Source organism: Pinus tabuliformis, chromosome 5_2 (assembly GCF_031772625.1).
Source record: "Pinus tabuliformis cultivar Carrire ecotype Pingquan chromosome 5_2, CPIR1, whole genome shotgun sequence".
NCBI lineage: Eukaryota > Viridiplantae > Streptophyta > Pinopsida > Pinales > Pinaceae > Pinus > Pinus tabuliformis.
In genome coordinates this window covers 673,382,160-673,454,248 of record NC_142306.1, presented here as the reverse complement: position 1 = coordinate 673,454,248, position 72,089 = coordinate 673,382,160, and positions in this window count along the sequence as shown.

The following is a 72,089-nucleotide window of genomic DNA, read 5'->3' as shown; positions in this document are numbered from 1 at the left end:
GGGTGAATTAAGGAAAAAGACATTGTGGGTTAAAACTTCAACATATCATCACCCACATCATCCTGCAAGACAACCATCAAGATGGAAACCAAGTAGTCACAAGGACAACAACCCACGTATGACGGATAGTGAGGAGAAAAGATCCACCTACTACACATCAACACAGAAGAGCTACCACGGTCAACTTCCATCTCAAGCGAGCGTGGCACCAGCGAGATCGAGGGTTCACCTTTCTCTTGGATGGCTAGATGCACATGCATAGTATCAGTGGACTACTCTTTTGAGTAGATCTTATTATTTATGTTCTTCCCATGTTTCGGGGACGAAACATGCTTAGGGGGGTGGAATGTTATATACCTAGGGGGGATAATATGGGGTACCAAGGGAGGTACCCAATGTAATAATGTAATAATGAGATGGGCCATAGTAATAAATAAGGTGGTTAACCCATATCATGTAAGGGACCACATGTAGTTAATAATAATGTAATGGGCCCATGGTATTAGTTGATGATATGAGGGAACCATGGTAATGACCCATGGTATTGTATGTATGAGGCCTATATAGAGGCTAAAGACTCCACATGGAGATAGTGAAGTAATATTGTATGAACAGGCATATGGCTTGTGGAGTGTTCTCATTCCTTAAGGAGTGAATGTATGGTGTTGCCCTACCTTAAGGGTTTTGAGATTAATAAAGAAGCATTTCTATCTATTTCTATCTTGTTATTCTTGGGTTATTTCTATTCTCATATATCTTTTGGATCAGATCTATAACAAGTCGTATCGGAGCTATTTCATATCAGATCTATAATAATTCTGGGTTAGATCTATAACACAAGACTAGGTCGACTGTCATCTCGAGCTATTGACTTTGGTCTGGTATGGACTCAGAAGGTTCACTTTCAATGACAGACATTTTGATCGACAACTAGATTATGTCAATCAGGTTTTCAACTAGCAATGGACTCAGTAAAAGTTTCTTGTATCCAAGTGGAAGTCGCTGCAGTGAAGCAGGACGATTATGCAAGATTCTCTTGGCCTCATCTAGAAAAGGACAATGGGTAAGGTGATGGTATCCCTCACATAGTAGACATGGAGGTTTGACCTTTCTTTCCTGTCCAGGACTTTCATTTTTACTAGTTAACGGTGTGCTATCAATCTGATTGCCAGAGGTTGATGACACCAGATGGTACGAACGTGGAGACCATTCTCTCAAGATCCGCGGAATGTAAGGTAAATCTCGATGAAAATGGTTTTCTTTGCAAATTAGACAAGGATATATAAGAGATTTAATGTGTGAATTTTCACCAGATGATTCATTGTTGCCCCCTTACTTAATTAGCTTCTTCTTCTTCTCCTTCCCTTTCTTCTTCTTCTCAGCTACTTGGCTTTTAGTATCACTAGTTTCATCAAGAGAAGAGGAAGAAGGAGAGGAAGAAACAAGTGAAGTAGAAGGTGAAGGGACCACTTTAATATCGTCTGGTTGCTGTTTTGATTACTGAGGAATTATGGTTTTTTGAACGATAGAGGTCGAGAATAGCCATACTAGCAAGCCGATTGTGATTCCCGAAAGGGACAATGAAGCCATATATGGAGCACCAATATCTCCCCAAGAGGAGAAAGGACTAGGATTCCCCCCAAGAGGGGTTCCGTGATTGGACTCCATTATCTCAACCTAAGATCAGTGAAGGAACAAGGATGTTATTCTGATTTAAATAAATTTTAAGACACTTTGATTCAACTTTGCTTTTTCATTTTTTAAGAGTCGAGAAAAAGCTAAAGGTGACTGTAGTCGCCTTCGATTTTTAATGAGCCTGAAGTGACAAGTTCTCATATGAACTTTTCCTTTTAAGGAGTCGAAAATGAATGAAGGTGACTACTCTGGAAATCTAGACATAGGGATTACCAAATCAATCGCAAAACTACAATAGACACCTTGGTGGTAAATTAAAGAGAAATTACTAAGGACTTTACGTACGACAGTCAATATTCCCGAATGCTGTGTTCAGTGCATTGTGATCGATAGGGCAGCAGACACGACTTACTAAGGATAAAGGATATCAGCCTATGGTTGTCTCCCAATATATACTCGATGGTACGGGGAGCACAAGTCCATACTGGCACTTGTCGTATCAAAGAGGAGGAATCACCCAACTTTCGATGAAAACGATAGTTACCAGTTTTTTCGACGCTGGAACACGTCTCTAGCCTAGACTTCTAGATGTGTTGCGTTAGGTTCCAAAGCATTTTTATGTTCTATTATCACTCAGGTTTTCCCCAAAGTTGTAAGAAAGGGAAGGATTCCGAGGTAACCACAGACCAATCTTTTAGATACAGAATCTAGCCAATCTGTATCCAGAGAGGGCTCTCTCTTTATGATTTAGCTTTGTTTTTAAAGGTATTAGGCTAGTTATGAAGTTCAAGGGTTTTATTTGAGTTTGGGTGGTGAGATTCAATAGAGCAGAGAGGTAAAACCGAGTAGTTCAGTCCATTGGGCTAATGGAGTCAAAGAAGATGGCTTTCTGGATCTGGTTTCTTAACAGAGGATGGCTTCACAGAGCAAGGTAGTCAAATAGGAAACAAATAGAGGCTTGAAACAGATGGAATGGGCTCAATGGGGTGAAGGGAAATTAAGAATCCTTCAACCTATTGAAAGAGGGAAAATGGATGATTACTGGTAAGGAGCAGTTAAGTATTCTTTATCAAATAATCAACATTAAAGAATTAGGAAACAAGAGCAATTAAGATTTCACTGCTTATTCTAATTCTGAAGAAAACACAGAGAACAATAAAGATTGAAAACAGAGTGCAATCGAGCATATTATGAAATTAACCTTTTCTTTATCATTCAAATTATGAAACAAAGATGATATAATGAACAAGAAAACTGTAAAACACAAGATATAGAGGACTTATTGGTCCAGAGGTTGATTCAAGAAATCTGTGACAAGTCCTCTGCTTCAATTCTTCATCCAGTAGGCCATATAACAGTTGGTTCCAACAGCTCTTTATTTCGAAAAATCAGTTTTACAACAAAGTTCTGGAATGCACACATCACCCCTCAATACTCTAATGGAGGGGGTATTTATACAACAAAATATGTACAACAAATATCTCATAACAGCTGTGAGATAATATCTAGGTTTAACTAATAAGAGTTTACAAAAATAGAAACAACTAGTCTCTATGATAAGAAAGGGCAAAATTGGTGTTGTGTTGGAAGCAGGCTCTTTAATTAGGCTGGCAGCTGTCTTCTGTAGTAACTCTGTGCCGGCTATCTATCTTGATTGTGATCTTTAGTTTTGATCTGCCCCTCTTTAATTCTGATCTACTGCTCTTTACTTCTGATCTGCCGCTCTTTAATTTTGATCTACCGCTCTTTAATTCTGATATGATATCTTTATCGCTGATTTGATACATCTTAATGTTGAACTGATACTCTTTAATGCTGAACTGATACTCTTTAAATTTGTTTTGACTCCTGCTCATCACTGTCCATCGTGTTCTGGAAAAACAGAACTGCGAACGTGTCTTCTCAGCACTTTTCTCTGGAAGTTTATGTCTCTGAAGGTCCACTGGTTAGGGTAGCAAGTATCCTTGTATATTGTTTTATTTCTTTTTTGTGTGAGCTTGGAAGTCCCTCGGTGTTGGTTCAAACTGTATTAAAGAAGAAGACTGCATTATGCAGGTTTAATGGCAGGCTGCGGAGCTCACGCTGTAGCTTTTCTGGTCAGGCGATAGTTGAAAACTGGAACTGTGAACTCAGAAGTTTTAAATGCCTGAACCGTTGTATGCAGAAAAATGTAGCAAAAATGACGATTTTACCCTTTTTATTCGACAAAATGAAATCTTGGCAGGAATTTTTGATTTGAAGGACGGATGACATAAGCAGGAGTACGGGGCAGATGACATGGCAATGATGTGGCAAGTGATGTGGCGATGACGTCAAGGGAGGGCTATGGTAAGCGGTTTTTCCCACACCGCTTTTGGGGCTGAGTGGTTTTGGATGGAGGGCTAGCGATCACCCCGGATGGGCGATGCGTGGCAGAGTACAGGCGCCAAACCACCGATTCCCCATGAGTTAAACATCGGTCAAAAGGCTATTGCGATATGGTTTATCAACCGTCGGATGGATGGGTAGAGATCTGACGGCGGGCGCTCATGGAAAAAGGCAGAGGTTTAATGTACGGGCCCGAAACAAATAAACTGTGTTTTTAAACATATCGGGGCAGTTTTGTTAGGTTTTCAGGTTCGGTTATTAATTAATCCAGGTGGTTAATCAACCCCATTGTTGCGCGGCAAGGATATTTTCAATAAATTTCAAATAAAACTTATCAATCCCTTTTCTTTTTATACAACGAATATGGTTGTATTTAACAGGGGCGGGATATATTTTATTTGGGGTTTTTAACATATATTTACATAATACGGGATGGGTAAAAATTATAGGGAGTTATATAATAAAAGTTAATGGTTAATATGAACTTGAAATGGAATCGCTAAGTATAAAAATAATTTGAATTTTGTAGTTAAAATTAGGCTCAGGATAAACAAAAGGTTTTCATAAGGAATATTTTTCAATTTTCCTAAGTAAAATAGGGTTTTACTTAGGTAATGTTTATGAAATGAGATGAGTGATAATTGAATGTTATTAAGAACATATTATTAACTTTTTAGGGGGGAAATTAGTAAATGATTAGGGAAAAATATGAAGGGGAGTTAGTTATTCAACCTTGTCTCGCTTGAGCTGCATCCAGTGTAATGTTTGCCTTGCACTTGTGATAGAAGTGAAAGTTAACACCTTTTAAAAACATAATCCATCACAGGTATCATTCTGCAACACCATTCTACCTACCCGACCTACTTTGCCTAACATTTTTTCCTTCTTTCTTTGGGTGCACTTCAACTGGCAAACCCTCATCAACTTTTCTTTTCTTTCCATGGCAAGCCTACCTAAGTCTGCACTTATAACATCCAAGGGCTCAGATTGAATTGATGAGCTCCTTTTCTTCTCTACCTATCTACTTATCTACCAAGTTTAAATAGTTTGGTCAGATTTTATCCTCTATCTCTAAAACAGGAAATTCAAATATGAACTAGCCAAGATTAAGCTGTTTGGCCATTCATCAATTGTGACAAAAATTGACTAGTCACACATAATTCTTTATTTACAGAAAATGAAGAAGTAGTGGCATTTTGGACTTGCACACTTTCCTGGTCTATTTTTGTTTGGGGTTCATTTCTTTCATTTTTTTTTTCTTTTTTGACCATTTTATTCTTTTTACCCTTTGATTTTTCTTTTAGGGCATACCCTCTTTACATTTTTTACATTTTTTTATTTTTTTGATAATATGGGAACCTTTGCAACAAGGAAAGGGATGAACATATTACAGAGCTCAATAAGTCAATCATGAAATATGACACCTATTGGTATAGGAGTATAACAGTGGCTCCACTTGGGGATGGCTTTCCCTGGTAGAAAGTCAAGAACAATAGGTCATATGGCCTTCTGAATAACTTAGACTATGCTTTGAAATCTCCCTTTGCTGGTTGCTTTATTGTATATATGACAGCACACTTTGTGAAGCTTGGGGCCTTCTCTTCGGGCTTCAACTACAGCAAGTCACTATCCAATCCAAACTGTGACATTATTAAGAATATAGTATGTACATGTTAGAGTTAGAATACACTAAAAAATTGGATCAAAGTAATGTTTTAGAATTCGACCATTCACTGGTCCTTCTTCCGTTTCTGTGCCATCCAGGCTCTTAAGAAAGTAAGTATTGTTCCCTTGCAATGCTTGGATGATAAAGGGCCCTTTCCATAGGAAGTCAAACTTCCCATGTTTTCCTTTGTCTTCTCTCTTGGAATCCCACCTTAGAACTTTGTCTCCAATGTACAAGTCTTCTGCTTTGGTCCTTTTATCAAAATTTTCTTGAGTTTTTCTTGTAACACTTGGGATCTTTGGTGCACTTCTTCTCTGGTCTGCTACAAATGGATGGTCTGATTTACACTCCTCTGAATGTCATTGGGTTCCACCTGAGCTTCTTGCAGTAATTTCATTATAGGAACTCCTAAAGATGAAGGAAACACAACCTCCATACCATAAACTAACTCATAAGGACTAGTTCCAATAGATATTTTTGTAGTAAGTTTGTCTGCCCATAGTACATTTGTAAGTTTCTTGTGCCAGTTTTTCTTGTTCTCTTCCAACAATTTCTTGATAATATTAATCAGGCTTTTATTGGAAGACTTAGATAGACCATTACCTTGAGGGTAATAGGCTGTGGAGTGGCCTAAAGTGATATGGTATTTGTTACAGAAATTTATCATTTTCTTGGACTTGAAGGCAGCATCATTATCGGTTATGATCTTTTTAGGACAGCCAAATCTAGACAATATGTTGGTTTCTAGGAATCCTATAATCACTGTATCATTGGCTTGTCTAGAAGGAATGGCTTCTATCAATTTGGTGAAATAGTCTGTGGTAGTAAGAATCCATTTATGTTGGCTAGAAGAGGAAGGGTGTATTTCTCCAATGAAGTCCAAACCCCATTGTTGAAAAGGCTTTTCAGTGGAAATTGGTCTCAAAGGTAAGGGTAACAGTTTCCTTTTTCCTTCAAAAATTTGGCATTTGTGGAAAGCAGTGACAAACTTCTTTACATCAGCGAACAAGGTTGGCCAGTAAAATCCAGCCCTTAGGATTTTTTCTATAGTTGATTTCCAGTAAAGGTGTCCACCGCAGTCCCCTGCATGAAATTCTTTGAGAATTTTGTCAGTTTCTTCTTTTATTAAACAATTCAATAGAATACCTTCATGATTTTTCCAAGAAAGAGCATTATCTAAAATACAAAATTTTGAAGCTTTCATCTTTAAAAACCTTTTCTTTGTTCTGGATAACCCTAGAGGAGCCTGCAGGTTTAATAATACATGAGTTATATCAGTGTACCAAGGTGATTCTAAGAAGGCTTGGCTGATTTGTGGAGTCACCATCTCATGTTCATTATCTAGTTCATTAATATACATGGCTTGAAAGTTTGTTTCAGTCATGAGTTTAGCTAATCCTTGTCCTTTTATGAGCTTTGTAGGTTTTATTTCAACATCATACTCTAATATATTAGCTATCCATTTACCTCGTTTGCCTTCAATTCCATCATGAGTCAGGATGTCTTTGACAACATCATTTGGTACACAAGCTACTATATGTGAGTATAATATGTAGATCCTGAAGTCTTTAATAGCTTTCACAAGTGAAAAAGCCTGTTTTTCCATGATTTTGTAATTGAGAGGTGCATCTCTAAGTGCTTTACTAAAAAAGGCTATGGGTTTTTCACATCCTTGATCATATTTTTGCAGTAAAACAACTGTTATAGTGTGTTCTGATGCAAATGAGAAAATTATGAAGTCTCTATCGAAATTTGGACTTGTAAGGATTGATGTTCTGGTCAAAGCCATTTTAACTTCTTGAAATGCTTGTTTGGCTTCTACTGTCCATTTAGCCTTTGAATCCTTTTTTAATATATTGGTCAACAATCTAATTAATTCAGCCAAATTAGATATGAATCTTATCAGAAAGTTAATCTTTCCTAGGAAAGATTGAAGCTCTTTGACATTTCTGGGGTGGGGTATTTGCAGAATAGCTTCTATTCTAGCAGGATCAATTCTGATGCCATCTTTGGAGATGATATGGCCTAATAGTTTTCCTTCCTCTAGACCAAACAGAGATTTTTTAGGATTTAATGAAATACCATACTTTCTACATTTTAAAAACACTTGTCTCAAATGATCTAGATGTTGCTGATCTGATCTAGAAAACACAGTGAGGTCATCTAGATATATAACCAGAAAATCGTGAATTTCTTTTGCAAAAGCTATGTCCATTGCTCGCTGAAAGGTTTCCCCTGCATTCTTAAGTCCTATTGGCGTTTAAACATATTTGAATGTACCTCATGGTGTTGTAAATGCAGTCTTTTCTTGGTTATCAGGATGAACCTGAATCTGATTATACCCTGAAAACCCATCCAAAAGTGAAATCCTATAATCACGTACTACTCTTTGTAAAATATGATCCATCTTAGGTAAAGGGTAATTGTGTTTCAAAGAAACCTTGTTTACATTTCTTAATTCAACACATAATCTGATTTCTCCTGTTTTCTTCCTTGTAGGCACTAAATTAGACACCCACTCTGAAAATCTGATTGGAGCAATTATCCTTGTATCATGCATTCGTTTGATTTCTTTTTCAATTAAAGGAAGCAGTACAAGGATGATTCTTCTGAGCTTTTGTTTGAATGGTTTTTGATTTTCCTTGAAGGATATTTTATGTTGAATTACAGAGGTTTCATAAGATTTCAGGTCTTCATAGCTCCAAGCAAAAACATCCTAGAATTCTTTGATGAGTTCAACATACTTAAGTTTTTTATCAGGAGGCAAAGATTTGGACAATTTTACCATTTTTGGATTCTCTTCAGTTCCTATGTTGTAGTCTTCAATGTCTACTTTTAGAGGTTCCATATGGGGTTTCTTTGGAATATCGTTGAAATCAAAGAGATCTTCCAAAGGAGTTAATCCTTTGGGCACATGATTGTCTTTCCAATTGATAACTTTAGATTCTCCTTCAATAATCTCATCAACATCTATTTCTTTAAGATCATGTATTTTCTTCTTGGTAAATTTCGTTGGATGAAGCATTCGAGTTGAATTTTCTGTTGAAATGTCTATTTCTATCTGATTTGTTGGATAAAACTCACTAACTGTATTTACATCTATGTTAGTGCTAGAAAATTCTTCTTCTAGAGTTAAAAAATTGTTGATCTGATTATCACTGTCAAACACTTGCTAGTTCTTTACATTATCAGGTATGGCTGGCTTGTGTCTAATTTCAGCTGTGAATTGATGATTTGGTTCAAATGGAAATTTACAGGTGCTAGCAAACATTGCTAGGCTATGGGATTGCAAGTTATGTTTTCTTGGGATTTTGGCAAGCTAAGTTTCTAGAAATGTATTGAGGATCTTTATGACTGCTCCTCTGTACTCTCTCAATCTGGGATCATTTGTTAAGAACTTCCCTTTTATCTGTTGAATGATTAAATCAGAATCTCCTAGGACTGACACTCTAGTTGCTCCCATTTTTTTGACCAGTTTAAGACCTAGCAATAGAGCTTCATATTCAACCATATTATTAGTGCACCTAAAGTTTAATCTGTAGAAATGGCCTTCAACATGACTGTTTTCAAGATTGTGCACCCAGACTCCTCCTCCTACTCCTAGTTTGTTCACAGAACCATCAAATTCCAGGTACCAAAGGATTTCATGTTCACGATTTGTATCTGGTGTTTTAGGGATCTGTTCAATAGGGAGATCTGGTTTTTCAATTTTTTCTGGCTTATCTGATGTTTCATGATTTTCAGAAATTTCTTGGATTCGGACACTAGATCTTTCATTTGAAATTTTTTCTGTTTCATCTTCTAGAACCTTTCACAGATAGAATAACACAGCAAGTTGCAGAAAACATAACCAGGAATATTTATTATATGGATGCAGATATTACAGAAGGATTATTTCCTTACAGAGATCGACTGTCGTCACTTTTACCAGGCTTCATACCGTTCACAAGGAACAAGTATTACCGGAGGCTACCTGGTGATGGACAGACTCTGCCTCAGAAATCTATTACAGACTTTCAGACTTTTCCTAATGGTTCAGCCACTTTAGGTTCTCACCAGTGCCGAGCACACTGATGCGTAGGCTTCCAAACCAAAACCTATAAGACTTGAGTGAACTTTTTGTGATGCAAGAAGATCAGACACTATGGTCCACAGATGCAGAGCAGGAAAATCACTCGACTCAAGACTCTCTCCAAGCACGAATGAATCTTACTTTGCAGCTAGCACTTATTTATAAGTTGGAAGGGAACAAGCATCCGTGAATGGACTATGTACAGACTGATGACTCAAAAGGAAAATAACCCTTCTGTAATATCTACATCCATATAATAAATATTCTTGTTTATGTTTTCCGCAACTTTTATTGCTTGTGGGGGATCAATTTCAACATTGTAAAGGATAAAAGAATCCATATCTGAATGTACTGAGTAGATAGGGAAATTTTGAGGTTTCTCTTGACTACTTACTACATACTTCATTAAGGTTTCTCTGTATAGTCTCTTGGGTTGACCAAACACTAAAATAGTAGCGTAAGACATGTCTAAGTGTATAGATCCTTGAAGCTTTGCACCCCAAGATCTAGACAATAACATGCCATACTTTGGTGGAATATCAGCTACTACTATGTCCATTAAGATGGTTTTGGCAAGATATTGGACTAGTGACACACATAAGTCTTTGATTAAACCCAAACATTTGACCTGACTTGAATCAAAAGAGAAAAGGTCTTTATATGGCCTGGTGATGTCAAGGTCTAGCCTCTCCATTACAGATTTAGGCATTAAGTTATGGGAAGCACCAGAATCAAACATGGCATTATGGAGTATTTTATCATGTATCTTTAAACCTACAATGAAAGGAGGAACTTCTCTTTCTACTATTTTTCCATTTACTCCAGGGCCAAATATCAATTCAGGCTGGTCATTAAAAACATTTAATGAATCTTCGTTCACATAAAATTTGAGTGATCTGCTAATTTTACTTTTGTAGACATCATGTTTAGCCAATTCTGATAATGGAACGGCTATCTTTAGTTTGCCTACTTCTGTCTCAAGATTGAAAGGTTTTTCAGTCTGAGTTCTTGTATTTCGGACAGCTGGATTTTCTGCATTTCTTTCCTCTTCAAGAGTGGGATTATGGGCTAAAGTTGTTTCCAAATCAAGTTTTAGAGGCTCTTCTACGTTTCCTTCAGAAGGAATAGAAGTGGAACGTTGTCTGTTAGGTGGTTTATTATCTGATATATCTTCAACAATTGGGTTATTAAGGTTAGGATCTGTTTTAGAAAGAATATGTACAGGGGGGCACTGAAATTACCTTTGTTAGGCTGCTTGGCATCTTTCTGTTTACTGGTTTCAAGGACATCTATTCTTCCGCTCCTCAGATTGTATTGTTTGTGGACTTCATAAATGGTTGTATCATATCCCTCCCTGAAGTCAAATGATTCACCTGATTGAGTTTGGAATGGTTTGAGAATGTGAGCTTCTTGATCCTCTTGGGTCAAGAAAACTTGTTGTTCATTATTGAGTCCCATCAGATTAATTTGAGTGTCTTCCATTGGTTCATCCGAAGTTGAGGCTTCAACATAATTTTCTTGAAATGGGGGCCTAATATTTTGGTCAGGCCCTGTCTTTCCAGTGTTAGGATTTTGGTTCTTCCCGAAATTTGGATCTCTCCGAGTATTGCTTGGTTGACCATCCAAAGGGAATTTTATCTCAATTGTTTCTACTCTATCTCCAAGTCTATCCATTCCTTCAATAATAGCATCTAATTTTTGTTCAAGGGTAGAAGCTTCTTCTTTGAAAGGTCTCATTCTTTCATCTCTGGCTCTAGATCATTTAGATATCAGGTTGGCCTCAACACTGACAGCTATAATTTGCATATCTTCTAAGTTTCGAGGATCTCTTTCCCTAATTTGGTATGCCATATCAAAATCAAATGCATAAGGGAATTTGATCAAGGCCAAATCTGGAAGAGGTCTGAGATTCTGAGGAATAGCATTGTAGACATTATTGAATCTGGCACAGTAATCTTGGACTGTTTCTTGTGTGCCTCTTCTTAGGTTTTCATACTCTGATAAAATGTGGAGAGGATCATTCTTCTTTTCCAATCTGTTCAAGAAGGTCTGATAAAGAGCTTGTGGGTCATTCATACTGTTTGCAGGGAGGGCTCTAAACTAGGTTCTAACATCTCCAGTTAAAATTTGAACAAATACTTCCATTCTGACATCATCAACATCAATCTCATAACTTTCAAAATAGTCGGTCATTTTATTGGTATGTTGTTGAGCTGTGTAAGTGCCAGTACCTTCAAAAGAAGGGGTTTTACTTTGATAGTCTTGGGGCATATCCCCTGGATTGGCAGGTAAGTTTAGGGGAGTATATCAATTTGCCATGGTTGCAGAAATAGATGTGACAACTAGAGGAGTAGGGATAACAATGGGAATGTGTGTTGCAGATGGATGAGTGGAAAGGGTAGTTTGAGGTGCTGAACTTGGAGAAGCTGTAGTAATAACAGAAAGGTTTGGTGTTCTTTCAAAGGTAAGCTCAAATGGAATGGAGTTCAGCAAATGTCTATCAAGGTGTGAAGTAACAACTTCAATCTGCAAGTTTTCAATGAATATTGGATTTTGAACTGTGTGGGTTAACCCAAATTCTGAAAAGGTCCCAAATGAAGGGTTTTCAACATATTTATCAACAGGTTTGTGCTCAAGGTAGATCCACCTCACAGGACAGGATTTTGATCAGTATAGGGACCGAGAACTAGCAGAATTTTCTTTGCTCCCTTGTCTTCTAAGAATCCCAGGAATCAGATTAGGAATTTCAAACACGGGTGGGGGATCAGGATCAGGATTTGATCTAGTGTAATGAATATTTTCTTAAGCCAGTTTATAGGTGTGTTTTTGGTTTTTTCTTGGAATATATTTGACAATACAACTTTAATAGTCTCTTCTAGGAGGTTTTAGATGTGGGAGTTTTGAACTTTCCTAAAGACGTTTTTGAAAAGAGGAACTGATAAAGTATTTGAAACTAGAGGTTCAGTCTATAAACTAGAATGGAGATAGATTGAAGTAACATTCAATTACTTCTGCTATTGCAAAGCAAAAGCATTTCAAAGGCTACCTGGCTAACTTTAGGCTCCGTCTATTATCTTATGAAGTAGACAATAGTAACAAACAATTATTCAGGTCCCCAGTGGAGTCGCTAATGATGTTATCACTCAGGTTTTCCCCAAAGTTGTAAGAAAGAGAAGGATGCTGAGGCAACCACAGACCAATCTTTTAGATATAGAATCTAGCCAATCTGTATCCAGAGAGGGCTCTCCCTTTATGATTTAGCTTTGTTTTTAAAGGTATTAGGCTAGTTATGAAGTTCAAGCGTTTTGTTTGAGTTTTGGTGGTGAGATTCAATAGAGAAGAGAGGTGAAACCGAGTAGTTCAGTCCATTGGGGTAATGGAGTCAAAGGAGATGGCTTTCTGGATCTGATTTCTTAATATAGGATGGCTTCATAGAGCAAGGTAGTCAAACAGGGAACAAATAGAGGCTTGAAACAGATGGAATGGGCTCAAATGGGGTGAAGGGCAGTTAAGAATCCTTCAACCTATTGAAAGAGGGAAAATGGATGATTACTGGTAAGGAGCAGTTAAGTATTCTTTATCAAATAATCAACATGAAAGAATTAGGAAACAAGAGCAATTAAGATTTCACTGCTTATTCTAATTTTGAAGAAAACATAGAGAACAATAAAGACTGAAAACAGAGTGCAATCAAGCATATTCTGAAATTAACCTTTTCTTTATCATTCAGATTATGAAACACAGATGATATAATAAACAAGAAAACTATAAAACACAAGATATAGAGGACTTATTGAGGTTGATTCAAGAAATCTGTGACAAGTAGTCTACTTCAATTCTTCATCTAGTAGGCCATACAATAGTTGGTTCCAACAGCTCTTTATTTTGAAAAATCAGTGTTACAGCAAAGTTCTGGAATCCACACACCACCCCTCAATACTCTAATGGAGGGGTTATTTATACAACAAAATATGTACAACAAATATCTCATAACAGCTGTGAGATAATATCTAGGTTTAACTAATAAGAGTTTACAAAAATAGAAATAGCTAGTCTCTATGATAGGAAAAGGGTAAACTGGCGTTGTGCTGGAGGCAGGCTCTTTAATTAGGCTGGCAGCTGTCTTCTATAGTAATTTTGTGTCGACTTCCTATCTTGATTGTGCTCTTTAATTTTGATCTACCCCTCTTTAATTCTGATCTTCCGCTCTTTACATCTGATCTGCTGCTCTTTAATTCTGATATACCGCTCTTTAATTCTGCTCTGACATCTTTATCAATGATTTGATACATCTTAATGCTGAACTGATACTCTTTAATGCTGAAATGATACTCTTTAATTGTGTTTTGACTCCTGCTCATCACTGTCCATCATGTTCTGGAAAAACAGAATGAAAAATGTGTCTTCTCAGCGCTTTCCTTTGGAAATTTATGTCTCTAAAGGTCCATTGGTTAGGGTAGCAAGTATCACTGTATATCCTTTTATTTCTTTTTTGTGTGAGGTTGGAAGTCCCTTAGTGTTGGTTCGAACTGTATTAAAGAGGAAGACTGCACAATGCAGGTTGAATGGCAGGCTGTAGAGCTCGCGTTGTAGCTTTTCTGGTCGGGCGATAGTTGAAAACTAGAACTGTGAACTCGAAAGTTTTAAATGCCTAGAGCGCTGTATGCAGAAAAATGTAGCAAAAATGACGATTTTTCCCTTTTTATTCGACAAAATGAAATCTTGGCGGGAATTTTTGATTTGAAGGACGGATGATGTAAGCAGGAGTACAGTGCAGATGATGTGGTGGTGATGTGGCGGGTGACATGGCAGTGACATCATTAGAGGGCGGTGGTAAGCGGTTTTGCCCGCACCACTTTTGGGGCTGAGAGGTTTTGGATGGAGGGCTAATGATCACCCTGGATGGGCGACACGTGGTAGAGTACGGGCGCCAAACCACCGGTTCCCCGCGAGTTAAACATCGGTCGAAAGGCAATTGCGATATGGTTTATCAACCGTCGGATGGATGGGCAGAGATCTGACGACGGACGCTCATGGAACAAGGCAGAGGTTTAATGTGTGAGCCCGAAACAAATAAACTGTGTTTTTAAATGTATCAGGGTGGTTTTGTTAGGTTTGCGGGTTCGGTTATTAATTAACCCAGGTGGTTAATCAACCCCATTGTTGCGCGGCGAGGAGATTTTCAATAAATTTCAAATAAAACTTATCAATCACTTTTATTTCTATACAACGAATATGAATATATTTAACCAGGGCGGGATATATTTTATTTGGGGTTTTTAACATATATTTACATAATATGGGATGGGTAAAAATTATAGGGATTTATATAATAAAATTTAATGGTTAATATAAACTTGAAATGGAAGCGCTAAGTATAAAAACAATTTGACTTTTGTATTTAAACTTAGGCTCAGGATAAACAAAAGGTTTTCATGAGGAATATTTGCCAATTTTCTTAAGTAAAATAGGGTTTTACTTAGGTAATGTTTATGAAATGAGATGAGTGATAATTGAATGTTATTAAGAACATATTCTTAATTTTTTAGGGGGTAAATTAGTAAATGATTAGGGAAAAATATGAAGGGGAGTTAGTTATTCAACTTTGTCTCGCTTGAGCTACATCTAGTGTAATGTCTTCCTTGCACTTGTGATAGAAGTGAAAGTTAACACTTTTTAGAAACGTAATCCATCACAGGTACCATTTTGCAACACCATTCTACCTACCCGGCATACTTTGCCTAGCATTTTTTCCTTCTTTCTTTGGGTGCAATTCGACTGGCAAACCCTCGTCAACTTTTCTTTTCTTTCCATGGAAAGCCTACCTAAGTCTGCACTTATAGCATCCAAGGGCTCAGATTGAACTGATGAGCTCTTTTGCTTCTCTACCTATCTACTTATCTGCCAAGTTTAAACAGTCTAGTCAAATTTTATTCTTTATCTCTAAAACAGGAAATTCAAATATAAACTAGCCAAGATTAAGCTGTTTGGCCATTCATCAATTGTGGCAAAAATTGACAAGTCGCACACAATGCTTTATTTACAGAAAATGAAAAAGTAGTGGCATTTTGGACTTGCACACTTTCTTGGTCTATTTTTGTTTCGGGTTCATTTCTTTCACTTTTTTTTTACCATTTTATTCTTTTACCCTTTTATTTTTCTTTTAGGGCATACCGTCTTTACATTTTTTACAATTTTTGATTTTTTGATAATATGGAAACCTTTGCAACAAGGAGAGAGATGAACATATTACAGAGTTCAATAAGTCAATCATGAAATATGACACCAATTGGTATAGGAGTATAACATGTTCATTGAAATTTATTTTAGAGTTGATCTTGCTTAGAAGTTTGTCTTTCAAGGTTCATCGTGTGATGTAGATGTAAAATTCCTAAATATGCAATCTAAAATGATAAACAATCATTTATTTTGTTTTAGCAATGAAAATCCTAGCTACTAAGGAAAGAAGAATACAATTCTTTCAACTTTTCAATTTCGAATTGAAAACTGCTTTCGACACTTCAAATACTAATAATTCAAATCAAATACAGTGACAAAAGTACAATCGACTATCTAGAAGAGGAAGACTTTACGAAACTCTTATTTTGATTCAAAATGATAGTTACGACACTTGCATCAAAAAACGACAGTTCGATTAAGCTACTTTTGAAAAAGAAGGATTGTAAATGATAGACAAATACACAAAAACATTTACAGTTCCTAATAAATGGAGGCTGAACAATGTAAAGGAAGGAGGATTCATCAATGAGATAATGATCATGAATAGGAAAACTACTAAATAGAACTGAAAACAAGGAGGAAAAACCTAATTTCAAAGAGAGAAAGAGTATCACTCAATCATCGCACTTGTCCTTAAGGGAAACATGGATGCATCTCACCTGCAACACATGGGAGGTGCAATGCATATGGGCTACTAGATATAGATAGTGTGATGGACTAGGGAGAAAAACTGAGCTTGGATTTTGCTCAAAATTTGCAGCTAAGTTTAGTGATTTAGGCTGAGTTATGATGGACAGTAAAAACAAAGTATAGGGGTATGATCTTATGAGGTTATGAGCTAACACAAGGGCACTTAGAATGCTTGTAAGTCAGATGTTCATTTCATAAACCAGCCCAAAGATTGATTGAAGCAGCATTCATCTACTTCGCAATTGCATAACAAAGGTGATTCGAAGGCTAGCATGCTAACTTCAGGCTCCATCTGTAGTTTATAAAGCAAATAGTAAACAAACAAAAAAAACTATTCGTTCCCCAGTGGAGTAGCCATTTTTTTTCTGGGAAAACTAGTGTCGATTCAAACTGCTAGTCCCACTAATATGGGTAGCTATCTTAGAAACAAAAAATCAAAGAAATTCAAGATTTCCTTTAGGTGTAATAGATAAGAGGGAAGAAAAGAGGACCAACCTGGATCTTCCGCTTTTATCCTTGCTTGATTTCTCTTTCCTTTGATAGAGTTTGCCACTCCTCTCCTACTTTTCCCACTTTAAAGAGTACTTGTAGAGTCAAAGTAAAAAAAAACCATCAAAGAATCTCTATCTAAAACAACATAAACAATGCAAAATCATAATCACATTGACCATACAATTGCATTCATAAATAATAAGATTCACAAATACACGATTATATGGAGGAAAACTCAAATAACTTTATTAATAGTAGAAGAGAGGATTACAACCCAACTGTTTGATCCAACATCATCCTCCTAGCATAGAAGCCCTCTTCACCTCATCAAAAGCAAGATCACCCAACAATACAATGTCTCTTCTCACAGATAAACCAACAGCACTTCCTTACAAATTACAAAATTCTTGCTTCTAGATCTCTCAGATGAGGGATCCATTTATAGATGTCTTGCAAGGGTGTGAGTCAGCTTTAGGTTTTTGATTAGTATCATTCCACTGATAGTTCTTGGTTCCACTTGGAGATTCCATTGATCTCTTAGTCATCCCTGGGCGAATCCAGAGAGGCAAGTGTCCTGGGAGAAATTTCTGGAAGATTCCATGAGATTCAACTTAGCAAATTGTCTCTGCCATTTGTCTATTCTCACTCATCGCACCCTACAGAAAGCCATTTCAATATGCATCACACCTGGCTAGTGTGGGAGCCAGTATGCATCGCACCTTGACCATGGAGCAGTCAATGTGGTTCAGTTTTGGCCAATTCTGAGTGGTTTTTTAGGTGGAACTTCTGGGAAATGATGTAATCAGTTGATCATGATCCTTTAGGGTATGAAATAACACTTTTAGGGACTAAAGAGCCCTTGGTTTATAGACATATGAGTTTGGGGTTGCAGTGCCCAAATATATCTATAACAATATGTAATGATAAGAAACAAATACCTATGGGAAAGTAATGCAAGGAAGAGTAAGGACTATGTGGTCAAGAATATAATCATGGCTATTCAAAATAGAGAAGAACATAAATGGCTACAAAGATGACAAAATACCAAGAGGAAGATAATGAGTATTGTGCATATGAATTCATTGGACAACCTTGTATCCTATGCACAAGTTACATTTTAATTAATTTTCTAGACATATGGCAGAGTTGGAATAATAAACTATGGAAATCTAGTGTCAATTCAAGAGAATGCTGGTCTCAATCCAATAAAAATGTTGGGTGCTTGAAACATTGGTTTTAGTTATTAGACTCATTTCAATTCAATCCAATGGAATGAATCAATTGGGGCAGGATTGTGGCAGAGAATAACTTTATTATTATTATTGGACCCTCAGTGTTATTATTTATTGGGGCAATACTATTGTTAATACCTTATTCATTTATTATTCAATAAATTATGTGAGGAAATTATTCAATGGATTGAAAGTTACTCATATATTATTCAATGAATTGTGTGTTCCCCTTCATTTGCAAAAGGAGCGAAGATATTTACAATATTAATTTTATATGCACCATTAATATATTTGGAGGCAATGTTCAAAACAATGCTCACAACCGAGTGTTAATATCTTACAAGGAAGCATTACTAATCTTTGGAGTCAACATTCAAAACAATACTCAAAACGCAACTTTAATATCTTTGGAGGTAATGTTAATATCTTTGAAGGAAACGTTAATATCCTTGGAGGCAACATTAATATCAACAAGAAGTGTTGAATAAAGGCATTAAATAACATATACATGCATATATTTGCAGCTCTCTCCTTTGCATATTTATTGCAACTCTCCTTTGATATATTTGCAGTGCTATATCTATTGCAATATATATATATATATATATATATATATATATATATATATATATATATATATATATATAGACACACACACACACACACACACACACACACATATATATATATATATTGCAGCATATACATATCTATTGCAACTCTCCTTTGATATATTTGCAATGCTATCAATGTTCTCCACTATTGCAACATATACATATCTATATCAATTGTGTTCATTTATTCATTGGAGCAACATTTATTTATTCAATTTAATGAAGAGGCATTCTTTTATTCATTGGAAGAGCATTATTGTGAGGTAATATTATTATTTTTAATGAATGAGGTAACATTTATTAATATTTTATCATGGAAATCCCTGAATAGAGAGAATATATATATATATATATATATATAGAGAGAGAGAGAGAGAGATATGATTTGGAGCAACTTGTATTGTTTATTATTTGGAGTAGCATTAATATTCACATTCACTGCCAACGTTAATATTCATATTGAAAACATTGATGCAAGAGCATCCAGCTAAGGGCACCATGACCGGGTGTTGGTCTCAGCTAAGGAGGAGAGGTTCATCATCATTAGATTTCATTTATGTTTGTTAAAAAAAACAGTGTTAGGAACTTGTTTTATTTCATTATCAGTTAATAGGTATTTAGGGACAGCACAGTTAGGTGGAGGTGGTTACAGCCACACTATTGTTTTGTTTTTTCTTTTATTCATTTTACATTTATTTCCTTTAAAAAAAACCAACAGAAATAAATATATTATCTATGTATTCCACAGAACAAGAAAACTAAAACAACAAGATAGTTATCAACTATATAACTGAAGAAACGACTGCAAACAACTTGCATAACTGTATTGTAACATTACAAAACAAATGTGCCACAGTGTAGAAAAGGTTCGACATTCTAGCATAGAAGATCAATACAAAGAGAGACATTTTTCATTCTTGAATCCATCTGTCCAATACTTGTTTTGTTATCTAATTACTATCATCTGTAACGTAAAGACAATTGTATGTTTTACCAGAAATCTTTCCAGATAAAACCGTAACGAAGTTCCAGGAACCAAGTGACAAGTAGAGACATAGTTTCAAAAATCGAAGACAGGCAGAGACACCATATCCACACGAGACTGAGCAGATAGTTCCAGTCACATCGACAAACTACAGAAATACCAGAGTGCGCTACAGCCGAAGCAATTAATTAAACAAATACAACCACAGAGAAGAGCATTCATAAGAGAGGTAACCCTGTACATCGAAAACTCTTTTCATTCATCTTTAAAAGAATTTCATTATCAAGACGTGCATATAGACTATACAAATACAAGTTCTAAAGTCCAGCAACCCTAAGGCTGAGCAAACCCTCCTCTGGGAGAAACACAGAGAAACGAGGGTTAGGGTTATAACCCTGAAATCGTTACAGTCCACTGAAGAATCAACGAAATCAAAATACAACTGAGCCTGAAGGCCAATTTGCTATCAACTAGATGACGAGACAACAGAGACCCAAGTCCTAGTCTAATGACCGACTACACTACGGAAGGAAACGATTAAGGAAACCCTCAATTAAACAATTTGCAACAAGGAACGACCCTACCAGTTCCATTTGGAGGAAGGGCCAAGTGGTAGTTCGACTAGAAGCCACAACAACCTGCATAGAGACCATAGCAAAGAATTAACATCATCAAACTAAATGCTAAATAAGAAAATGAGTGACTGATAGTAAGGGATAAGAAACCCCGACAGAGCTTACCAGTTCTTTTGTCAGCGCTGGAGGAAGGAACCCACACTTGGGTTGCGGCCATTGAAAGAAACCCTGCTCACAAGGAGCAGTAACTATTAGCACACAAGAAAAACTGTGGAGATAGCATTTAGCAAGGAAAGAGTCATTACCTTGCTGGAGCTGAACGAACGTAGAGGAAAGGGTCCTTCGAGGCCGCAACCTGTGTTCACAATACACTACAGACAAGTCAAATGATGAAATAACCACACAGACAACTGAAGATACCATTGAAAAAGCTCAGCAGAACATGTAGGGAACGAAGAGGAGATAGTGAGCACCGGACCATCGAGAGAGCAGAGAAACCCTCACAACAAAGCCAACAACCAAATGACAGAGCCAAGCTAACTAGAATGTAAATACAAATATTGAGCACAGTTATATCACCTACCAACAGAGAAGCCCATAGATGGCGTGAACAGAGCATCGGTTTGAAACACTTACAACCATCAATAGAACCAGTGAGCAGAGCTCTCAACACCAAACAAAGCAGAACGAAAATGATGGAGTAACAATGAAAGGGTTAGGTTTTAGTCCAAGAGCGGGAAGGAAACCTGAGGCTAGAACAACTGTCCTCTCAACGTACAAATTAATCAATACAATCATCAATGCAACCAAAATATCAGTGCTAACCCTTGATTACCAAACTAATCACATAATCATTGATTAAATCATTTGTTGTTAATTATTATTGTGGTGATTAAACCATAAGTCACGGGCTGGTCCCATCAAACATTCTATCATTGTCAACATTATTTTCAATGCAATGCATCGATTACAAATATTGCAATACAAGATTTTACAAGAAGAATTGCACAAGAGTAGCTCTTACAAGATGTATTATTTATGCCATGTTTACAAGTGGAATTGTACAAAAAAAACATGTAGAAGAGTAGTGTTTACAAGAGGAATTCCATGAGAACAACCTTGAATGCTACCTGGAACATAACCTTGAATGCTACCAGGAACATTTCCTTGAATGTTGCATTGAACACTGCCTGTTATTTGAGCATTGAAAAATATCAACACAACCATAGCATTGCAGTAATTATATGTATATATAATTGCATTGATATATTTATTTAATGTGGAGGTTTCAGTGATATAAGAACATATATACTTACAACACTCCAAGATATATGGAGCATTGATATTAGAGGAGTGTTCTTCTTGGAGTATCATTATTCTTCTTGGAGTAGCTATAACATTTATTATCATTATCATTGTCAGTGTATAATGTTATCTTTCTTTGCAATAATAGTTCTTCTTGGAGCATCGTTATTTCCTATCATAACTTAGCATTAATATTATTGGGCAACATTTATTATACATTAGGTATATAAAATGGTGGAGATGCAACAACGTCCATTTAATACTGTATGTAGACATCATTGATATATGAAGAGAGAGTTTATTGAAATAATTGGAGAGCATATATATGAATTGGAAAACACACAATGGAGCAACACTTATTGAAATAATTAAAGAGAATATATGAGTTGAAGAGCACACAATGAAGAAATGTTATTCTCTTCATACATCTTTTCATTTCCAGTATTGGTATATTAACTTTGCAGCAGCTTCATTCCAGCATTTCATTGTTTCATTCCAATGTCCATTCCAGTGTTTCTCCTTATTGTTTCATTCCAACATCTCTCCTTAATATCATTGTTTCATTCCAGCTATATTAAATTTGCAACAAATTTATTCTCCTTAATACATGTATACATTTGCAGCCGCAACTTATATTGCCAATGTTATTTGCAACTTGGGAGAGCTTTAATATATTTGTCATGTGAATGCTAAGTATAAAGTGTTGGCACTATTGGTATAAGCCATTCAATAAACCAACGTTATATATGAAAGATTATGCCAGTATTTGCATAGAGTCTACAACATTTGCATAGGGTTTACACCATTTACACAATGTTTACATAATTTAACGATGAATGGAGAAGAGTTCATGGTTTTATCCCCTAATTTGGAGTGCATTATATTATTTTCAGTGCATTACATGTGAAGCAACGTTCTCACAGTTTGTTCATGGTAGCATTTATTCCTAATGCACCCTTTATTTTATAATGCAGCTAGGTATAAAGAAATTGTATGGAGATGCAACTTATGAATGGAGTATCATATCATTATCATTATGGATGTTTGTATTGATGTGTTATGGATTTACGTTATTGGAAGTTCTTATATTAGCTTGGCATTTATAACCATTATATTAATTATGTATTGCCTTGCTAAAGTAACTATAATGCATGGATTTCAAATATGCTTTATATATATATTGACATCCATATGGTATTGGTGTTATATTATGGATTGGTTGTGCCTTATATTCACTGCAATGTGTTTTTCCAACAATGCATGGTAGCAAAATTCATTGAGTGACTAGAGCAACTTTATATTACATGATTGGAGCAACCTCATATTATTATATTGGAGCAGTGTTATTACATTATTGGAGAGAACCTGGGAGAAAGCCTTATTTCTCATGCTTAATACTACATATTAATTATATGGATAGCGTTGTAATATATATGGAGAGAGTTTATTATTGAGAACTTTGGCACATATTATGGTCCATAATATTGAAAGTGTTGATACATGAAAGTTGTGGCACATATTGTTGAGAGAATTGGCACATATTATGGATGTTCACAATACATATATGGAAGCAACGTTATTATTGTGTTGATCATTGTATATTGGAATACATTCATTGGAGTAGCCTATATTGGAGCAACATTTATAAACAACTTATTCAGTTGGAGCAGCCTTGGAGAAGCTTATATTGGAGAAACTTTTATTGATTTATTGGAGCATCATATATTGGAGCAACCTTGAATATTGATACATTGGGAAGCCTTGGAGATTAATACATTAAGCAGCATTGGAAATTGATACATTGGCAGTGTTTTTAATACATTCCCAGACATAGTTTATGAATTAGGGTTTTGTGCCCTAACATGCTTATTCCCTAAGAGTTCATTATGGAACAACCTTCATCATGGAGACAGTCATTCCTAGAGATTTATATCATGGAGAGCATGTTAATATAGAGAGTGTTTATATTCAAATCATGAATACAACTTTATTCTCAATTGGAATATGTGGATGAAAGATGGGTTACTGGTATTTTCATGGAAATCCCATCTATGATGCCTTTATGGCTGAAGATTAAGATTTGGTGTTCCTTACATAGCCAAGTGTTGTAGTTGTTGCAAGAACCTCCAAAATTTTTTATTACACCCAATTTTAGAGCCTTTCTTGGTCTTTTCATTATTGTTGCAAACACTAGAGCTCATTTCATGAGCTTTCTTACAATGCTTTGGTCGCTTTTGCATGTTGGGTTAAATGTCATCTTTTGGCATGCTTGGCTGTTGTACAATGTTCTTGAGCCTTTTCTGGTGGCTTAGAAGGTCATAATTTGTGTATATGAATTGTCCCAACCATGTAAACAACTGTCACATCCATACACAAAGTCTTGAACACTGTCGCACAAGTGTCGTCACGGTCATCCTAAAGCCTATCTTAAGTTTCACACTTGTCATATCTTGTCATGAGGTAGTCACATAGAGGGAAATGCTTTGTTTACATGTTTTGATGATCTATGTTGTCATGTCTTCAAACTATGCTAAGTGTGTGATCAGAGTCAAGGTTCAGCGTAGTTCATCACCCATCCCACACAGCCTTTTTCAGAAAATCTTCCTAACCAAGAAACTTAGCTTCATCAGGCCCCAATTGAACTATGCACTATGCAGTCTCAGCTCTCTATGTAATGAGCTTACTATGTGGAACTATGAAATGCATAGTCCCTGTATTCTAGGGCTGCTTCTCTATGCAATTCCTGATCCTAGTTCCCATCTTGACCCCTAGAATTACATAGTTGGGTATCCCAGTCTGCCTTGAACTGCACACTTCACATCTTCAACCCTTAATATTTTCCCTTGTCTCCTAGAAATGCACAATGCCCGGAAGCCCAACCTCCCTTAGAATCCAAAAATTCATAGATTCTTCTCCTAGTGTCCTTTCCCTTAGTTGGACCCCACTACCTCTAGAGACTACACAGTTCTATCCTTCAAGCCCCCCTGAGCTGCCCATTGCATAGTCTCAAAGCTCAAGATCTCTCCTTGACTGCTAGAAATATGTAATGCGGAGTCACTGGGCCCCTCTCCCGAGTTTGTGACTTATCCCAGGCTCAGTTCATGGATAAGAATGCATCACCTTAGACTAGGGTGTTTTTAAATTGATGTCATCCCGTCATGAGTGAATTGCAGGAATAGGTACACTATCAAGTCATGGCGAGATGATGAAGAAGGAGAAGAAGGAGTGAAGCATTCCTAAATTATCTCTTGTAGTTGAACTCATAAGTGGATCAATCAAAAGGAATAAAAGGAACACAAGTCTTCAAGTACCATCCAACACTAAACATCATTGAAGACTCTGCATCATAAAGCCATGTGGAGGTGAAGAGAAACCATATCCAAGAAGGAATCCAACGCTCAACAGCAATAGTGACTTGGCATTACCACATCATCAAGCAGTCCATGTCAGTAGTGTCATTTCATGTCATGTAATGAGTCGTCATATGCCACGCTAGTATTTTGGACCATGTATATTGTATTCAAATGTATTGTAAAGTGGAAGTCCAAAAGACATGCATGAATATGGAGAGTGATGTAAGTTGAAAAGTCATAGGAAGTTGAATAGTCATGAGGGTATTCAAATGTAACACCCTCTCCTAGGTCTACCCAAAGTAACCATTCCAAATAGGGTAAACATGAGGAGAGATGCTACTACAATCATATTCGACCTCCTATGTCACCTTAAGGAAGTGGAATCGACGAAACGTCACATATAATCATCCAACATCATCAACATAACCCTCAGGAGACAAGTAAGCCACTCAAACAGCATGTCCTTAGGTCCCACTGCTATTATGCAGATCTTAAGCCATAGTATCTCTAATGATATGGGCAACGGAGTGACCAAAAACCCAAATTCATTCTCACATGCCTACCTGCGAGCGACTATCGACCAAAATTACTAGTTCTATGCAAATGACCAGGATTTAAGCCACTTTTCTAGCCCATAATCCTGGCCTCTGCCCAGATCTTGTTGTAGCTTCCAAAATTCATAAAAACATAGTAATAATGTTGGTCAATCAAAAATCACCCTCAATACTAGGCCTGAGCATCCCCAACTAGGACTGACATTCTTGTCAAACACTTGGAATCAATGCAACCTACAGGTCTAGGATACAAGATAGAGCATAAACGACTGAAACAACTTATGAAACATAAGCATAAGGATCACCTCCTTCTCCATTGAACTACTACATCATCAATTAGGTCTTGCATCCATACATTTAACAGTTACAAGTAAATATATGAAATAACCGTGTAATAAACCAGTCATTCAGCCATGCTTATAACCAACATAAAATGATATAAATATCAGAGATATGACAACCATTAAATCCACATATAAATCAATGAAAATATAAGAGAACTTAGCTTTTATTAATCATAGGCAAATTCGACTAGGTTCATGACTTCCACATACCACTTGACCATAGACATCGCTGAACCAAATCTCTCTTTCAGACAGTCACCCTCATGCCATATTCCAAGCATGAATGTGGGATCTCATAAAACATCCAATCCAAGAGCAACCAAGGGAATCTAGAGGTTAAACCTCTTCTGACCTCATCAAACCACGATCGCAGCAAAACTGGTGCTCTGATCACAACCGAACTAAACTTGGAATTACATCAAGCATTCATCATTATCCTTGAGGAATTTTCCTTCTCCTTATCTCTCAGGCTTTACCAAAATCCAAACCCGGACCACTATGCCCTAACCGAGAACAGTCTGTTAGGATTTACTGCAATCCAAACCTGGATCACTAGGCCCTAAATCAAGATTTCTCCCTCGGGCTTTACTGTGTATCCCACCAAAAACAGTCAAAGGGATTCCTTGGACTTTGGGAATGAACCTCGAGACCACCTCCACCCTAGATTCTGAAATCTATTTGGTAAACCAAAGCTCAAAATAGAGATAAACATCCCAACATACCATGGAATTTAGAAAAAGCCTAGGCTAGGCTGAAATCCACTATCATAATTTGGAGAAATGATGCCACCAACAACAAGAGAACGATACAACAATATGCAAATCCATTCATGTGAAAACTGGCTAGGAAATCACACATGCAAAAGGTTACCTGCAAGTATTCCTACTAAAGTTACTTGATCCTTCTTTCCTTTCCTTGATCCTTGCTCGATTTTCCTTTTCTTTTCTTCCTTTCCTTTACTTGCTCCAAACTAGAGTGCTCCAGAAAAACTCTAAGTGACCAAGAGAGTGAGAGAGAGAATAATAAGAGAGCTCCAAACTTGAACTGACAAAATGTTGAACAAAAAAAAAGCCATGAACTGATCCTTAGAAGCCTTTTTATGCATGAGGCCTCTATTTTCTTAATTTTCCATTATTTTCCTTCAATTTCTTCCTCACATGTAACATGTGACCTTTTACCTTCGTTTTCTCATGAAAATAAATGTGCCAAAAATGCCTTTTCTCCTTTGCCTTTGCTAATTTTCCTTCGCCAAAACACACATCTAGTGATGCCCACTAGGATATCTTTGTCCAACATTCAGCTTGGAATAAGTTTCCCTTAACTATGGTCTTATTTTGCCTTTATTAACTTTTATTACATGAAATTTTCACCAAGTATATTACAGAGCCCTCCCTCTTTGGGAACATTGTGCTCGGTGTTAAACCACATCAAGACCTCAGCAAAATCGCTGAAAAGAAAATGTACTACCTCTGGAGCTTTATAACTTAGCTCGTTGCAGTATTTACAATGAAGAGCCTGTTCAAAAGAAAAACATCATGACAACATGACAAAATAATAACCATATCGCTTATTGGAGCTCATAACTTAGCTCATGGAGGTATTTACATCCATATACATATACATATATAAATATCAAAACATTAGCAAAACATATGCCAAAGATAAACCAACATGAAACAAAAATTGCTTTGCCTCAGTCGGGAAACAATGAAGGATATAGGGCCCACATCTTATCCATCATCTCCTATGTAACTTCTTCAAGCCCAAAGTGCTTCCACTGCACTTTAAATTTATCTATGGTTTTGTTCCTAAGCATAACATTGTTGCACTGTAATATGCACCCAGGGTCCGACTGGAGCTCTCCTTCTTACTCCACCTGCAATACAGACCAATCAATAACATGATCTGTTAAGTCCTTATACTACTAGTGTAACCCCATATTGTTATCAATGCAACCCTCTTATTATATTGTTGTGCCCATGTAGTCCCCATATTTTTATTATTTTTCCCCATAGAAGCCCACTATTATTATTGTTGTGCCTTTACAATAATATTTTTACGCCAGTTGTGATTATATTATGACCCCATAGACTTCTGTATATACAAAGGAGGTCTTGTAATTTGTATCATCCAAGAATTGTTCATTAGTGTAATGTGAAGGAGGTTTTTCCCATCAGAGAGGCTAATTTTGAAGTTGTTGATCTATCTCTTCTTTTATTTTGTGAGCTAGTTTCATAACATTTGGTATCAGAGCTTTGGATTCTAGGGTTTCACTGCTTCAAACAAGCCATCATGAAATTTTGAGCTATAATTTTTTTTCTACGAAGTTTCAGAAGTTCAAACTAAAAAAATTGAGTTGAAATATTTTTGAACCTCGTGACCAAATTTCAGATCTTGTCTATCTATATTTTCGGAGATATGAGGTGAGGAAGTTAGGGTTTTTGCAGTCTCCAAAATTCCATCTCAAACAGGTCATCGTGGAATTTTCTCTATTAATTTCTTTCTGCGAATTGTCGAAAGATGAAATTAAAACCCATTTGTGGTGAAATCGTGTTGCACCTCATATATGAATTTCAAGACTTGGTTCACTATATTGTTGAAGATATGATCTATGGAAGTTAGGATTTTTATAGGCTCCCGAATTCCATCGCAAACAAGTTACCTTGGGAAAATCGTCATAATGGACTGTAGTTTGTTAGGTATCATGTTCAAGGTCAAAGGTCAAAATAATGACACATGGAACTTTGTACAAGTTCTCTCTCCTGAACAAGTCTATAATTAGGTCATTATGGGAGATTGATCATAACTCTTTCTTGAAGAGTCCAATGGCAATCAGACCTATAATGCTGGAAAGAGGATTGATAGGGCTACCACAAGATGAAATTTCAGAACTTGGAGACCCAAAATTGCAAATTTACAGTCGTTTGAAGATTGAGATCCTAAAAGAAATAAAAATAGATATGAGGAATTTTGATGACAAGGATTCGGTAACTTGGATATTACAAATGGAGCAATATTTTGATCTACATGGTGTGAAACTATTAGAAAATGTACGTATTACGTCTTTATATTTAGAACCAAATCAGTTTGTATGGTATAGAGGGCTTTCTTCTCGTAAACCACTTGTCACCTGGTCAATTTTCATGGAGGAAATGATAACACATATTAGGATACAAAGAGAAACACCTTCTTAGACAATTGATAAATCTCAAACAAAATGGTTCAATGACACAGCAATTGAGGACTTCCAAAAATTGAATATAAGGGTAAATGATATTCCAGAGAAGCAGAGGTTTGATGTCTTCATAGGGACTTTAAAGGATAACATTCAACATGAGGTTCATCTTTGGTAACTTGATTCAATGGAGAAGGCATTCAAGTTAGCAAGAAAAATTGAAAGAAAAATTATGGAAACAAGGAATTATGACACTCACAACTATAAAAATGGAAGTGTTGATGCTCCTAGCCTTCCACAACCTACAAGGTTGACACCACAACAATTGGAAGAAAAAAGAGAAAAAGATCTCTGTTATAGTTGTGATATGAAATACACTAAAGGTCATAAGTGTGCTAAGAAGAAATTAGTTTACATAGATTGTGAAGAGGAGGAAGAAAAGGATCAACAAATGTCAAAAGAGGAGGATATACACCAGGAATCAACCCTTGATAAAGAATAAATGAATATGATCATATCTTGTAATGTATTGGCACTTTATGGATATCATCCACCATCCATCACATCATCTTTAAGAGAAAATTATAAGGTTCAACTAGTGGAGGATCACATCGAGCATCAACAACAAGTTCTCCAACTCTTAAAGGATAACCTCACTTTGGCACTGAATCCAATGAAACAATAGGAATATGAACATCGCAGCAAAATAAGTTTTGATGTAAGCGACTGGGTATTTTTATTGCTACAATGATACAAAAAAATGTCCCTCAAGCAAGCTAAGAAGGATAATAAATTATCACCAAAGTACTATGGTTCTTACAAGGTGTTGCAAAAGATCAGTACTATGGCATACAAATTGGAGCTTCCTGCATCTTCTCGAGTGCACCCAGTTTTCCATGTTTCATGGTTAAAAAAGGTTATAGGTGACAATCTCCCAATTCAAACAATATTGCCAAAACTTTATGGGGAAGGAAAAATAATAGTGGAACCTAAAGCATTCACAAAAAAAGAACCCGAAAACTATAAAATCAATCAATTTCAGAGTATCTCATCAAGTGGAAGAACTTAGCCGCTGAATATTTCACATGGGAGGATGAGAATTTTATACAAAAGAATCTAGAACTACTCAAGCGTTGAGCACAACACTTTTGAAAGGAGAGGGGCATGTTAGCTCCCTATACCACTAGTGTAGCCCCTTATCGTTATTATTTCAACACCTTAATTGTATTGTTGTGCCCTTACAATATTATTGTTATATCGACTCTGATTATATTGTGACCCCTTAGACTCCTATATATACAAAGGATGTCTTGTCATTTGTATCATCCAAGAATTGTTCATTTTTGTAATGTGAAGGAGGTTTCCCCCTCAAATAGGCTTATTTTGAAGTCATTGATCTATCTCTTCTTCTATTTTCTGAGTTGGATGCATAACATGATCAACAACCTTTATATACTTCTTAAGTAATGACATAGGGAAAACATCATGGAATTTCACTGTTGGAGGTAGTGCAAGTCGATATTCCATTGTTCCAATCCTCCCAAGGATATCGAAAGACCCGCAATACCTTGGTACCAACTTGGCACATGAACCAATCCTCAAAGAGATTTTATTGGGTTTGATGCGCAAATAAGCATGCTCCCCAACCTAAAACTCTTTGAACACACCGTGCTGATCTACATAACTCTTTTGTCTATCCGGTGCTTCCTTTAGATTCTTCTTTCTAACCTACATTTCATGTTCCATGTCTGCCAACATATCCGGTCAAGTAAGTACCCTCTTCACTGGATCACTCCAACTAATGGGAGTGTTACAACTTCGTCCATACAATGCCTCGAAAGGACTCATCCTCAATGACTCCTGATATTCATTGTTGTATGGGAACTCCACCAATACTCTATTGGTGCATCATGTACATCCTTAGCATATCTTCTAAGATCATATTGACCATCTCTATTTGACCATTTGTCTATTTGGTTGTGTTATAATCTTTCCACGTAGTTAACAGGGGGTTTGAAGGGTACCCGTAACCCCACTTTATGGGGTCTGAGGTAGCGCCCCGGAAAATTTTGGTTTTGGACCCTATGTTAGGATGGACGGACCCACCTATGGTTTTTTGCATGAATTTCGTACATGTTTTTGGACGTGATGGTTTTTGGTCCATGGTATTGGACACGATGGTTTTTCAGTCCATTGTATTGGAGGCTTCAGCATGTATAAATATGTATTGTAACATTGAAAGGAACATAATAAAAAATCAAGCTGGTAGTCCTGGTTTTGGGATCCAAGGGAAAATATCTATGTATATGTGTTTTATGTGTTTTGCTCTCACATTATTTATTTTCTGTGTTTTAGAATTTTTATGTAGGTAATTTTTGTACAGGGTTAAAACCTACATTTGGTATTAGAGCTATTTTGGCTTCAAGGGGACGCCTTTGTTGCTAAGGGGTTTCGCTTTGGCATGTGGTAGACCTTGTTTAGTGGGAGATCTGCGAGATCGATTCTAGTGGTGAAAGAAGATGGTGAGCAGTGGAAAGATAGAGATTGAGAAATTTAATGGTCAAAGTTTTGAGATGTGGAAACTCAAGATAGAGGATCTGTTGGTGGATAAAGATCAGTGGATCGTGGTAGATCCAGGTACTAAACCAATGGGAGTGTCCAATGAAGAATGGAAGAAGTTGGATCAGAAGACAAAGAGAAAAATACGATCGTGTCTCAGATTCAGTATTGCTGAATGTATCAGGGGAAGCTACGGCGAAGGCTTTGTGGGACAAGTTAGGGACTTTGTAGCAATCTAAGTCTCTGGTGAATAAACTATTCCTGCGGAAAAAGTTGTATAACCTAAGGATGAAAGATGGAGACTCAGTGACAGAGCATCTGAACGCATTTAATACTGTGGTAAGTCAGTTAACATCTATTGATATTAAAATTTCTGATGAAGATAAGTGCATCAGTTTGTTGTGTTCTCTACTCGATTTGTGGGATACTTTGGTTATTGCAATAGGTAGCAATACAACTACCTTATAGTTTGATGAAATAGTCTCAACCTTGTTGATGGAGGAGATGAGATGGAGAAATATGGAGATCCAGAATGGTGATGCCTTATCTGTATGAGGGCGATCCCAGAACAGAAACAAAAATAAGTCATCAAGTGGGAGATATAAATCTAGAGGGAGATATAAATCTCTAGGAAAACCTGTAAAGGTGGTGTGCTAGAAATGCGGAAAGGAAGGCCACTTTAAAAGGGATTGTAAATCTAAAGCTCTTAACAAAGGAAAGGGAGCTGATGAGGCTCCTTCTGCAGAGGGGAAAACCACCTCAGATGAAGGTGGGGATGTGTACTTGGATTCTTCAAGTACACATGTAGATCATGAGACATGGTTGATTGACTCAGGTGCATCCTTTCACTTCACTCACCATAGAGAGTGGTTCTGCGAGTATGAGAAATATGATGGTGGTGATGTCTTCTTGGGGGATGACAAGAAGGCTAGAATCATTGGTCGTGGAAAGGTAAAGTTGAAGTTGCAAGGTGAAAGAGTTAGAACACTTCCGGGTGTTCTACATAGTCTTGCATTGGCCAGAAATTTAATTTCTGTAAGCAAGCTGGATGATGCAGGTGTAAAAACAATGTTCTATAAGGATACCTATAAGATGGTTCGGGGAACACTGGTATTGATGCGGGGAGTTCGGATTGGAACTTTGTACAAGCTGCAAGGTAGCACAGTTGTTGATGGATGCAACAATTCTGTGGTTCTTGAAAGTGGAGAAGAAAATCTAGTGGTCTCTGGAGAGAAGACCATGTTGTGGCATCAAAGGCTTGGACATATTGGAGAGAAGGGCCTTTGAATACTTCATGGTAAAGGTATGGTAGAAGGTATGAGTAATAGCTCTTTGGATTTTTATTTCTATGAAAATTGTGTATACGGGAAGCAGAATCGGGTGAGTTTCCCCTCTAGTGGTAAGAGGGTGAAACATATATTAGAGCTTGTGCACAGTGATGTGTTTGGACCTGTGAAGGTTCCATCACTGGGTAAGTCTGTGTACTATGTATCATTTATAGATGACTTCTCAAGGAATACATGGATATATTTCCTTAAGAAGAAATCTGAAGTCTTTGACAGGTTTAAGGAATTTAAAGCTCTAGTGGAAAACCAGATAGAGAAGAAGATAAAGATGCTGAGGACAGATAACGGTGGAGAGTTCTGCAGTAAGGAATTTGAAGAATTCTGCAATAAGTGTGGTATAGCACGGCAGAAGACTACTCCATATACACCTCAGCAAAATGGAGTTGCAGAAAGAATGAACAAGACGTTGATAGAAAGGGCAAGAAGCATGCTCAGTAGTGCTCGGTTAGGACAAGAATTCTGGGCAGAGGCGGTGGATACTGCATGTTACTTGGTCAACAGGTCACCTTCATCAACATTAGAGGATAAGACTCCACAAGAGGTATGGACTAGTAAGAAACCCTCTCTTTCACATTTAAGGGTATTTGGATGTGATGCATATGTACATGTTGCAAAGGAGAAGTGAACCAAGTTGGATAGTAAATCTTAAAAGTGCATCTTTATTGGGTATAAGGATGGAAAGGTTTATAAGCTTTGGAACCCAATAATAAGGAAGGTTGTGTACAGTCGAGATGTGGTGTTCAGAGAGGTGAAAGATGTTATTAAAAATGAAATCCAACCAAAGGAACCTGAGAAGATAGAGTTTGAGCTAAAGGAGGAAGAATCAGACTCTATAGCAGAGAAGGAATCAAAAGATGAAGAGCCACAAACTCCAGCTGTGAGAAGATTAGTTTGAGAAAGAAGGCAGCCAGAAAGGTATAGTCCATCTGCTTTTTGTTCAAATTTTGCTTTAACACATATTTCATTAAATTTGGAATTAAATAGTGGATCTAGAATTTCAAAGTAACAAAAAATCCCAATTCTGGTGATGTCCTTGTAATAAAAATTTTCCATTTTTAATGAAATATGTGTTCTTTGTCTGCTAGTGATGATGATCCTAGAACTGTGAAGGAAGCAGTGGATTCAGAGGACGGAAAAGTCTGGAAAGAGGCCATGGTTGATGACATGGCATCTTTGCACAAAAATGAGGCTTGGGATTTGGTGGAGTTGCTGGCTGGAAGGAAACCCATTGGCAGCAAATCGGTGTTCAAAAGGAAGACAAATGCAGAAGGAAAAGTGGAGAAATACAAAGCTCGGTTGGTAGCAAAAGGTTATTCCCAGGTGCCGAGAATTGATTTTGGTGATATTTTTCTCCTGTTGCCAAGGTAACTTCTATTAGATTACTTTTATCGGTTGCTGCTGCTTTTAATTTTGAGGTAGAACAGATGGATACGAAGACGACATTTCTTCATGGGGATCTGGAAGAGGAAATCTACATGAAGCAACTTGAAGGCTTTGCGGTGAAGGGTAAGAAAGAACTGGCATGTAAGTTAAAGAATTCTTTGTATGGGTTAAAACAGTCACCAAGGATGTGGTATCATAAATTTGATATATTTATACGGGGACTTGGCTTCACAAGAAGCAAAGTAGATCACTGTGTGTATTTTAAATTAATTGGCGATCATGTTATTTATCTAGTTTTATATGTGGATGATATGTTGTTGGTTGGAAATGACAAAGAAATTATCTAGGATTTGAATACCCAATTGTCCTCCAAATTCGACATGAAAGATCTTGGTGCTGCAAACTACATCTTGGGCATGGAAATTAAAAGAGATTGGGAAAAGAGGAAGCTCTGGTTAAACTAGAGGAAGTATGTTGAGACAATACTGTGGAGGTTTAATATGCAGGATAGTAACCGGTGAAGGTTCCTATTCCTGTAGGTGTGAGGTTATCTGCTAAACTGTGTCCCAAGACACAAGAAGAGGAAGAGGACATGTCCCATGTTCCATATGAAAGTGCAGTCAGTAGCCTAATGTATGCAATGGTATATACTAGGCCAGACATAGTACATGCAGTGGAAGTATTGAGCAGGTTTATGTCAAAACTAGGGAAGTAGCATCGGACAATAGTGAAGCGGGTTTTCAGGTATTTGTGTGGCACTAGTGATTATGGTTTGTGCTATCAAGGATGACCAGGATTGGATAGAGTGTTGGATATTCATGGCTTTGTTGATGTAGACTGAGCTGGAGATCTAGATCAGAGAATATCTACAAGTGGGTATGTGTTTAACCTGTTTGGAGGTGCATTCGGTTGGATGAGTAAGAAACAATCTGTAGTGGCACTATCAACTCCAGAGGAAAAACACATGGCAGTGACTCATGCAAGCAAGGAAGAAGTTTGGTTGCAGAGATTGTCTTCAAGTACAGGGTTAGTACAAGAAGCTGTAAGTATAGACTGTGATAGCCAAAGTGCAATTTTCTTGGCAAATAACTTTGCATATCATTCAGAGACAAAGCACATTGATGTTTAGTATCACTTTGTGAGGGATATGATAGAAGACAAAAAGGTGTTGCTGGTAAAGGTGGATACTTTGAAGAATATTGCAGATGCATTGACAAAATCTGTGAGCTCTGAGAAGTTCTCTTGGTATAGAGAGACTGTAGTGGCCAATCTAGGGTGCTAGATTAGACTAGATTTAATATCAACCAAGGTAGGTAAACTTAGAGGCACATGTCTAAAGTCTATAGACATAAAAGGATCTCATCTACCTAACTAAGTGTCTACTGTGATAGGCTACAACACTCCTTTACAAGAGATTGAAATATGTTTCCTCTCACACCTTAACACTCAGATCATCTAATTTATCTAACTGTTATAAAGAAACAACGTGTTGCTAGACTGAGTTTTTAACCCTCTTACAAGGATATTATCCACAAAAGCTCTTTCTAGCTAACACACTAAGCATTCATGAAAATCAAAAGCTCTTTTAAGCACATTGAAATTTTAAATGCATGAAAATAGAGTCCACAGAGATACTTCGAAATCTAATGATCGATCAAATCTTTTACAAGATATTGTTCAATGATCTAGCAATCGAATTCTCAAGCTATCACCATGAATATTATTTGCAATAACTTCTAATCAAATCACTAGACTCACAGACAATAAAATAACATTAAACACTATTCACACTATTCAGATTCGAAAACACTATGGAAATGAAAATAAAAGTATACCAATCTCCACGTAGGGCCCGTCCATGCTTCAATGGCACACTTAAGAAACTTCAAGCGATCATAATGTTAACGCATAAGCATTGCAAGGGTAAAACAATGACTGTAATTAAGTTCTGGAAGTCGAAATCACATGCAAGAGCAATGTTCTGGAAACAATACGTAGGAATAATAATCGTTCTGGACAATACAATACGCAGTCTTTTATCTACTTGTCTCTTATCCTATGTTCACTAACTTTCCCTCTAAATCAAATGTACATACATTACGCAGATGTTTCTGCTTTTACAAAAGAGTTATTTTTGTTTTTTCTAATCTTAACTGATTTCCAAAGCAAAACGAAATCAGTTTGGGAAACTCTGGCTTTTTACTGCCTTTGTGACCAAAAAGGCTGGGTTTGACCAGCATTGACCATGTATCCATGAGCTTTAGATTCGCTATTGAATAGATCTTTCACCATATATGTAAATTCCAAATCACGTTCCTATCCTTTGTTTTGATTTTCCTGCCATGCCACGTGTCACATCATAAACCATTTACAGGAAGTCATGACATCCTGTAATTTTTGTTGAAAATTCCTAATTTTTAACATAAAAATTCACAAATTAAATTTAATGTAAATCAACAACTATAATGCTTTGATTAATCAATTTCAATGGATTATGAGGGGTTTATGGGAGAAAACGATAGACAAATGATGGATTTCTAGAAGAAAAGGATGGCAATGAAATGGTACCAACATCTCCCCCAAGCTCAATGATTTAGCATGCCCTCATGCTAATCCTGATGTGCCCCCTTTATACTCTGTTCCTGCCTGTGCCTGTGCCGCTTGTAACAATGCATCTATATTCTTCTGATCTTGGGCATTCTTCTGAACGTGGAGCTCTTGTTTTAAATTCTTGTATTTCTCTTTGAGAGCTTTCTTTTGAGTGTACCATTTGGTTGCCCAATTGCAAATGTCGGTTTGTTAAGCCTTGAGTTCTTTAATTTGCTCCTTCAGCTTCTCATTTTTCTGTTGAGTCTCCTTGCTCTGAGCTCTCAACATTTCATTCTCCTTCTTGATGACCTTCTCTAGCATGTTGGCCTCCATAAATTCTTCTTTTAGCTTTTCAATTTGTTTTTCTAACCTCCTTTGTTTCTTGTTTGCAGGTGTTGGCTCTTTCCCTTGTCCATTGTTACTCTAGACTTCCATTTCGGCTTTCGGTCCTGGCTGTGAATGAGCACTGCTCTCAATGTCCATCGGTGCATGTGCATTTGACTCTAGCTGATCTTCTTGTGTTTGGGTCTTTTGTCTTCTCCTTGATCTTCTTGTATATGTAATGAAAATTTTGTCTTGCTCAATTTTCTGGGCAGCTTCTTGCCTCATCTTTCTTGTCCTTACACTACTGCTGTGTGGAGGAACATTGCGTGACTTGCACATAGGGATTTCCTCATCAATATCAAGCATAAATTCAATGCATTCTTGTTTTTGTTCCTGTTCATCTTCTTTAATTTGGTTGGCAATTAAGAATTCCTTCCATGTTTTTCCTCTCCTCTGCAACTCAAATTCAATTAGCATTTTGATCAACCCAAAATGACATAAACTCTTATCTTCATTAGCCTTTCGTTTCTGAATGGTCTTTGCCATTTTAGTTAAACTCTGTAAGAGGAAGTAAGGTAAACTGATGGTGCATTGCCTTTTTAAGTGCAACAGGAGTTTGATATGATATAGATAGATTATACTGTAACAACCTTCACACGTAACAAATTTCTGAATAATGTACAACATTTCATCCCATGGGTGCATCAGCCAGCTTCTAGGGACACCCTTTTTCCAGTTCACAGAGGAAACCCTTGACCTAGACATGAATTGAGTCCATGATTTTTCCTTAAATTGTTTTGTTTTGAAATATTTTTCTCCTTCTAGACTAATTCCCAAGGTTTGTGCTATGGTATCCTCTGAAATCCTAAAACAGAAGTTGCCTATCAATGCTTTCTTTCCATTAAATATAAATGCAAACTGCTTGGTTACTTCTTCATTCTTCCCATTAAACTTCTCTAGGAAGGATAACCATTGTTTTTCCCTTAAAATTATAATACATTCATCATGATATTGGGAACTATCAAATGTCGTAGGCTCTGCTCTATTGGTCATTTTGACAAAGAAACTCCTGTTCTAACCTTTTTTGTTTATGCTTAATAATTCAACAAGGGTCTCTTGATTTGTTACCTCTATTTTGCGCTCCACTCAACCAACCTGGTAACGCCCTCTATTCTCGGGATCTCCTTCTTCAATGAATTGGGCAGCAAATGGATTAATGTCCTCGAATTATGGTGGAGGTAGAAACTCATGGTGAGCCCAATTACTATGCTCTCCTTTTGTAGCACCTGTTGTTCTCAGCCTTCTTTTGAAATCACAGAGTTTGAATTACTAGTATGGTAACGCCCTTTTGACGAACTGAGAATGAAATGAAACTTAACAATCGACCTTACCCAATTTACTATAATGATAATGCAGAGCACATTCATATCACAAAGACAGAGGAGCTGTACTGGTTTGCATATGTACAATCATGAGAACGCCGTAGACATATAAGGAGTGATGGAGTGATGATAACGGATAGGTGTTGCATGAGTCGACTTGGGTCAAACGATCATTTTATAACTTGGCCGATTCAAAATTGAATGAAATTGTTTAACACTTGGCTCTCCAATGATTCACCACTCATCCATTAGTTGTTGGTACTTGGCCGATTAGGAAGATGATGGACCGATGATAAGGTTTGATGGCTGATTCAAGAACGAGGAGTTAATGACAAGGTGGTGTAGGAGAAGATTTAAAAATCATAGGAGGAATATGGCGATAGGCTAGAGTGTGTTGGGAAATGATAGTAGTTAGGAATGTTACAAGGGTAATGGTTATAGGGGTGTTTTTGAAATTGATCATAAGCAATTATAATCATCATATTTAACACTAAAATAATTCAGGAATTTTAAATGTTAAAAATAAAAATTACAACAATACATTACACTTTGTTGGTTGACCAAGAGTTGAGTTTGCATGCATAGGTAGGACTAATCTCTATTGTCTAGATATGACTAATCTTCATTGTCCATAACAAGTCCCTTATGAGATAAAATTGGATATAACAGGCCCCTCTGAGATCTGAAGAATGTTGTGTGTGCAGCTTCTTTGAAATCTGAAGAACTATGTGTGTGCAGCTTCCTTGAAATCTGAAGAACTATGTGTGTGCAGCTTCCTTGATCTTTGGTGTTGATGTAGCCTTGATGATAAGAAACCTTTGAAACTCTGTTGAAACTTTGTTGAAGTAGCCTGATGTAGCAGTCTTTAACAGGTCCTTTTAATGTTTGTTGAACAGGTCCCTCTAATATTAGTGCTGGTAACATAGTCTTTTGAATACGTCCCACTGCATATTGCTTGAACAGGTCCCTCTGATTAGAACAAAGACAAAAACAATTTCTTTATTGAAATACTGAAGTGTTGAAACAAACTCTTTGAAAATTTACAATGAGGAGATGAGATAAGGAAAACAAAAATGCTGATGCTTCTCCCCCACTAAAGCTTTGACTTGTCCTCAAGTCATTATTGAAGCGATGAACCAAACAGTAAACAAATAGAACAAGGAATTCTTACTAGCCAAAGAATTGGTTTTCAAGTAAGAATTCTGGGTTAGAGTGTGCCAGAGTCTAGTTTTCACATCTAAACCATTATTAATTTTTTTTTTATATATATTTTTTTAATTTTTTTTTTTATATTATCTATATATATATATATATATATATATATATATATATATATATATATATATATATATATATATATATATATATCTATATAAATTTTTCTTTTAAATTGAAATGAAGTGAACTAAGGTAGAGATATCACAGCTGAAGGCTGCAATATCTCAACCTCCCTTTGTTGAGATACAGTTTGAAGAAAATCCTCCTTGCTGATGGGCTTATGGTAGAGTTTCAACCGATGGCCATTGACAAGAAAGGGGTGGCATTCTCCATCAATGGTAATGAGCTTGACTGATCCATTTTCATAACCTTGAACTATTTCATATGGGCCCATCCAATGTGTGGTAAATTTGGCTTTATGATCTCTGAATTTAGAGTCAAAGAGTAAAGCCCAGTCTCCTTCTTTGAACTATTTCTTCTTGATGTGTGCATCATGCCATTGCTTCCTTTTTTTTTTCATTAGTAGTGTTGTCACCTCTGCTTGCTGCCTCATTTCATCTAGCTAGTTCAATTGCTAAATCCTCTCTTGTTGGGCTTCATCGAGATCAATTCCTAAATCTGCAGCCATCTTATAATTGTGTATTTGAAATTCAATAGGAAGCATTACCTCTTTGCCATACACCAACTGATATGGTGTAAATCCTGTAGTGTTCTTCCACATGATTCTATAAGCCCAGAGTGCATCTTTGAGCTTCTCTTCCCAATTCTTTCTGTTCATTGCTATGGTCTTAGTGATAATTCCTTCCAATGTTTTATTTGTGGATTCCACCTGGCCATTGGCCTATGGATGGTAAGGTGTACTTTTCTGTGCTTGATTTCATATTTTTCTATGATGTCTTTAACTAGCTTTGAAGTAAACTGAGTACCTTGATCTGTCACTATCTCCCTTGGTACTCCATACCTTACAAAAATTTCTTCAAAAAGGAAGTTTACCACTGTTTGTTCAGTTGCTCGGACTAGTGCTTTGGCTTCAGCCCATTTTGTCACGTAATCAGTACATACTAGGATGTACTTTTTACCTTTGGAAGTTGGATTGATGGGTCCTATGAAATCGAGAGCCCATTTTTCAAATGGCTCTAAGTGTACTTGAGGCTGAAGTGACATTTCATCTATAGCTGTTGGCCTACCCATTCTTTGACAGCTATCACAACTCTTCACATACTTCTTGGAATCCTTAAAAATAGATGGCTAGTAGTATCCAAGGCTAAGAATCTTGAATGTTGTTCTTTTAGCTGCAAAATGCCCACCACACGGTTCATCATGGCAAGATTTTAAAATATCAATTATTTCATCATTTCTTACACATCGTCTAATAATCATATCATAACCAGTGTAAAATAAATCTCCATTAACCCATGAGTATCGAGCACTTTGTTTGATTAGCCTCTTCCTTTCCTTCGGAGTAAAATATGGAGGTGTTCTTCCTGTGGACAAATAGTTGGCCAAGTCAGCATACCAAGGATTCACTATTGAAATTGCAAATAAATTTTCATCTAGAAAAGAATCTTCAACCGGAACAACCTCACCTGGATTTTGCAGTCTAGAAAGAAAATCTGCCACCTGATTCTCCTTACCTGGTCTATCTAACACTGTGATATTAAATTCCTGTAATAATAACAACCATCTGGTAACTTTGCCATTAGTTACTGGTTTATTCATTAAATACTTAATGGCAGAATGGTCAGTATGTATAAAAACCTCATAACCAGTTATATAATGTCGGAATTTATTCACAGCATGTATGATTGCAAGCATTTCTTTTTCAGTGACTCTGTAGTTTTATTATGCAGATGTTAGATTTTTGCCAATGAAATAGATGGCATAATTGAAAGACTATTCTTTTTGGCCTAATGAGGCACCTACTGCAGTATCAGATGCATCTGTAAAGATGTGAAATGGTAGGTTCCAGTTAGGTCCTTTTAAGACTGGTGTGCTTGATAACTTTTCTTTGAGTGTTTCAAATGCTCGCTGAAAATTCTCATTCCAGTTTAAAGGTGTATCTTTTGCTAGAAGTTTAATCAGAGGTGAAGCTATTCTACTAAAATGTTCAATAAACCTTCTGTAATATCTTGCATACCCAAGGAAACTTCTTACCTCTTTTTGAGTCTTTGGAATTGGCAAATTAACAATGATCTGGATTTTTGATGGATCAGCGTTAATGCCTTGAAAAGAAATATAGTGGCCTAATACTATCCCTTCATTTAACATCATAAAAAACTTTTCATTGCTCAGGGACAGATTAGCTTCAATACATCTCTTCAAAACTTTTTCAAGATTCTATAATGCATGCTCAAATGAATTACCATACACTGAAAAATCATCCATGTAAACTTCAACACAATCATAAGCTAAATTAGCAAAAATAGCTAATACAGCTCTCTGAAATGTAGCTGGAGCATTGTAAAGTCCAAATGGTAAAAAATTATAAGCATAAGTTCCCCAAGGACAAGTAAAAGTGGTTTTGTCCTGGTCCTCTAAGGCTATCCAGATCTGGTTGTAGCCACTGAAACCATCACGAAAAGAGAATGATGATTTCCTAGCTAATGTGTCTAGCACTTGGTCAATAAATGGTAGTGGGAAATAATCTTTGAGGGTTGCTTTGTTCAATTATTTGTAATCAACACAAATCCTCCACTTACCATTTTTCTTGGGCACTACTACCAATGGGGATACCCACTGACTGTCAGAGATAGGATAGATAAAATTGGCTTTCAACAGTTTTTGTAATTCCTCTTTAACAATATCCTGAAGCATGGGATTCATTCGTCTCTGCGGTTGCCTCACTGGTTTGATATTACTATCCGTATAAATATGGTGAGCGCATGTTTCAGGGTGAATTCCGTGCATATCGCTGTAGTCCCAAGCAAATGCTTTCTAGTATTTTCTCAATAATTGAATCAATTTTTCCTCCTGAGATGAGTCTAGGTGAGTGCCAATATTCAAAGTTTTTCCTGGACTAATCTCTATGGTCTTTCTCTATGTGTTTGTGATAGATTGGATAGGAAAAATGTTCTGAAATGTTGTTTGCAAGGAATGAATGGTGCATGTTTCCTGAAAATTTTGTGCCAAAAGTTCATCTGCAGCATGGTATTGGTCATTTCTCAATTCTTCGGAAACATCAGGTTGAGAAAGGAACAATTCTACCAGATCATCATTATTATGTTCTTGAAAATCATAGATTTGGTTGATGCTAAAAATAGATTGAACTTCTTCCTTGTCATTGTATTTATCATCAAGCCATAAATTGTGTGCTACTGTTGGGGATTGTGTTGATGGGTAGAGAGTGAGTTATTTTCTTTCAGTTCCTCGTGAAATGATCATATTACCCAATCGACATCCTATGAATGCATCAACAGTTTCTAACCATGGTCTACCAAGGATGATAGGGTGTGCTCCTAAATTGGATTTTGGCTGAAGAACTAAAAAGTCCACTGGATACTCCCAAGAGTCCAGTGAAACAATTATGTCCTCCAAAATCCCTTCAGGAATCACTTTATACCTATCAATGATTTCTAAAACAATTGTTGTGTGCTGCAAGTTTGTGAGCTGGAGTGTTTTCATTGTTTCAAGAGTCATCACATTTATTGCGGCCCCAAGGTCAATTAAGGTGTTTGGAATATGTATGTTGTTAATGATTGTAGTGACTCTGGGAATACCAGGATCAACATACTTTTCCATTGAAATGGTGTTTGTCATAAGGCCAGCTAAATCTCCAATAACATGAATAGTTTGTGGATCAACTCTTTTCCTAGTAGGATTTCTAAGGCACAGTTCTTTGATGGCTTTAGTATATATGGGAATGTCTTTTATGGCTTGTGGTAGTGGAATTTTTATATAGACATTCTTTAGCTCATCTAAAACATCAAACTGTGGTATAGACATGGGAAGTTTTGTTTGGACCAATTTGTCTGGAAAAGGTGGTGGATGCAACGGTTGCATTTGTTTATTTTTGATGTCATCATTTTGTTTCCTTTGAATTGGAGTTTCATTTTCATTTTCTTCGTTTTCTTCTTATTTATCAGCTGTTGGAGATTCTTTGTGAAGTATCTTACCAGACCTCAAATTGATATTTTGCAAAGGTAATGTGGGATATGATGGTCCCTCATCTACATTATAAGCTGGTCTCTCTACTATGTTATTTGGATTTGGTACAGGTTGAGCAGGGATTTGAGTAGGTCTAGGAAGTTGTTGGTTAGATGGAAGATGTAGTTGTGGTGGATTTATTGGTGGAGGAGCAGGTAATGCTTGTTGAGTGGGTTGGGGTTGATGTGGGTAAACACCTTGCTACTGAGGGTATTGCTGATATGGTTGAGGATATGGCGAATATGGCTGATGATATTTTTGATATGGCTACGAATATGGTTGGTATGGTTGAGGATATGGTTGATATTGTTGAGAGTATTGTTGAGATGGTCTCCATTGTTGTTGTGGGTAATTTTGGTGCTGCCATGGCATGGGTACATTCCACGAATTTTCAGCATACATCTGATCATGTGCAGGAAATTGCAAATTCTGGTTTGGGAACATACCTTGAGGTGGAGGTTTTGGCTGCCATGGTCTCTTTGCGCCCATGAAATACACATTTTCCCTATCTGTGTTAGCTGCCACATTACAGTTCTGCAAAATCTTGACTTTAGAGCAATGAAATATATCATGATTTTCAATACAAAAGGCACAAACTTGAATGTTTTCTAATGGGCAGTCTTTTAAGGCATGTTTCTTCCGGCATTTTGGACAAAAGACAGCTATCACTTGATATTCCTCTTCTTGTATTTTCTTAGTTTTGAGAGTGTCAATTTGAGTTCCTAAGGTACTTAATAGATCTGTTTTGAATTCTTCTAAAAAATTTCGTATTTCAACTCTTGTGACACTTGCTGAAGCAGATTTTGTGGCTTTGGATGATATGGTTCTTTTTCCAGTTTTGGCTTTGCTCCTAGAATACTTTTCACATAACTCAGCAATTTCTTCAAAAGGTAAAGTGGAAATATCACCTTTTCCCATCAATTAAGATCATCTAAGTATTCCTCTTGAATTCCCTTCAAGAATATTGTTCGAATCAGATCAAGAGGCATGGTTCTGTGTTTTAATTTTTGTAAATTGTAAACAAACCACTCTAAGTACTCCTCTAAATTTTCATCCTCTTGTTGGTTCATCCTAAGGATATCATCTTTGGAATCTTTCGATCTACAATAAGGTTGGTATTTCTTTAGGAATATTCTTCTCATGCCATCCCAATCAGTTATTGCATGTTCACCAAGCCCCATGAACCATCTTAATGCTGATGCTTTTAATGTTGCTAGGAAGAGTCTAAGCCTATGGGCATCATCTGTGTAACCATTTGTTCGACATACTATGTCAAACTCAAACAAGAATGAATCTGGGTCTTCTGAAGCCATGCCATAAAAGTTTGGTAGCACCAAATGGAGGTATGTTTTTCATTTTTATTTCGTCATCCTCTTCTAGTTCTTTAATAGGAAATTTAAAGGTTGACTTTTCTTCCTCTCTTCGACCTTGATTTGGTGGTCCTCTTGCTGATCCATCTCCTTCCTCAACCATTTTGATAGGTTCCTCTGTCGATTTAGTTTCTTGTTCAGTGTCACTTGTTTCAAAGAGAAGTTCAAGGAAAGATTGTTGAGTTACTGTGCTACTTTCTCTTTTTATAGAGGATCCAGGTAAATGTTTCTTCTGCGATTCATGTGCTAATAGGATTTGCCTCTCGATGAGTGTGAGTCTTTTCCCTGATTTCTATTTATCCTCTAATGTTTGTATGGTAACTTTCCCAGCTGGTGTTGTGTGTTCAACTTTTCCTAAAGGGTCTGCTCCTGATGGTAGGTTAGTTTTTGGATGGGGGGTTTTTATGAATCTACCTTTATTATCTTTAGATCTAGGCATAAGTAAAAATGACTTCTAAAATGATAATTAAAATCAAATCCATGTTGTGTTTTTGTTTGTTTTTGTTTATTTTATTTATTTTTTTTTTGTTTTTTTCGAAATCCTCTAACTGCGCCTCCCCGACAACGACGCCAAAATGTAGTGGCCAATCCAGGGTGCTAGATTAGACTAGATTTAATATCAACCAAGGTAGGTAAACTTAGAGGCACGTGTCTAAAGTCTATAGATAAAAGGATCTCATCTACCTAACTAAGTGTCTACTGTGACAAGCTACAACACTCCTTTACAGGAGATTGAAATATGTTTCCTCTCACACCTCAACACTCAGATCATCTAATTTATCTAACTATTCTAAAGAAACAGCATGTTGCTAGACTAAGTTTTTAACCCTCTTACAAGGATATTATCCACAAAATCTCTTTCCAGCTAACACACTAAGCATTCATGAAAATCAAAAGATCTTTTAAGCACACTGAAATTTTAAATGCATGAAAACAAAGTCCACAGAGATACTTCAAAATCTAATGATCGATCAAATATTTTACAAGATATTGTTCAATGAACTAGCAATCGAATTCTCAAGCTATCACCATGAATATTATTTGCAATAACTCTAATCAAATCAATAAACTCACAGGCAAGAAAATAACATTAAACGCTATTCACACTATTCATATTCGAAAACGCTATGGAAATGAAAATAAAAGTATACCAATCTCCACATAGGGCCTGTCCATGCTTCAATGGCACACTTAAGAAACTTCAAGCGATGAGAATGTTAACGCATAAGCACTATAAGGGTAAAATGATGACTGTAATTAAGTTCTAGAAGTCGAAATCACATGCAAGAGCAATGTTCTGGAAACAATACGTAGGAATAATAATCGTTCTGGACAATACAATACACAGTCTTTTATCTACTTGTCTCCTATCCTATGTTCACTAACTTTCCCTCTAAATAGAATGTACATACATTATGTAGATGTTTCTGCTTTTACAAAAGTGTGATTTTTCTCTTTTCTAATCTTAACTGATTTCCAAAGCAAAACGAAATCAGTTTGGGAAACTCTGGCTTTTTGCTTTAGATTCGCTGTTGAATATATCTTTCACCATATATGTAAATTCTAGTTCACGTTCCTATCCTTTGTTTTTATTTTCCTGCCATGCCACGTGTCACATCATAAACCATTTACAAGAAGTCATGACATCCTGCAATTTTTGTTGAAAATTCCTAATTTTTAACATAAAAATTCACAAATTAAATTTAATGTAAATTAACAACTATAATGCTTTGATTAATTAGTTTCAATGGACTATGAGGGGTTTATGGGAGAAAAAGATAGACAAATGATGGATTTATAGAAGAAAAGGATGGCAATGAAATGGTACCAACAGAGACAATGGGTGTTTTGGGGCTGGAAAAATGACTAAGCTCTCTTGTGGCCCCTCGTGGAAAGAAAACAACAAGTGGGAGAATGTTGGGTTGTGTTATATTCTTTATAGGTAGTTAATAGGGGGTTTGAAGGGTACCCGTAACCCCACTTTATGGGGTCCAGGGCAGCGCCCCGGAAAATTTTGGTTTTGGACCCTATGTTAGGATGGACGGACCCACCTTTGGTTTTGTGCATGGTTTTCGCACATGTTTTTGGACGCGATGGTTTTCGGTCCATGGTATTGGATGTGATGGTTTTTCGGTCCATGGTATTGGATGCTTCGACATGTATAAATATGTATTGTAACATTGAAAGGAACATAATGAAAATCCAGGCTGGTAGTCCCGGTTTTGGGATGCAGGGGAAAATATCTACGCATATGTGTTTTATGTGTTCTTCTCTTACATTATTTATTTTCTGTGTTTTAGAATTCGTATGTAGGTAATTTTTGTATGGGGTTAAATCCTACACTGTCTACGGATGATAAGTTGTATGAAGGCCAATTTTTCAACCAAAGCTTGGAAGTGAACTTTGCATCCCTATCCGACACAATTTTCTTTGGAACACCATGTAGTCTCACTATATCTCTAATGAACACCTATGATACATCACTATTTGAATATGTAGTCTTCACTAGAATGAAGTGAGCTACCTTTCTCATCATATCAACCATAATCATAATAGAATCATGCTACCTCATTGTCCTTGGAATACTCATGATGAAATCCATGGAAATGACCTTCCATTTCAGTTTTGGACTCGCAATAGGCTATATTAGACCACCTAAATGCTTTCATTTCACCTTACCTACTGACAATCTAAAAATCTAGCTACAAACTTTTCCACTTCCTTCTTCAGACTGTACCAATAGTAAAAATTCTTCACCGATGTCAATGCCTTTTGATATCCTGGATGACCCGAACATGGTTTCACATGAAACTCCCCCAAGATAAGCTTCTTGATCTCACTGCGATTCGGCACATAGATCTTGTCTCAAAACATCACCAAGCCATCTGTCGTGAGATGATAGTCTGCATCCCGATCACCTATACCTGTACCTGCACCTAAAACTGTACCTGTGCCTCTACTCTACTGTAACTTGTGCATGATCTCTATGTATTTTTCATCCTGCTGTCCTTCCTGTTAGCTACCTATACCAATAGGTTTCATTTTTCATGATTGGCAGGGGAAGTGCCAAATATGATCTACTTTGGTGATGCAAAGATCTCATATTTTTGTGGGAAACACTTACCTACAGTTGTTTGATGCTGTCCTACTTCTGAATGGGTGATCCAACAGTCTAAGCTGGGTCATGCCATGTTTCAATTTTTTGTTGTAGACTAGAGAAAGAAATCTGTCCAAACTGTTCAATCTTGGCAGATGAGTAGTTAGGTAGAGGATGAAGGTTCCCAACTGCTTAATCTGGGGCCTTGGAAGTAATAAGGCTAGCCTTAGATAGAAAATCAAAAGAAAATGAAAAAAGAAAAGAAAAAGAGAAATTGAGGGTTTGCCAGTCTAAGTGCACCCTCCTTGAAGTAACAAAAAATGCTAGGCAATAGAATGGGTAGGTAGATGGGGTTGCAGAAGCATGATTTCTTTCATATCATTGGCCTAAGCAAAGGAATTACATGGTGGCCAGTGCAGATCTTCCTATTCAGCAGCTTTGTAGCAACAAAGTGAAGCATGTCTAACTTCCCAATCATTCCCCATCAAACTCCTTGCTAACATCCCACTATCACCTTGGTTCATGAGAGAAATCAAACTCATTTATTGATCCTTGTTGCATAAAGAGCCACATTTCCTGTGTAAAAATCTTTTCATTTTGATCTACTCTCCTAACTAAGTTTGTTCCCTAAAAACTTAGTGTTTGCCTCCTCTCTTCCATATCTCCCATCCAATACTAACTACTAACTCTATTATTACTTAACTCCCTAATTCCCCTTTTCCCTATCATTATATCACTATTGTATATAAAAAGCCCCAAAGTATATATTCCCCCTTCCCTAGGCAATATAGCCTTATAGCTTTAAAAAAAAAGGTCGGGCAATAGTGCGAATTTGTGTTCATATCTTGTTTTGGGAATTAAACTAACAACCAGTTGGTTTAATAGCCCTAGCGCCTTTTATAAAGAAATATGTCGTCTACCCGCTTGTTCCATAAAACCCACAAATGTCATATATCCTAAGTTTTGCCTCTCGGCGCGCTCACCACAAAAAAACAAAAGGAAATATTATTTAAATGCCGCCGGGTCCCGCCGTATCATGTTGGCGGTTTGCTCTCCCGTCGTCCGTCGGATCTGGGCCCTCCCATCCGACGGATCACATCAATATCGGACCGCCTCCGATGCTCGGACGATAGCGCCCGAACTCTGTCAGACCATGACGTCAGGGCTCGGACGCATGTCGTTCCCAGATTGTATCGGGAGGCCGCCTGCCAAAACCACTCCCGTACAATAAGCGGTCCGAAATTACCACTTACCGCCTTTGTTTCTCTGCCATACGTCACGTCCATGTCACGCGTACGTCACTGCCACCTTAGCGTCGCATCACCGCTCCATCTACTGTCACCCTGAGCTGTCCGCCACGTCGTCCATCCACGTGGACCACTTACAAGCTACCACATCACCACTCTGTACCTGACCCCACCCATGACGTCATGCTGACGTCATCCGACAAAAGGCGCCAAAGGCCAAATTTTCCATATTTTTGCCCGAAAACGCGTTTTTTCACATTTTTTTCCAAAAAAAGCTACTGTGCTCCTGCATGAGCAATTACGTCGCTTGCTCACCAACCTTCAAGACCATTTCCCTGCTACTGGCGTCGTGGATACACTTGCATGTCAACGCCATTGTCATAAGTAAACCCGGGTATTTATCGGTATCCCTCTGTGTACCGTGGTTTTTGCATAATTCACCAAAATAAGCAAGAAACGAGAGAAAACACTATAATTACCAGAAAATCTTCGGTGACCAGCATTTCATTTCCCAGTATAAGTCGAATTCACCTACAGAGTTTCCACATTGAGCCAAATTACCATGAAATCACTGTTTGTTTGCGCATTCGCAAATCTAAACCTCTGCTAGACAAATCCACAAGGAAGGCCACCCTCAAACCCAGCATTTGCTCATTTAAATATCTCCCTGGAGCATTTCAGCTCAGTTTCTCCTTTGCCTACCCTGCCCTCTCTGAAAATTGCCCCCTCATTGGAAATTCACTGCTCTGTATCGCTGTGCTCAGAAAATCAAGTTCAAATCCAATTCCAAGTGTTAGTGGACCATGGAAGCCCCAGTAGCTCTAAACATTCCTCCTCTAAATGCCCCACAAAGAGAGTTAGAATGGCTGCCCCTGGCTGACAGAGACTACCAAATGGCAGAGGGAATCCTAGATTACAGCAAATACGATATTCATGTACTCAATGATCTCAAAGCCAAACACCTTAGTGGAAATGATATTCTAGGGATTTGGGACTCCAATTTTCCCATTTTCAATCTTCCTCAAGTCAATATCCTCCCAGATTTGATACATCGATGCAGTGCCAACTATGACCCATGTCAGAGAGCTGTCCTCAGTCCCTCAGGCTCAGTTTTGTTCCATGTCACCCCTGAGGCCATAAATCAAATGCTGCACTTTCATACTACAAAGCCATTGACTCCTCTATCCATGGTGGATTTGATAAAGCAAGGAGGCAAGCTGTCCAGTGCCCAAATTATAAAGATCAATCAATTATTCATTCAATCAGGCTCTCAGACTGTAAGGACTCCTCCTATTGGAAATGTATATCTCAATGAGTTGGGCAAAATGCTTGTGGATATGATCAGTTATGTCCTGGGATACAGATCAACTGAGGATGTTGATGAAACCATTCTGGCAATGATGTCTATCTTCTCCCCGGGAAAGCCTCCTTCTGTTCACTATGATTATGCTGCATACATTGCCAATAAAATTCATGAGCAATTGATGAATCTAGAGAGGGAAAGGATATTTATATACACATCTTACATCTATCACTTGTTCCTATTTTATCAGCCTGATAGCTTCCCTATTACTCTTAAGAAGTTTGATGCCCAGGGGAACCAAAGGTCTGTGGTATTTTGGTCTTCAGTCTTTCATCACATATCTTTTTCACCATACAGCTACTATGAATTCATAGACCTTTTTATCCATCCAGCCATGTCCTTGCTATTGATCTCTCCTCCTCCAAGATTGACAGATGAAATGCAAAGAATCCTCCAGCTCTCAAAGGCCTACAGCATTGGGGATTGGTACTTTTACCAACACCATACAACAATCAGAATATATGGTTGTGAGTTAGCCCCATACAGGCTACCAAGATATGTCCCTATGAGACTTTTTGCTTTAGAATATTTCAGACAATTTGGAAATGTAGACATGATTCATTTCCACAGTAAGAATAAAAAGGCTCAACTCAAAGTCAAAAACCAGCTAGGCCCATTTATTTATAATAAAAGAGAAGAGGCATGGCAAGAAGCAGACAAGATCCTAAAGTGCCTCGGGTTGCAAACCAGTTTCCTCTGGATACCCTATGATCCCAATCATTTCATTAGTCGTAGAAGGGTCAAATATAAGTTGGCTAGCTATGATCATGTCAGGTTGCCTCATATTGAAAAATATGCAAATCTATTAAGATGGAAAGAGGGCACCCTAGAAGAGGCAAGTACTAAAGAGGAAATAGCACAAAAAGAAGCAAAGAAACTTGAGAAGGAAGCTGACTTGGAAAATTGTGGACAGGTTTCTTCTTCTTATCATACTCAACTTGGAGTAGCTACCTCATCTTCTACAGTTCCCCAGCAAGCAGCTCAAACTACTCCTCAAGCAGCTAGTACATACAAGGGGAAAGAAATGGAGCAGGGCCAGACACTCCCAACAACAGAACAGCAGAAAGAGCAGACCAAACAGCAAGAAGAAATGGCTGAGGCCCCTGTATCTATAGAGCAACAGGCTCAAGAAAGTGTGCCCCCAAGGTAGGAAACAACAGTGGATACCTCGGTGCTCCAAACCCCGTTGAATGAAGAGAGAACCAGGAAGAGGGATAGACAGCAAGAAACTCCCCTCACTACATCAGCAAGTCAACAAGGGGAGAAAAGGCAAAGATTGAACCCTTTTTCTGAAGAAGAGATGCCTATTGGACCATCCATGGGTATGGGCCCCCCTAGCATGGAAGCATCAGCCAGTTCCTTCCAACAGGAACAAGAAAGACCACTTGGAGGAGAGGTCAGCTCCTCAAGCCAGCACAGAAGGGCAGAGTCTGGAATCAAAAAGCAATTTATGGATATAAAAGCTAGGAATGAGCCAGTCCGAATCTAGCTTTACAATCATTTGCTTAAAATGGCTCCCACCAATCAACAGAGGCTCATGTCCGCATATGAAATTGCAGAGGGGAAGATGACTATGATCCATTTCATGCCTACCATGCTGCAGCCACAGTCAGCTGCAGATTACATCAGAACCAACCTGGAAGTATTTGCAAAAGACATCCACCCAATGGACCAAATAGAGCTACATAAGCAAACGGGTGAGATGGTCTACTCCACTCTTGCAGATAAAACATTTCTAGCACACAAATTGCAAAACTCTCTCCATAATACTACTGCCCAACTAGAATTGGAGAAAGCTTCTTCTCAAGCCAAAGACAACAGGATTAGATCTTTGGAAGATATCATTATAGAGCTTGGGCATGACCCAAGTGATCCTAAAGCTGTGCAGGCGCTCATGAAGAAAAAAGATGAAGATATATCAACTTTAAGGAAGATGGTCAAACTTCCAGCAACCCTTCACCCCCAAACAGAAGATGTTGCTCAGTAGAGAAAGGATCAAGATGTAGTGGCCATGCTGTTGACACTACACAAACAATTGGTAGAAACAGAAGGACGATTGATAGCAACAGAGGGTGCATTACAGGCAGCCCTGAAACAAAAACAAGGAGAGCAGATATCTCAGCCCTCTCAGCCAGTAATTAACCTTGAGGAGCCTCCTCAAACTATAAGTCATCCCACAGGACAAACACCAGAGGCAGGCCCTTCAGCAGCAGCACCAGCAACAACATCAGGACAGACACCCAGCCTTGATATGCAAAATGTGATGAAAGAACTTCAAGCTCTGGAGGCCCAAATGGCAGAACTAAATGAGGCCAAGGAAAAATTGGCTACACTTAATGAAAAGTATGATAAATCAAAGCAAAGTGTAGCTGAAAAAACAAGAGAGGTAAGGGCTCTTGAGAAGAAAATAAAAGAACTGGAGAAAGAGCTCTCTCTTGATAAAGTTGTAGCTGAAATCAGGAAAGTCCTGTGGGCCAATATTGGTCAGTCTATAACAGATCAATGGCAATATATTGAAACCATCCATGAGCATATAGATCTCATAGGCAGGGCCCAAAAAGAAAGCCAGAGAGCAAGGGCATCTCTAGGCAATATGCTTGAGATATCCAATAGGATGATCAATGTCCTTAACAATTGCACAGGCCCCCAGCTGGCAGCAATGGGTATCTCTAACAGAACTGATACCATTTTACTAGTAAAGAGGGTGCTCACTTTGAGAAATCATGTGCAAACATTGGATAGAAGGTGCCAGGAAATGCAGACAGAGGTGAACAAATTCATGGAGAAATTTACAGCATTGCATAACAGAGGCCTTCCCAGCTTATTAACCAGTGCAGGTAGGCTACTATCTCATGAAAACTATGCCAAGAGGGTAAATACATATGCCACAAATCAGATCACTACAGCATCAAGTGCCCCAAAGGAAACAGGGCCTGCATCTGGGAAGAGTCTCTATGACAAAATAGAGAATTTGTTTTTTTATCATGAATGAGATTAGACACCTATTTGAAGTGCCTCCAAATTACTACAAATATACTGAGGCAGATGAAACCTTAGGCATAATTTTGAGACATCAGTTGCCTACTCAGGAATGGTGGACAAGCATGATACAGACATTGCTGTGAGGAAACAGATTTTTCACCAAACTTTTGTACATCAATTATAAGTCATCATGTTCAGAAAATTGATATATTCACTATGACTGGAGAGGAGTGGACAAAGCCAACTCAGCAAACAAATTTGGCCACTAAAGCAACACCGACAGATGTAGATGACGAGGCTGAGATAGCTGCAGCACGACAAAGCAATAAAGGGCGTATTACTCAGAATCAATGCAAAGCACCCGGCAGACCCAGTTGCCCTCAAAAGTCAAGAATTTCTGACAAACAGCAAGCAGCTGTTGTATATTCATTAAAGTAGCTTTTAATTTTGTAAGAAATATCTTTGAAAGTTGGTAAGAGTAGTTATTGTGCAATAACTCGTTGTTGAGATATTTCTATGATATTTTGTATATATGCACCCTCGCACAGCTTATTGGGGGTTGTTGTTACTCATTTGTTCAAGAGAACTCGGCTGTATTTACTCTGAAAGATATAATACAAAGGAGCTGTCGGTTTCTAAAGGAATGAGTTTGGCTTGGAGCTGATGTGATGAAACTATTGACTGCTGCAGGATTCTCGTGTTATGGCGTGATACAATAAGTGTTTTTAACCGTATTTGTATTTCATTTCTTACTTAATCTGTCTGTGATGTATGGTGATTAATCTTGGTAGAAAGGTAAAAGACTAGTTCAGGATTTGTCCATTAAAGACACCCTAAACTCAATCCTTACTACTAAATATGTTTTCCAGGGTTAGCTGCAACTAGGAATTCTTAAATGCTCCTGTTTGCTCTAATCATATGATAAGTCTTTATTCAGCAATTCTCACTTGCTGCTGATTATGATTTGTCTGTTATTCCCTGTTACACTGTGAAAGAACTCTTAACTGCCTTTTACTGCTATAATTTATACTGTTTGTTGTCTAAAAATCAAAATTTGTATCATGAATACCCATCTGGCCCTGCAGTGAACCTCTCTTTATCACATATATCAAACACTTTCATTTCTGGACTCCATATGCCCAATGGATTGAACTCTCTTTGATATTTGCATGCCCTTCCTTGAACAATAGCCTGCAACCAAAATTCAAACAAAATTCCCATCTCATAACTAGCCTAACATCTTCAAAAGACAAAGTTAAAACTAAAAGAGAGAGCCCTCTCTGATTACAGGTAGGCTAGAACCTGTAATCCAAAGCTTGGTTAGTGGTTACCCCGGCCATATTCCCTCAGGAGTCAAAGGGAACAACCTGGGTGTTAACACTTCCTGTAAGATCCTATCCTATAACTTTGTCCCATATGATATTCTAACTACTGTATGATTTAATTATACCTTCCTACTAAGAGAATTTGCAACCCAATTCTCCTTATTTTTGAGTATTTGATCTTGAAGTCAAACTCACTAAGGGTAGATAACCGTCTAAATTTCCTAGCATTTAGATTCAGCTGGTTAAACAAATACCTCAACCCACTGTGATCACTCATCAATGTAAACCTCCTACCCATAAGATAATGTCTCCACGTCTTCAATGCATGTATAATTGCTTCCAGCTCAAGATCATGCGTTGGATAGTTTTGCTCATGCTCATTCAATTTTTGTGACTCATAGCACACTACCTGTCCTTCTAGCATGAGAACTCCACTAAGTCCCCTGTTGCAAGCATTTGTACACACTAAAAAATTTGTGTCTGATTCACAGTCTTTAACACTAGTGCATGTGTCAACAACTGCTTAAGCTACTAGAAACTATGTTCACATTTTGCCATCCATTCAAACCTTTTACCTTTCTGCTAGAATGGTGTGATAGGATATGCAATACATGAAAATTTCCTGATGAACCTCTTGTAGTAGCTTGCCAATCCCATCAATGATCTCACCTCATCTACATTCTTAGGATCTTCCCATTCCATGATGGCCCTTATCTTTTATGGATCTATTGTTATGCCTTCCTTGGAGAAACATATTCCAACTAGTGTACCTCAATCTGAAAGAAGCTGCACTTTCTAAGATTAGCATAAAACCGATGCTCTCTTAGTAATATCAACACTGCTGCTAAATGCTGATCATGTTCTTCCTCATTCTTAGAATATACCAATATATCATCAATGAATACAATAACAAACTTCTCCAAATAAGGACACAACACACAATTAATCAAACACATGAATGTAGCTGGAGAATTAGTCAAGCCGAATGGAACAACGAAAAAATAAAATTTCCCATACCTGGTCTTGAACACAGTCTGGGAGATATCCTTTTCCTTTATGCGTACCTGATGGTATCCCAATCTCAATTCGATCTTAGAGAACATTGCTTCTCCCTTTAGCTGATCAAATAAATCATCAATCCTCGACAAAGGGTAGTTGTTCTTGATCGTTACCTTGTAGTCAATGCACAGTCTAAGAGTACCATCGTTATTCTTTATGAACAACATTGGTGTGCCCCAAGGTGATACATTGGGTTTGATGTATCCTTTATCCAACATTTCCTTAAGTTTCAACTTCAACTCTACCAACTCATGTGTGCTCATCATGTTATTTTTTTTGATGTTGGAGCTGCCCTTAGCACTAACTCAATAGAAAAATATACCTCCATGTGAGGTGGAAAACTATAATGCCCTCAAAGAATACATCCTGAAACCATTGCAAAATTGCATACCTTCCCAACACATTTGCATCCTCAATATCGTTACCCTTATCACTACAAATGTGTACTACAAACGTCACACAACCTTTTCTACAACTATGATTAACCTGCATAGTGGTAACCATCCTCATTGATGTAGGCTATTTCTTTCCCTACAATGTCCTCTTTTCCCCACTATCATCCACACACTCAATGGCCTTGTCGAATCAATCCACTTTGATTTTGTGAAGGTATAACCAATCCATACCCAAAAGCATATTATACAAACCCAATGGAAATTCATTCAAATGTGCTGATGTAGGCATACCATTTAACTCAAATGCACAAGCTCTTACCTAATGGTGAACTCGCTTCTTTGTACCAGTAGCCAATTGTAGCAACCAAGATTTTTCATGCACTTCTTTTCTCAAACCACACTTATCCATGAGGTCAAGATTAATATAACTATAGTTAGATCCAGGATAAATAAAAATAGAAACAACTTGATCACAAAGATTACCTCCCATCTCAATGATCGATTCTTGATGATCGGCTTGCTTTTTGTCCACAAATGCATAAATCTGAGGAATGTTGTGATCAACATCACCAACCATGTGCGCCCCTGAGCACTATAGATTTGGGGTCTACCACCACTCTGATACTGTGGAAAATCCCTCTTACGATGATGCTTACCACATATCCAACACTACAATGGTTCCCTACCACTACCTCTAGCCTGCTACTATCCATGTCCTGTCTTAGAGGTATGGAATCTCTTATAACAAATTGCATTACCTTTATGAATTACATCTTGAGTTCTTCCTCGGTTTGGTGGTCATTTTCCTTTAGCTTTGTTATTTCTCTTCAAGTCATGTTTCTACTCAACTTTATGATTTGACTGCTCATAACAATGGTTCAAATTTCATATGGCCTCCTCCAATGATCTAGGCACATCGAACTAAATCTGGTCTTTGTATGCAACTGGAAATCCACTAATGAATCTTTGAACCTTGGACTTCTCCTTCATGAGGTAAGGCACATATCTTAACAACTCCAAAAAGTTTCTAGTATACTCCTCATATGTCATAGAACCCATCTGCAACTCATAAAACGCCTTAGCTCTATCATCATAATACCTATTAGACAAGTAATTCTTCTAGAAGAGCCTTTCAAACGCATGCCAAGTCAAACAATCCTCATGTATGTCGTTGAAATTCTTCACGTCTTCCCAACAAATATCTTCTTTACCTTTGAGAATGAAAAGGGTTATCCTTACTTTCATGTTTTCTAAGTAATCATGTAATCTAAATAATTTCTTCATGCCAAGCAACCAAACCTCCACATCGTGCAATTTCTTCATCTCTCCATCAAAGGTAGGTGGATTTTCCTTCTTGAACTCATCTACCAAGTATCCCCTATCATTCCTCCTATATGGATGATAATGATGACAATCATAATGTCTATCAGAACCAGAACTAGAGTAATACCTGTGTTTGTCACCCCTTCTATCTGGAGTGTCCAACATATTTCCATCTATGATAGTGTCAGATCTATCTAACCTATATCTACAATGAGACCTACTGCCATATGCCCCATAGTTCCATCCTCATGTCCATGGCTGATCCTAAGAGGTCCCTGTTGCTACAAAAATGACAAAATCTAAAGTAATATTGCATTCACCTCTTCTTGTTTATATTTTTCCTACATGATTTTGTCATTGTCTGCTTTACAACTCCTTATTTCTTCCTTCAAGCTTCTTAATGTACCTGCCAAGTTAGAAGAGTTTCCCACACCACACTGCCCATCTCATTCATAAGGAGATTCTATGTAGTCTACCACCTTGCTAGCCATCTGATCTCTTTCTTGTAAGGCATACGATGTCACCTAAACCAAATCACCATAGATCAATGTACCTTGGCATAATTTGGGGAGGATACCTTGTATTCAAGATCATCAAATCAACGTGATTCATGTACAACATAACCATAATAACATATAGACATATATCAATAAGTGCATCAACGCATAACCATCATACTAACTAGGGTCCAGTCATTAATACAAGGCCATATAAAAAATGCGTGCTGTGACCTCATGCATGACAATAACCATTAATCCAATATACACATTGCCTCATGCAACTATCCACTTGCATAAGAAATGCCTATTCAATTACACATACACATAACCGCATGTAGTAGAGCATAAGTGATCAATTCTTATAATCAACCTACAATAATGATGCATGTAATCAAATAACCAATAATTCAACCCCACATACAAGGATGTAATCAAGATGCATATAATTGTATAGCCGGTCATATACTCATGACGATGCATTCCATAAAACCAACATCAAGTTCCTCGTCATAACCTTACTACTACGATGATCAATATGATGCAGTGCAACAAGAAGATGGAACGCATGTGTAAGAGCCACACACACAAATGACATGCATGGATGACAAACACATTCACTGATATCTGTAGCACCAGATATGACCCAAAGAGAGCACAACCATGCTTAATACCAATATGTAACACCCCCTCCTAGGTCTACCCAAAGTAACCATGCCAACTGGGGTAAACATGAGGAGAGATGCTACTACAATTAGATTTGACCTCCTATGTCACCTTCAGGAAGTGGAATCGATGGAACATCACATACAGTCATCCAACATATCAACAAAACCCTCAGGAGATAATTTAGCCACTCAAACAACATGTCCCTAGATCCCACTGCTATTCTACAGCTCTTAGGCCATAGTCACTCTCATGTTATGGGAAAGGTAATGACCAGAAACCCAAAGTCACTCTCACAAGCCTACCTACCAATGCCTATGGACCAAATTTGCCAGTTCTGTGCCATCGATCCTGGGATTTAAGCCACTTTTGTAGCCCAGAATCTTGGCCTCTACCCAAAACTTGTTGTAACTTCCAGAATTCATTAAAAAAATAATAATAATTTTGATCAATCAAAAATCACCCTCAGGACTAGTCCTGACCATCCCCAACAAGGACTGACATTCTTGTCAAACACTTGGAATCAATGCAACCTACAGGTCTAGGATACAAGACAAAGCATAAATGACTGAAACAATTTATGAAACATAAGAAAAAGGTCACCTCCTTCTCCATTGAACTACTACATCATCAATTAGGTCTTCCATCCATCCATTTAACAGTTACAAGTAAATATATGAAATAACCATGACATAAACCATTCATTCAACCATGCTTATAATGAGCATAAAACCATATAAATATCAGAGATATGACAACCATTAAATCCACATATACATCAAATCAAAAGTAAGAGAACTTAACTTTTATTAATCATAAGAAAATCTGACCAAATTCAGGACTTCCACATACCACCCGACCATAGACATGGCTGAACCAAATCTCTCTTTTAGCCAGTCACCCTCGTGTCATATTCCAAGCATGAATGTGTGATCTCAGAGAAAAACCAAGGGAATCCATAGGTTAAACCACGTCCACCCTCATCAAACCATGATCACACCAAAATCAGTGTTCCGATCACAAACAAACCAGACTTGGAGTGCCACCCAGAATCCATCACTATCCTTGAGGAATTTTTCATCTCATTGTCTCTCAGGATTTACTACAATCCAACCAGATCATTAGCCCCTAAACTAAGACTTCTTCCTCAGGATTTACCGTGTATCCTGCCAAAATAGGTCAAGGGATTCCTAGACCTTTGGGAATGAACCTTGAGACCACCTCCACCCTAGATTCAGAAATCCATTTGGAAAGCGAAAGATCAAAACTGAGATAAACATCCCAACATACCGTATCCAGAAAAAGGCTAGGATAGACTGCAATCCACTGTCATAACCCGATAAAACCATGCCACTGACAATAAGAGAACAATACACCAACATGAGAAGTCATGCATGTCCAAACCAGCTAGGAAATCACACATGAAAAAGGTTACCCTTAATTATTCCTACTGAAGTTGCTTGATCGTTCTTTTCTTTCCTTGATGCTTTCTTGTTTTTCCTTTTATTTTCTTTCTTTCCTTTCCTTTCCTTTCTTTCCTTTCCTTGCTCCAAACTAGAGTGCTCCAATAAAAATCTAAGTGACTAAGAGAGTGAGAGAGAGAGAATAATGATGAGCTCTGAACTTGAACTAACAAAAGGTTAAACTGAGAAAAGCCATGAACTGGTCCTCATAAGCCTTTTTATGCATGAGTCCTCTAGTTTATTCATTATCCATTATTTTTCTTCAATTTCTTCCTCACATGCAACTTGTGACCTTTTACATTCCTTTTCTCCTATTTTCCTTTGTTTTCATAAATAAATGTGCCAAAAATATCTTTTTCCTTTTAATGCCTTTGCCTTAGCCTTTTCCAATTTTCCTTAGCCAAAACACACATCCAGTGATGCCCACTAGAATATCTTTGTCCAACATTCAGTTTGGAATAAGTTTCCCTTAACCATGGTCTTATTTTTCCTTTATTAACTTTTATTACATGAACGTTTCACCAGGGCTATTACATCAAAGAGTCAAAAAGGTGAAGCATCACCCCTTGGTTATATTTAGCCCCTCATTGTATGAGTAAAGGACTTTTCACCTTGGCTCCTCCCGCAAGGTATTAGAGAGATCAACTATTTCATTGAGGAGCAAGGAGTGGCTCCAATGCACCATTATTGGGGCTAGTGGTGTAAATTCTAAACACATGTCTTGCAACTTTTTCTTAATAACAGAAGCCTTTTAGGCCAACCCTTTCTTCATGCATGGACTATGAATGTTTGTAAGACTATTCTATGGTCGTTTCTATTTCATGTTTGTTTTCACATGTACTAAGATAGTTGAACTATCTCACTTATTTTAGTGCTTATTTTATTGAGAATGTGCTATAATGGTTGTTATTGTTGACCCATCCTTGTGGACTATTTTGGGGGATATTAGTAAAATATTTCCCTATTTGTTAGTTGTAATGACCCTCACATCCGATGTGGACTATTCTGCTGGATGTTAGACAGATCCTTGTGATTCATGTGTGTCTCTTCCTAGGTGGTACTATTACCTCTCACTAATGGGGCATATGGGGAATATGGCAGTAGATCGCATGGTGGTCACAACTCCGATAGAGATGACATGATCAGAGATGGTAGATTGTTGGATACTCTGAATAGGAGAGGAGATAGATACAGGTACTATTCTAGTTCTGGTTCAGATATGCACTATGATCGTCATCGTTATCATCCTTACAAGAGAATTGATATGGGATACTTTCTAGATGAGTTTAAGAAATAAAATGCACCTAAATTTAATGGAAAGGTGAAGAAAGTGCAGGATGTAGAGGCATGGTTGCTTGGTATGAGGAATTTATTTAGGTTGCATGAATATTCAGAGAACATGAAAGCCAGAGTATCTACATTCAATCTCAAAGGTAAAGAAAAAATTTGGTGGGAATATGTGAAGAATGTCAGAGGTATACATGAGGAAGACTTGACTTGGAGTGTGTTTGAGTGGCTATTCAAGAAGATGTATCTGTTAGAGAGATACTTTGATGATAGGGAAAAAGAATTCTATGAGCTCAATATGGGATCTATGATAGATGATGAGTACACTAGAAAGTTCTTAGAGCCACTAAGGTATGTGCCTTACCTCAAGGAGGAGAAGGCCAAGATTAAGAGTTTCACTAGTGGGTTACTAATGGAGTTCAAAGACAAAATTCAGTTCGATGAGCCTAGAATTGGAGACCATCTGAAAGCTAAAGCATTGCTATGAACAATTGAAGTGCAGATCTGAGACTAAAATAGACTAGAAAGGTAATGCAAAGAATAAAGGAAAATGGGATAAGAAGTGAGTAAGACCTCAGGGCACAAGTTTTTTAGAGAATGCAACACCATTAGAAGTTCAATGCATCTGACAAAGGATAGGGATTTCGATCAGAAGAACATAATAAGGATGCGGACTAGAAACCTATAGAGTGTTGGACTTCTAGAAAATAGCATCGTAGGAGAGATTTTCCACTGAATCAGGGTGGTAGGTCTGAGATATATAATGCAAAGGAGGCACAGACTGTTGGGGATGTTGGTTAGACTGTTCCTGATATTTATGAAATATTGGATAAAAAGCAAGCTGACCATCAGGCTTCTATCATTGAGATGGAAGGTAAGCTTTTTGATGAAGTTATTTCTATTTTTATTGACCCTACATCTAATTATAGCTATGTTAGTCCTGACTTGGTGGATAAGTGTAGTTTTAGTAAGGAATTTTATGTAGAATCTTATTTAGTGCAGTTGGCTACAGGCACAAAGAAGTGAATTCACCATTAGGTAAGAGCTTGTGGATTTGATTTGAATGGTATGCCTACCACAACACATTTGAATATATTATTGTTGGGCATGGATTGGTTGTACCTCCATAGAACCAAGGTGGATTATTATGAAAAATCCATTGAGTGTGTTGATGGCAATGTGGAACTAAGAGTCTTACAAGGTAAGAAGAAAACCACATCAGTTAGGATGGTAACAACTATGTAGGCAAAGCACAATCACACGAAAGGGTGTATGTTATTCATAGTGCACATTTCTAGTGACAAAGGTAAGGAAGTTGAGGATGAAGATGTTTTGAGCAAGTACCCGGTTCTACAAAATTTTCATGATGTATTTCCTTAGGAAATTATAGAGTTGCCACCGCATAGGGAGGTAGACGTTTCTTTTGAGTTAGTGCTAGGGGAAACCCCAACATCAAAGGCACCTTACAAGATGAGCACACCTAAGTTGGTAGAGTTGAAGTTGCAGTTGAAGGAAATGTTGGACAAGGGATACATTAGGCCAAGTGTATTACTATGGGTCTCATCAGTCTTGTTTGTGAAGAAGAAATATGGTACTCTCATATTATGCATTGATTATAGGAAATTGAACAAAGTGACAATCAAGAACAAGTATCAGTTTTCAATGATTGATGACTTGTTCAATCAGTGGAAGGGAGTAGTAGTGTTCTCAAAGATTGATATGAGATCGGAATATCATCAGGTACACATAAAAGACGAGGACATTTACAAGACAACTTTCTAGACCATGTATGGGCATTATGAGTTTGTTATAGTTCCATTCAGTTTGACTTATGATCCACCTACATTTATGTGCTTGATGAATAGTTTATTGTGTCTATATTTGGATAAGTTTATTATTGTATTCATTGATGACGTATTGGTATATTCTAAAAATGTAGAAGAGAATGTTGAGCATTTAGCAACAGTGTTGAGATTTTTGAGAGAGCCTTAGTTGTATGCTAGGCTTAGAAAATGTATTTTCTTTCAAAGTGGGGTACATTACTTGAGGCATGTTGTCTCCAAGGAGGCAATTGTTGTAGATCTATAAAATATAAGGGCCATCAAGGAGTGGGTAGATCCTAGGAATGTAGATGAGGTGAGGTCCTTCATGGGATTGGCAGGTTATAACATGAGGTTCATCAGGAACATCTCACAGATTTCTTATCCTATCACATCATTGCAGAGAAAAGGTAAGAAGTTTGAATGGAAAGAGGAGTGTGAGGCTAGTTTTGAGCAGCTTAAGTAGTTGTTGAAACATGAACCAATGTTAAAGATTGCAGATCCAAATAAAGAGTTTGTAGTATGCACATATGCTTGAAAGAGAGGACTTGGTGGATTCCTTATGTAGGATGGATAGGTAGTATGGTATGAGTCACAAAAACTGACTGAGTTGGCAGTGATTATACATGCATTCAAGATGTGGAGGCACTATCTTCTAGGCAAGAAGTTTACATTGATGAGCGATCATAGTGGGTTACTGTGTCTATTTGACTAACCGAACCTGAATAGTAGGTAGGATCGGTGGTTGGCCATGATCAAAGGTAAAGAGACCAGGGTGGAAAATGCTCTTAGTGGGTGGGTACATGTAAATCACTTAACAACTATGAGATCCTATGGGACATACTTACATGATAGGATTTTGTAGAAATGTTAGCATGATGTCAGGTATATGGAGATTATACACAGGTTGCAGCAAAGTACAAGTATAGGTACATGTGGTAGCACAAGTATAGGTATGGGTGGTAGTATAGGTACAACTACAGGTGGTAGTATAGGTATAGGTATAGGTACTGTTGCAGGTGAGAACACCCTAGGGTCTTGGGTTGAAAACCCCAACAAAACGGAGGGAAACCAATAGCAATAAATGCTCAGACAAACAATCTAAATGCTTATTCTACTAAATTGGGAAGAAGTGTCCTTACCCAGAGGTCCTACATTTGGGTAGATCCCGCAAGGTGCAAACCCTGTACTTCTCCTGATGCCTTTGAAACCTGTAAATTATTTATACAAAGCATATACAAAAGTAGAAATGTAAAGCATATTCATGATATATATGTTAGATCATATAAATGAACGGACAATTACACATTAATATAAGATTCATAAACAAATCACAATGCAGATCAATGCATAAACACATTTAATATCAAGAACAAAACAAAATTTATTTATTGATGTAAGCTACAAGAAAGGTGGAAAACTACAACCTGTGTCTTCCTCCAGCTCCAAGCAGAACCGTCCTTTCCCGACCTCAGAACAATGATTTCGACAGACTCGATCAGGGATAAATCAACTATAATATCAATATCTCATTTCTTCTCCCTTAAGGCCTTCCCATGGAGGTTTATTTATACTTCTCGAAATTATTTTTTTTTTAAAGTTTAATTTAATTTAATTTAATTGTTTTTTTTTATTTTTTTTAAAAAAAATTTTAAATTTTTTTAATTTATTTTATTTTATTTTGTTTTATTTTATTTTATTTTTTTATTTTATTTTTTTATTTTTGTATTTTATTTTATTTTATTTTTTTATTTTTTTCAGTTGGGAAACAGTTGAGCCACGGGCTATAGGAGGTGAGTAGCAAGTAAAACCCATGAACTCCACCCGAAATTAAGGAAATTTATTATTTTTAAGTGTTTTAACACATGTATGTGGGTTGGGTATATGCTGAAACACATGTACACGCTTTTATCATAGGGAAAAGTAGTGTATAGGAAATAAAACACTGTTTTTTAGATTTTACACCAATTTTGGAAGGAAGGGTTTCCCTAGGCCATAATCAGAGCATCAGATCTACCAAGAGTGGTAAATGGTGCTATAACAGGTACATGTACAAGTATAGGTGCAGGTGCACACGATGTGGACTATTTCCTTACAACAAATGAATTGGTTTGATTTAGAGACATGATATATGTGCCTGATAACAGTGAGCTCAAGAAGGTGATATTGAGGGAGTTTTATGTGAAACCATATTCAGGTCACCCAGGTTATCAGAAGACATTGATTGTAGTAAAGAAGTTTTATTATTGGCTGAATATAATGAAGGATGTAGTAGAGTTTGTGGATAGGTGTTTCAATTTTCACCGTGTGAAAGTAGAGTGTAAACATCCAAGTGGACTGCTACAGCTGATTGCAATTCTAGAATGGAAATGGGAGGTCATTTCCATGGACTTCATCATAGGGTTACTGAGGATAGTGAGACAACATGATTCCAATGTGGATGTTGTGGATAAGTTGACAAAGGTTGTGCACTTCATTTCAGTGAAGTGTACATTATCAGCTAGTGATGTAGCACCTGTACTCATCAAATATGTAGTCATATTGCATGGTGTTCCAAAGAAGATTGTGTCAGATAGGGATGGAAATTTCACTTCCAAGTTATGTAAGGAGTTGTTTGCAGGTTTGGGAATAGATTTGGCCTTCAGTACAACTTATCATCTATAGATAGATGGAAAGACCGAGAGGGTCAACTAGATATTGGAGGACATGTTGAGGATATAGGCGATGCATTAGTAACGAAAGTTTGAAGAGTCTCTTCCACTTGTAGAGTTCTCTTACAATAATGGGTATCAGGAATATTTGAAGATGATTCCATTTGAGGTATTATATGGGTAGAGTTTCAATACTCTGGGCAGTTGGAGTGATCTAGTTAACAGGGCGTTGATTGGACCAGATATGTTGGCAGGCATGGAACAAGAAATGCAGGTTATAAAGAAGAATATAAAGGCATCACAGGATACGCAGAAGAGCTATACAGATCGCAATAGGTTGTTCAAGGAGTTCCAGGTTGGGGAATAGGTATACTTGCAAATCAAAACAAAGAAGAGTTTCATACATATTAGATCATGTTCCAATATGGCACCACGGTTTTGTGGACCCTTCAGTATTATTAAGAGGATTGGGCTAGTAGTGTATCGACCTGCACTACATCTGACAATGAAATTCCATGATTTTTTCCATGTATCATTGCTTAAGAAGTATGTTAAAGTTCTTTATCATGTGATTGACTAGTTTGTATTGTAGGTGGAGGCAAATGGAGAATTCCAGTCGGATCCTTAGAGTATATTGTAGAAAAAGGTGCTCATGCTCTGGATCCAAGCAATCGAGCAGGTTAAAGTGCAATGGAAGAAGTTTGGACCCGATGAAGCTACATGGGAGATGGTGGATCAAATGCGGGCTATGTATCCTTCCTTGTTTCTCGGTTGAGGCAAAGCAATTTTGGTATGGTGTTTTGGTATATGCCTTAGTATATGTTTTGGTACATGTTTTAGTGATGTTTTATATATGTACATATGTATATGGATGTAAATACCACCATGAGCTATGTTATAAAGCTCAAATAAGCGGTATGGATGTCATCTCATTATGATGTTATGTTTGTTATATTTTCATGTTGGTTTACTTTTGAGCAAGTTGATCATTGTAAATACTTGATTGAGCTAAGTTAGAAAGATCCATCATAAGTATATTTTTCTTACAGAAGTATTATGGTTATAGGTGTTGTTGAACACTGAGGATAATGTTTTCCCAAGGAGGAGGGTTATGTAACGACCCTCAATGAAAATACCATGCAATAAAAGTTAATAAAGGAGAAATAATAACAACAATTGATGGGACACTTATTCCAAGCTGAATTTCGGGAAAGACATCCTAGTGTGAGTTTTCATTTGGTTATTAGTGGCTAAGGAAATTGGAAAAGGCAATGGCTAAGGCTTTAGAAAGGAAAAATGGTATTTCTGGCACATTTATTTATGAAAATAATGTAAATTAGGAGAAACGGGAGGTGAAAGGTCATAGGTTGCATGTGAGGAGGAAAATGAAGGAAAATAATGGAAAATGAAGAAAATAGAGGCATGATTTATAAAAAGTCTTTTGAGGATCAGTTCACATACTTGTGTCAGTTCAGTTTTGGAGCTCTCACATTATTTTGTCTCTCTCATACTCATGGATACTTACAGTTTTATTGGAGCACTCTTGGACGGTGTGGAGCACTTGGATTTTTGGAGTAAGAAGGAAACGAAAGAGCAAGAAATCACAAGAGGACATCGGGATAAATAGCTACAATGAGTTTTTCTTGTAGGTACCAAGTTGCATGTATGTTTTCCTCACTGTTTTTGGAATGCATGGAATATGCATGTGGTTTATTGGTCATGATTTTTCATTAGCATGGAGATATCTATGATTGATAGTGGATTTGCATAAACTTTCCATATCCTGGATAACCATGGTGATTGTGGATTTATTTCCTTTTTTTTTTTGGTTAGTTATCATGTTTTCTTAGCTTTGGTTGAGTTATTAGTCTTAGAAGCCTTGGTTGGACAGATGCTCTAGAAGCCCTGTAACAACTTGGGTTGAGTTACTAGTCCTGGAAGCCTTGGTTGGAAAAACACTTTGGAGCCCTAAAGCCTTGGATAGAGACCAATCTGATCATGTTTTTGTGATGTCTAATCATGAGGTGGAATCACTATTTGATGGGTTGAGGTGGATGGCCACTAGAAACCCTCGATGGTTTTGGATTGATGTGTTTTATGAGATCCCACACTCATGCTTGGAATATGGCACATGGGTTAATGGTTGAAGAGAGATTCGTCTCAACCATTCTACAGTCGGGTGGAATGTGGAAGTCCCATCTCGGGTTTGGATTTTTCACCATAAATATGAGGTTATTTCTCCTTTTATTTATATGAGTATTATACTAGTTTATGTGTGCATTATAATGCTACGATTTCCTTGGTATTTCTGTTGCTATCATGTTTCTTATGTATATGTTTCATGGCAGTAGCTATGTATGGATCTCATCATGTTTCTACTTATAAATGAATGAACAATGTATCTATGAGCTAATGCATGAAATGGCAGTTAATATGTTGAGGCATCAATGCTTCTTAGCAATCCTTAGCTAAGTATGAGACCCCTACACTTAGATATGTTATTTACTCCTGTAGATTACATATTCGTGATATGTTTGACGAAATGCCTGTTATGGCTAGTAGGGGTCTAGTCAAGCTCTTGTTCAAGTAGTTGTATTTGTACTTTCATTTCCTGTCATGCGGAAAGAGTCAATTTTGCAGACAAAACCGACCTCCCTAGAAGCTAAGGCTTTCTAGTGACAAACAAGACAAGTAAACACTACCTTTCTCTAAATATGCATTTAGAATACAAGTAATCAGATGTTTGTAACATACCTTTAGTCCAACGCTTTGTAGTAGTCCAGCCTCGCCGATCCGTATGAGCTCCTCCTTCTCTTCGAAACCTGCATTCACTAACAAGCCAAAAGATTACATAGCACCTGAATAACTTATAAAACAACACATATTCATCATACAGACCAAGGAGTATATGAAACAAATCATGTATAACAACTTGTTGAGAAAAATGAGTTTATTTGCATTAAGTGGAAACAAAAGAAACCATTACAACCTGAGCCTTGGTGTTGTGCAAGTTCCTCCCAGGGTCCAGCAAGAGTTTTCCTTTACTTTGATCAGCTCACCCACTTCCAAATGAAGCTAAGAAAGGATGGGAATCTCTCCTCTCAAGCTCTATAAGGGAGTCCTAATCTCAGCAGCATCTACCCTTAGGAATGTTCAGCTTTCAACCTCCCCTCCCTCTGGCCCAATGCCTGTATTTATAGTGCTTTGGAGGAAGTTAATCAGGTCCACCATGAATGGGATAAGCCCCTCTTTCAATGGGATAGCTCCCCTCTTCATGGGATAAGTTCCTCTTACATAGGGATGCATGAACCATCTGGAGGCGCCCAATCCACGTCAAACCATCTTCTAGAATGCTCTAGAAATGACCACAAGTAACTTTTTTGAAGTGAAACTTGCGCCTTTTGACCTTTACAGGAGTACGCACCCAGACCTTTACATACAGAGCGTACAAGTACGCAGGTTTTATGAACTGGAGGTGCGTACACGCAGGCAAGGCTGAGAGAAACTGCGTAACCAGAGTTAATTGACTTTTAAAGGACTTTCTCTCTTTCTTGGAGTTTGACATGAGGAGCAGAGGTATGAGACTTGCAAAGGAGGATAGTATGATAGTTGGTAGAGCCATACTAACTGCAGATAGTCATGGTGACAAATTTTAGTGTAACAGATTGCCCCCTAAAGTGCGAAGCCTGTAGTAGATTTAGGGTTTCATATCATCTAGGAAGGGTGAAGTACTTTATCATTTCAAGGATTATCTTGTGGAGAACCTGGTTGGAACCTGCAAGTATTCAACACAAAATACATGTATGAGATCATATCATCGCTGAGGTAGGCATTCCCATACTCAGATCAAAAGCTTTAACTAGCAAACTAACTACTGCTCTGATACAGGAATGATTTCGCAGTACATCATAATCATAGACTCATGTAGACACAGTATGGACGCAGCCATCTGTTTATAGTTAGTCTACTTATACAATGAATACAAAACTTCTCGCAGCCTGGATGGTGGAAACTAGATCCAGGGTCTTCATTTCTACTTCCCGAGATAGTACGATTCTATCCATGCGAATAAATGAGTCGATGTCGAGCATGGTAGAAACCACTTGATTACCAGTCAATGATGTAAACTGTTAACAAGTGTGAGAGAAACCACCAGTGATGTCAATGGTTCTCAAAGTACCCAGCACAATCCATGAGATGTGAATGAATGTGTTGATGTCCAACATGTCACGGAATCCTTCGATCGAAAGTCAATAATGTAAACTGTCGTCGAAGGCGAGAAATCTGCCATTGATGCATGCAGATCTCAAGGTACTGACGATTTCTAGATCATCTTTCTAGATAATCTGCTGATGTCGATAGAAAGCGATCTGTCGTAGGCAAGCCCACGATACGAAATCAGAAATCAAGTTGAAGAAATGTAGCTGTAAGGACTGACTCAGGGATGGTCAAGATGGATGACAGGTATTTTGCAGATGAATGGCTTATTTGCAGCGACCTCTTGAACACATAACGACACAACAGATGGCTTGGTGACATTCGACCCAAAGTTAATACCTGGCTGAAGACTTTCAATGTTGTTCAATCAACTGTGAGGCAAAGGATTTCCCAACCCAGGTGAATGAAAAGTGTCGTGTTCAAGAGTGGTGATAAGGTTTCTTCTTAGACAAAGGATAACAAATAGGCTCATTTTTCTCTCTTTTCCCCCACCATTTCTGGCAAGTACCTCTTTATTTTTTACAAGCTTGAGGAGGATAACATATGCTTGATTATAAGCTCATCCTTCGGATGAGTCCAACTTAGTTTAGATTCGAACCCTAAGAAGGAGTGGTTCGTTCCTGTTTGTAATCGAACAGGTCCTTTACTGTGAAATTTTAACGAGTCCAGTATAGGAGAAACTCGGCATTTTTCAATTTTAGAGAGTTTGAAAAACTTAAGAAGACTCCAGGGTTGAACTTTTTCGTAAATTTGTGTCTCCCAAGCCCGAAAAAGTATAAAATAATACTTGAGAGAACCGCTTAGTTTTTTATGACCAAGGAGTACTTTCATAGTTAATGTCTTTGACCTGAAAAGTAAAAAGCAATCAAGGACACGTCATTTTATTTCCAGTATCGAGTTTGAAATGACAAAAACCCGGTAATCTTTTCCTGGTTTTACGGTCAGAAAAGGGCTATAAGGGGACCGTCTTTTAATTTAACGAGTGTAAAAGAAACGCTCGGCAATCTTTTCATGTTTTAGGAGTCAGAAAAGGGCTTAAAAGATGACTCTAATGTTTTTGTTTGTGAAAAATGACAATTTTCC